At 35.1% G+C, this 72,089-nt stretch overlaps 3 protein-coding genes across 8 annotated transcripts in view; 2 read left to right on the forward strand and 1 right to left on the reverse strand.

The window, feature by feature from the left end:
* Window positions 1-2,320: 2,320 nt before the first annotated feature.
* On the forward strand, window positions 2,321-30,340 carry GNPDA2 (glucosamine-6-phosphate deaminase 2). Its single transcript, XM_029234902.1, has 7 exons — window positions 2,321-2,448; window positions 5,415-5,576; window positions 9,659-9,760; window positions 10,822-11,004; window positions 16,950-17,134; window positions 22,727-22,901; window positions 29,292-30,340. Exons 2-7 carry the CDS (start codon window positions 5,453-5,455, stop codon window positions 29,351-29,353), a joined length of 831 nt encoding a protein of 276 aa, XP_029090735.1. The 5' UTR covers window positions 2,321-2,448; window positions 5,415-5,452; the 3' UTR covers window positions 29,354-30,340.
* On the reverse strand, window positions 10,545-54,275 carry GUF1 (GUF1 homolog, GTPase). 6 transcript variants are annotated; one of them, XR_003795546.1, is made up of 18 exons: window positions 53,921-54,275; window positions 51,770-51,881; window positions 51,473-51,621; window positions 51,111-51,191; window positions 50,132-50,209; window positions 48,423-48,506; window positions 44,943-45,007; window positions 44,231-44,434; window positions 42,614-42,753; window positions 41,368-41,491; window positions 40,885-41,017; window positions 39,924-40,067; window positions 38,988-39,121; window positions 36,108-36,209; window positions 35,123-35,242; window positions 33,788-33,824; window positions 14,193-14,344; window positions 10,545-10,573 (listed from the first exon to the last, which is right to left on the reverse strand). XR_003795546.1 is itself a non-coding variant. In XM_029234901.1 (17 exons), the coding sequence occupies exons 1-17, from the start codon at window positions 54,083-54,085 to the stop codon at window positions 14,330-14,332; spliced, it is 1,887 nt and encodes a 628-aa protein (XP_029090734.1). In that variant the 5' UTR covers window positions 54,086-54,275; the 3' UTR covers window positions 13,566-14,329. The 6 variants fall into 6 exon arrangements, 2 of the variants coding, with proteins under 2 accessions (XP_029090734.1, XP_029090733.1); XR_003795545.1 differs by lacking the exon at window positions 10,545-10,573 and adding an exon at window positions 13,566-13,776; XM_029234901.1 differs by lacking the exon at window positions 10,545-10,573 and having other exon boundaries at window positions 13,566-14,344.
* Window positions 54,276-71,084: 16,809 nt separating this feature from the next.
* YIPF7 (Yip1 domain family member 7) overlaps window positions 71,085-72,089 on the forward strand; it is a 22,018-nt gene continuing 21,013 nt past the window's right edge. The window contains exon 1 of the mRNA XM_029235974.1: window positions 71,085-71,143. The gene's annotated coding sequence lies outside the window, so the exon portion shown is untranslated. The remainder of the gene's footprint in view (window positions 71,144-72,089) is intronic.

Below are 72,089 nucleotides of genomic sequence, written 5' to 3' on the forward strand. Positions count from 1 at the left end.
TTTTGTAGCATATAGAAATTGCATAGGCCATAAATTCCAATGTGCCATTTCTTATTTTTCCGTAATATCTCTATGTAATATACAGCTTTAATGTAACTTTTACTTAAATCTCTCCCTCAAGCCCCATTCTCATGAGAGCAGGAAACAAAAGTTATCTTTCAGGTTCATTTAATTGTTTTAGTGTTTCCTTAGTCATTTCAAATGTAAATTCTGTCATTTCTATCCCTCTTCCCCACCTTTGACTTAGGATGGCATCTAAGGTGGGGAGGCTACTGGCATCTACATCGGTGGAGGCATCTGTTCTGGGGCCATTTTCTCTTCTCTGACATCCACTTAATGGATAGGTATCTCTTCCTCTGCATTTTGGTCTTCAGTATGTATCCTCATTGGTGTCTGCTGAAACATCTTTTGTCCATCGGCCTCCATTTGCATGATACATGTTGACTGAAGCACAATTTCAGGCTCTGTATCAGCTAACTTCAGCTCCGTGCCAGCTATCAGGATGACAGGGTATGACTGCTGTTTGATGCTTCTCTTTGTGACCTGTAGTAGACCAGGGCTGTCATCAGGCATATTTTCCTGTCACCTATCTAGCTACCTCTACTGTACTGCTCTTATGCTGCTGTAAATCTGTCACCTTCCCTGGGTGATCGCCTGTTAAAATTTTCCTACCAAACTCTTCATCTAAAACCTTGGTTCATAGGATCTTTCTGTTAATCTTATCATTCCTTGGGGCTTTATCTGGAGGACAAGACACAGGTTCTTTCTATGCTCAGGTCATCCCCAAACATAAAGGAATGTCTCAATTAGAGTCTCATGACTGAGACTACTTTCCTTTGTTAGGATTTGCTGGGTAATGTCTGTATCCCCACAAGACTCTTAGTTCACTGAAAGCAAAGACTGTGTGTCTGTTTTCCTCATGTTGGTGTCTGACACATAATCACTAAATATTTATTGAATGGAAAAATGAGTGACTCAGCATACTTGTCCCTGTCCTTGTCAAAAACAACTTTTTTCTGTTTAGTATTAAATATTTTGCTTTTGATGGCAGTAATTTCTTGCTTTAATCTTATACAAAGCATGGCATATGGGCTGCAAGAGGTGAGAAACACCAACTTGGGAGAAAAGGAAGACAGGACATGAAACAGTGCAATCAAAGCAGAATTAACCATTGTCAGCACTTACAGCAGGGACAGAACTTATTTTTCTAGTGTCAGAAACACATGAAGAAGTAAAACCATTGAGAAAGAATACATTTCACAAATATCACTCTATGCTCCAATAATATTCCCTGCAAGGCTCTTTTTATTATTTGTAGGTCTTTTTGACTACAGTAGATGCACACTAGATTTTTGTTAGATGATAAATTATAGTACTGGGGTGGTATTTGAAACTGTCTTTGTAAACTAACTCAAAGCTATAGTGCCAAAAAACTCTGTCCCCTAGTACCAGTTTGTGAGAAATTTTGCTGTTTGAAGTTTTATCTGAGAATGGAACATTCTACTCTTGCCTTAAAAATGTGAGCCAGGGGGGTTCATTTGATCCAGAGAAGCAGGGTGGATTTACAACCCAGGTGCAGAACTTCAGATAAGGAATTTGGGATTGTAGCATTACACATTTATCTTAACTTTGCAGTGTCCAAGGAAACTTGAGTCTGCCTGTCACCCCAGAACTCTAAACAGTGTTTCTAATGGGACCTGGTGAGGCCACAAGACCCTTCGAGTGACTGCTGCTTTCTTAACAATAACTTCCCCAGCCCTGCTTCCTTCCATCCACCTCACGAACAAAGATCTATGATACTCAGTTCAAAGCAGATTCTGCTTCTTCTACCCCTTTCCTAGAATCTCAGCACAAATTCGTATCTCATCAGAATTTCCTTCTAGAGTTTACGCTTATTGAGCCACTCCAAGATTTGCCTTTCTGCAGCATGTTAAATTTAACTTTGATGAGCTTATTGATAAAAAGCGCTTAGTTGTCATTGTGCTTGCAAAGTAGACATTCAATAGCTTGGGGTAGAGAGACATGAATTTATATTGCTATTATAAGCAGCAACTAAAGTAATGCTTATGTATGAGCACTGTAGTCCTACATGCTAAATCTCATAAACCCAAAGAATCTACCGCCATTCAACCTATGAGAGATGAAAAACGAACAACGTCGAGGTGATGACCCAACAACTTGAGACTCACGTTAAGTAAAGACTTCCGGTCTCGCGCAACTCACAAAGACCTCTTTGCAGCTCACCCTGGGCGAGCCGGAGGCGCGCGCATGCGCAGCACCAGCGCGCATGCGCAGCACCCGCAGGCCGCTCCGCCTTCCCCTCGGCGCCTAGATTTACATCCGGCTCCTTAGGCTTTACGCTCCTCGCGCCGGCTGGTGTTTCTCCGGGCTGACTGGCTGCTGGTTGTTTTCGCTGTTCCAGCGTCAGAAGAGCCGGTAGGTCGGCAGGTGAGTACACGGGAAGGGCCTGGAAGGGGAGTCGGGCGGGGGCCCGGCTCTTTGTTGCACCCACCGGTGGGCTCTATGCGGAGACGGGGACGCGGGGCGGATGGGGGTCCCGGGAGCCTCCAACTTGACTGGTCGTCCTCTTCGGGACGGGGCTTTCCTGGCCCCTGCTCTTTGGCAGTCTTTTCCTGACACTTGTTACAAATTCGTAATAGTCATCCTCATTTGCATTCGTTAGGGTTTAAGGAGAGACGGGCCCAGCGGCCTGGCAGGTGAGGTGAGTTTGCAGCCCTCGCCTTCCGGGCAGGGACCACAGCCTTCTCTGCTGCTTCTCGCCTCTCGTCGGGACCCTGACCTGGACCCCTGCTCTGAGAGCCCCCTTCCTGGTCGGGCTTCAGGAATCTTTTGAGGTCAGGTGTAGTGTGTTTTAGGGAAAAAGCGTTGAGCAGGGATTCTGTAAGCCTAGATTCCAGATTCTAGTACAGATTCTAAAATAGCTGTGTAACCCAAGTCGTCTAGAAGTTCCCATCCAGCTTTAAAGTTCAGGTTTGTGTTTGGCAGCTCTTTGTCCAAGGGACGCACACCCAAAATGAATCAGCACCAGAGGAAGATGAGGGCAGGGGTGGTGCTGTGTCATTTTTTGAGTGCTATCGGGTCAAGATGTCAGAGAATGGTCGACCGCAGCAGCAGTTCAGATGTGTGAGGATTGGCAAAAACTGGAAAAGACACATTTAAAAATCTGAACACATGTGGCATTCTACTTTTCTCTGGGTGAGGTGATTCATTTGGGACTTTTAGAACTGAACTGTAGACTCGCGGAAGAGTTTAAGAAAGCAAAACGTGCCTGTGTTTGGTCTGAGAGGCTTACTTGAACCTCTGTGCAATGAAGTCATCTTGTATGATGTTATTTTCCAAACGTATCCTGATTGTAAGAATCACCTGTGATATTTGTGCAGATTCCGTGGACCCCATTTCATATCTTTTGAAACACCATGTCCAGGGAAAGGTCCGGGGAATCTTTTTAACAGGCATCCTAAGTGATTCTTCCTTATAAGGCACTTTTGGGAAGCATGTATCTTTCAGTCAGATAGGCCCTCCACCACTTAATATCTTTATAACTTCAGTAATAAACTTGTGAGTTGCACTTTTCTTTATCTGAAAAATGAGGATAAGTTCTTCCCCAGAGACTATTGAGTCTAAGCCCTTTGATAGTAGGATCCTTATCTTTGTCATTTTTGTGTCTACAGAGCTTAGTGCTTGGCATTTAATAGGCCCTCCCTCACAAGTGTGTTGAACTGAGAAAAGAAATAGCATGCCCCAAAACACAGAAGACACTTGGAAAGCTCTAATGCCATTCCTCCTCCTCACCTTACAGGGTTTTTTTTTTTTTTTCTCTTTTTATCAGTAGTCATTTTGCTGAATATTCTTATTAGAGATAAGTATATCTTGATGGTTAAAACAGCCAGGAAATGTTTCTGATTCTTTGGTGTAACTTTGAAATTGTTTCTGCCATTAGATTATTAATGAATTTAAATGGAGGCCAAGTCCATCTGTTGGACTGAATTCATGACTTAACTGTGTAAATTATTGTCTGTAAATGATATTTATCTCTTGTTATTGTGCCATAACTCTAGATCATGGTGATCGTAAGTTTTTGTTATGCCAGAATCTAAATCATCATGTTCTTAAGGACATATTTAGATTCAGTGTTTCCATTGTAATAAGACCTCCTACTCCCACTAATGTAAAGATTTTGACTTCTGTATGTATGGTTTGTGGGTACAGAATTCAGGACTGCTGAAGCCATTTGTGAAAGGATTGGTGTGGGTAACAAATCCATTTAAGTATAATAAAACTAAGAATTAAAATCTGGGAATTATAGTTGTAGAACACATTGTAAATGTTATAAATCTTGGCAGTATAAAATAATACATCTTACAGAAATCGGGGTGGGAGGAAGTGTAAGAATGCAATTTTCACATCTTTCATGGTAGTAGGTCAATCCATGTTGTCTAAAATGGAATCATGTAGTTTTTAAATGATGCTGATCTCTTAATATTTGTATAATATTTTTTCTTAACCTTAGAATACTTTTAGGAACTGAAATTGCTTTTTGTGAATAATTTTTTCCCCCAGAGATCAGCAGTTTCTTTAGTTCACTTTATTTTCTTTTGCTTCTGTTTAATGCAGAAAGAATTCAATTTGTTATGCTTTTTGTTAAAAATAGCATGTCTAGTATGATCCCATTGTTAGAAATTATTTCTATACATCCTATTTATATGTGTGCATTAGATAGATAGCTGGAATGATGTATACCAAATAGTAATGAGCATTATTTCGGAGTGGCAGGATTTGGGTCGATTTTTTTTTTTTAACTTCTTTTTATCTTTCTGTATTGATTGAAATTTTTTTAAGTGCAGGTATCACTTTTATACAGAAGGGAGGTTTGGTTATTACATCATTCATAGGGAGAGTTCTGGATTTTAGTAAGTAACCCAAAAGGTGCTGAGTAATCATTACTACCATTAATTTGCAATCAATAAATGAGTGCTGCTTTGTTTGCCTTTAGATTTGTTTTATGTTGCTTTATATAGTATACCTGTAGAGATAGTGCAGTGTGATGTCTTTATGGTAAATTTGTCTTGATATAAATTTTAGCTTTGTCACTTAGTAACTGTGTGAACTCAGTCAAATTGTGTCAGTCCCTCTACTCATCTAAAACTGGATGTTGTATGTACTTCAGAAGGTTGTTGTAAGAATTGATATTTGTACTTAAATGACCTAGCCCACTGCCCAGAACTCAAAGTTCGTCCAAAAGAGAACAGCCACTATTACTATTTTAAAAGTATAGATTGTATTTGTATAGAAGCATGTCTTTCTTAAGTACTGTCCTTTCTAAAGTCATCAATGTATTTTACTTCTGTTTGACTGTAAATTACTTAAAGTGCTCTACAATGGAATTTTCTCAGGTTTGAACTTCTTGTCCTGGAAGCTGTGCATCACCATAATGAGGCTTGTAATTCTTGATAACTATGACTTGGCTAGTGAATGGGCAGCCAAATACATCTGTAATCGCATCATTCAATTCAGACCTGGACAGGACAGATATTTTACACTGGGTTTGCCAACAGGTAATGCACCATTTTTTTCCATATTAGGTACTCAAGGTTGTGGGATTGAAGGCTTTTTCTTAGTAAAATATGTTTCCTGTTTATTTCTTGTCATATCACTGATTTAACATATTAGGATATCAAGTCAAATATATAGATACAGACATATCTGGTATCTAAGTTTCATTACTATTTGTTAAAATTCTGTCTCACCTACCACTCCAGAATTGAAAAGGAAATATAGCTCAGGTCATGGTCATGATATTTTTTGTACCTTTTTCTAGTAGGCTTTTGTTTGTATTTAGGGATGTTGCTTTCACTATTCATGCAATTTCTTGGGAGATTAGCCTTCTCATTGATCATTAAGAGGTACCTAAAATATGTACTACTGCCTCTTAATTTTACCTCATATGCCTCATATTAGCTTATTAGCCCTTTGCTATTTCTGTGATTATTTTCTATTTTAGAAGTATTACAGGTGAAAAATTGAAGACAGGTATGTCTTCATGACAGAATGAACATAAGCATAAATTATACACTTTATTGGATTTAGTTCTCGGTTAAGGTTTTTCTTAAAAAATAACCAAGTAGTGTCACTGATACATGGTACTTTATTTGATATTGTTGACTTACATAGGAAAGAGTATTGGACCTGGAATCAGAGCTGCTACTTTCTTGGTGACTGAAGGGCATTTATTCTACACCATAATCTTGTTTTCCTTACTTTTAAGGAAGATAAAGAAATTAATAGCTTACAATGCTGTTTTGAAGCTCAAGTAAGAGCAAGTCCCTTGTATACTGTAAACACTATGTAAATTTAAGGTTCTCTTAAGTGTGTTTTATTTAAACAGTATTTTTTCCTCTTGCTCCTCCCCCCATACATGTCAACTATAGAAAAGCTACAATCGTAATTGTTTTTCACTTGCATAATTTCCATGAAAGATACTGTTAGCTCACCAAGTTGATTTTTTGTTTGTTTGTTGTTTTGCTTTTTGTTTTTCGGTCCATGGCAGTAGGTGTTGGTAAGAATGGCAAAGAGGATATTTTTTTAATTGTGCACACCAGAAATGGGCCCCCTCAGCACCCACAGTTCTGATATGTGAGCCCCAGTGGTTGAACATGGCCTCTGTATCAGTTTGCCTTCTGTAAACCTGGGCCATGCTCAGACTAGCTGCCTTAATCACTTTGTCTTAATTATGAAGAAATAAACAGTAATTTGAGTATGGGAGCAGAAAGGCTTCAGAGCCATAAACGCCAGCAGCGCTAAACATGTTTTTGTGTATTTTGATATGCAATTCTTCTGCTTTATTTTGGATAGTATTACTGCCTAATAATACATCTGCCAAGGGTATGTCTCTGGAAAACCTTTGTTAACATTTTCTACTTTTCTCCTTCATTGACAATGACAGTGTTAATCATGCCCCATCCTTACCTCCCCCCACCCCATGCTTTTGAAATTTGAACATACATTTCTGTAAACAACATGCTATGTTGTAATTACGCCCCACCAAGCACAATTCTGGGGAATATCTGTTCAGTATATATCTTTTTTTAAAAAATTTTATTTATTTGTTTATTTTTGGCTGTGATGGGTCTTCGCTACTGCGTGTGGGCTTTCTCTAGTCATGGTGAGTGGGGGCTACTCTTGGTTGTGGTGTGCAGGCTTATCACTGCGGTGGCTTCTGTTGTTGCGGAGCATGGGTTCTAGGCGCGCAGGCTTCAGTAGTTGTGGCGCACAGGCTCAGTTGCTCCACGGCATGTGGGATATTCCCGGACCAGGGCTTGAACCTGTGTCCCCTGCATTGGCAGGCAGATTCTTAACCACTGCACCACCAGGGAAGCCCTGTTCAGTAATATATTTATTGAAGTGATGTTGACAAGCTTGACATTTAAGGGCCTGCATGCTGTGGGCCCAACCTGCCTCCCAGACTTATTCCCACTATTCCTCTACACTGAATCAGGGTAGGCAGGTTACACTGCTTGTAGTTCAAAGAACAGGCCTGAACTTGCTGGCTTTACTTTCACTCATGTTGCTAGCATACTGTATAATAAGAACTTTATGAGAATCTCTTGAATATCTGGCTTCACTGACGTGTGTGTGATATTTGGCACATTCCTTAATTTTTTTACCCCAATTCTTCCACCTTCAAAATGGGAAAGATAATGCCAATTTCCCAAACTTGTGAGATTTACATTAGCTAATGTATGAAACACCAGCATAGCATCTAGCACATGGTAGGCATACAAGTGTCATCTCTGAACCTCCTCCCCCATCTTTTTTCTATTTTCAATTACAACTTAACCCATTCTTTGATTATGGGAATTTCACTTCTTCTTCAAAGACTCAGTTGAAATGCTGTCTTTCATCCTTTCTCCCACAAGCAAGACTATAGTGTTTTCTTCTTTGATTCACTATATTGCCCCAGACTTCTTATAGGTTATTTATATTTTTCCTTGTGTTATAGTTACTTTGTACTTGTCTATCCGTATTCTGTGAGTTCTTTTAGGGTAGAAACAGTCATAATCTTTGTTTTATCTGAATCATAGTAAGCACTTGCTAAATTAGTTATGTTAGTAAATGAGTATTGCAAAGCAAATATATTAAAATGAAGTTTCTTTTACCAGTTCACTGTGTACCATATCTTCCATTGATTTTTTTCTATTCAGCCACTTTGATTAAAAAGTAGAAAATGAATGTGATTTTTATCACTATTGTGACTTCTTTTTATGTTCATATGTCCTTAAATTACGGAGGGAGTCCTATAACTATTCTCTTGACACTGAAAGATACACACAGAAAATTTGTTATGCTTCTAGAAAAGGAGAAAGAAGAGCATACTTATCCATCTTTTATCCAGGTTTCATGTTAGTGGGCTGTAGTTCTTTGAGAAGGAATTGTAAAGTTTGACCACATAAATTTTAAATTATTAATGACAATTTAAAACAGTATGTGTGCTTAACTTTAAGAAAACCTATTAGTCTTCTGTTCTGTGAACCTGTCTGTGTGATATTTAGCCACTTCTATTATTCTGTCATCTTAAATGAGTCAGTTTTTTTACTACTCTAGATTTTTTTTGTATTAGTTGTTTTTTTGTTTTTCTGGTGGTTTTTTTTTTTTTTGCCAGAGACTGCTTAGTTCTGCCATACTTCTCCCTGCCTCTTGAGTAGAAATTTTGTGTTTGGGTGTTTTGTTTTGTGATGGTGGGCGGACTAGAAACCAATACTCTGACCAGGATTGTGTGGGCCAGGTTGCTTGTTGTAAGAATGTAGTCAATCTAGTCTTCGAATTTGTAGTTAAAATGAAAAAATACAGCAAATTTAAAAAACAAAGGGAGGCCATCCTCAAGTGGCTAAATTCATTTATCTTTATTGTGTCGTTTCATGGAGCATATCAAGCAGATCTTAATTTTATAAAACATGAAAGAATCACACTTATAAAACAATAACATTAAGAACTCAGATGAAGTATCCAAAGCCAAGATCCCATTTCCTAGAAATCATTTTACTTTATACATTTTAGCTGATATATGCTGAAAATAACACAAAATGAGAAACAGGAGCTCCAGTTAAAAACTTAAAGGATAAGCCTCCTCACTCAATCCTTGCCACTTTCTATTTTGAAAGTAGAGGCAGTGTTTAAATTCAGCTCTGGTTTCACTTTTGATTTCATTGAATGGTCAATACTTGACCTATTTATGTATCATTTATGCTACAAATCCCTCTCTAAATAGTTTTTTCTCTAAAGGTGGGACATTTATTTTCTAATTCACATGTGCTCTCTAGAAGTTTCTAATCCTGGAATATACACCATTAATTCCAAATATCCAGCGACACAAGAATAATTTTCCAAGCTATAATTTCTGTTGACAGATTCCCAGCTTTATTCAGCAAATTCTAGTTTACTAAAATTTTAGGTTACCTGGTAGAGAGCCTAATTCAACATATATTTGTTAACTGAATGTGTATTTAAATTAATAATTGTTTGCCTAATAAATTAGAAATATAAAATACTATTAAGTAAGAAGAGAATAAGGTTAATATAAACTATTTTTTAAATTAGATTTTCAAGTTATGTTAGAAAATGGAATGTTTATCTGTTTTAGGGAGTACACCTTTAGGATGTTATAAAAAACTAATAGAATATCACAAGAATGGAGACCTTTCTTTTAAATATGTGAAGACCTTTAACATGGATGAATATGTAGGTAAGCTATATTATTTGAATATATTATTTGGACATGTTATATTTTTTTAAAAATTAATATATTGAGAATATTAACATTATTTAAATTTGTTTTGAATGTAATATGAATATATTTCTAGAGTATAATGTATTACCTTGTAGTGGGGTTGGGAGTTTATATAAAAAAAAAATATTTTTGTAATGACAGCATGACATAGTAGAAGGACCGTGAGACTAGAAATGAGAAGATTTGCATTCGTCTTCAGCTATGCCACTTACCAGTGCTGGCTCCATCGACTTTGAGCCAATTCATTCACATTTCTCATTCTCTCTTTTTCTCTTTTTCTTTTTTTCTTAAGGCAAAGTTAAAACCAGTATTGTTGTGGGGATAAATGAATTAATATGTATGTAAAAGTAATTAGTAAAATATTTTTTAAATATAAGGCTATTTGTAGCCTTGAAGCTTTTATAATTTATTGATTGTGACCTTGCTTAACTAGAAAGATCAGTGATACATATAAACTCTGTGTTAAAATTTAAATTTTATAGGTACACATTTTTAACAGTAGCCTGAGTCATTGTCAAAGAACTGTTGTAATTTAGTATACCTTGTATGTAAATAGGAATAACAGAGGAAGAACGTAGATCAAGATTTCAGTTGTGTGGCCATTTAATTTATGTTGAATTTAACACATAAATCAGTTTTATTGGTTAAAATTTTGTATTTGAGAAGGGGAATATAGTGATTACATGCACATGAACTAGACTTCTGTGCTCCAGCCCCTTTGTGAGCTCTGTGACCCTGGGAAAGTTACTTTTCTGTGTTTCTGTTCATCTATAAAGTGAGATTGATAATAGTTATTTCCATAGACATTGTACACATTAATTAATACATACATGTACAGTGATTAAAATAATGCCTGGCACATAATAAGCATATATTCCATATAAAAATGCTTTTAAATTGAATATGGTATAGAAATGTTACATATTTTAAATAGCATTTATGGCTTAATCAGAAAAGTAAACTTTAGATTTATTTCTGGAAATAGTTACATTTTTATTTATTAACTTTGTATTTAGGACTTCCCAGAAATCATCCTGAAAGCTACCATTCTTATATGTGGAATAACTTTTTTAAGCATATTGATATAGATCCTAATAATGCTCATATCCTTGATGGGAATGCTACAGATTTACAAGCAGAATGTGATGCATTTGAAAAGAAAATAAAAGAAGCTGGAGGAATTGATCTTTTTGTTGGAGGTACGTAAAACATTTTGTCATTAATCATTTATTAATATTTGGATTAGGTGCTTTAAAAAAAAACCAAAACTTACCTTTGTGTAATGTAAAGAACATCTGTGACTGTCTGTAATACCCATTTATTCAGCTGTTGATTTCTATTTTACTTTATTTTCATCAAAAAATAATCTTAATGTTGCAAGTGGGGATTCTTTAAATTATGGCTTGAGAAATAGGTCCTAATCCCTGCCTAATTACCTCTTTAGAACTGATAGTTTACCACATCTTAGAAAACGAGTGATGTTTCTTTTCCTCAGTGATACTCTTATTCTTTTACTGTTTCTTTAAAACCCCAACCCAGCTTTCTTATCAAATTACAGCGTTAAATCTCTGAAAGTCTGCATGTGGAACAGGTGGATTTTAACATTTCTCTACTGATCATTCAAATTGCTTCATTTCACTAAGAAATCAGTTAAGAATGTAAAATTTTTATCATCAGCCTTTAGTTAATATGAATTAAGCTGTATAATTGTCTTAATAAACTCTAAAGTAAATGTTTAATTAACTAAATTCCACTTGAAATTTATATATATACATGCACACACAAACATACATATGTGTATGTATATTGTGTGTTCATGATCTACCATTGAAGAGGTGAAAGAATCTCTTCCTTTGTAATGACAATACGGTTTTCTGCTATCAGTATGAAGCATATGAATAGTACATCATCTAAACTGAAACCAAAATTGTTTTTTGCCAGATTCTTTAGTATTCAACTAAACATACTAAAGCTCTAAATTAACATTAGATATATAGAGATAGGTATATCCATTAGATCCAGGTGTATCTTACAATTAATTTATTAGAAGACTGCTCAAAACTATATGCATTAGATCTTCAATAGACCTGTACTAAGGTTAATTTATGGTTGAGGTGGCCAGGTATTATAGAGGTGTTTGGTTGCCTTTGGAGAAAATTGGGTTTTATCGTCAGACAAAAATTAGCATCCTGTTTTGGCCACTTACTATCTGTAAGATCTTAGGAAATTTATTGATTTCAGTAAACTAGTTCAGTATACTAATTCAATATAATTAAGTTATTTGTAAAACAAGATTATATTAACCATTTCAGAATGATGAGAATTAACCACATTATAACATGTATAAAATGCCTTGTGCAGTGCTTGGTATGTAGTTGGTAATCCATTAAGTGTTACTCCACTCTGTCTCTGAGGTGTAGTTTCTGAAGTAATTTTTCCTTAGTTCATTGAATGTCCTGCTCTTTTACTGATTTAGGATCTCTAAGGGTATCCAGCAAGACTGAAGTTTTTCTCTTTGAGGAAATTGTTATCTCTACCTAGCAGAACTAATATCAATTACTTTCTTAAATAGACAGTCTAGGATGGTTTTTTTATCTGAGCAAGAATCCAAGTTAGACTAGTTTGCTTTTCAAAATAGAAAGTATCTATTTTTTAAATAAAACTTGCTAATATTACTTCACTATTCCTGGAAAACATTTGCATTCCAGTTTTGTCTGTATTGCTCAATTCTGAGATAATTACCGTTTGCGCCTACCAATATCAAGGCCAAGGCAGTAGATATGTGAAAGTGTTTAAGGAGTGCGCTACCCATGCATTCTTTAGATTTTCTAAACTCTACCAAAATCAAGTAGAATTACTGTAAAATAATATACCTAAACTGTTTATCTTAGTTATATCAAGAAATATTTTCACTCATTTACCATTATACAAAAAGATATGGCAATTATTAAAACTTTAGTATTAAAAATGGCTGAATGGATAACATAAATAGTATTTTTTTACTTCTTTATTTGAGGACTTATTTTTTCCTGTTAATTTATTGACCTTACATAAGGATTCTTGTGACAAATCCCTTGAGGTCTCAATGCCAGGAAGTAGAATTTACTTGGGGGAAAAAAACTGATAAGAGCTCTTTAACTCCATTTTGTCCTTTTGCCTACTTTCCAGAAAATATTTTAGCTTAATGTAATGTTTAAGGTTTAATCTCCCTTTTCAGAGATTTATAGTAAACTTTCTTCTTTCCCCATAGCTTTAAACCATTTCTTGTTTCTTTGTAGCTAAAGTTTTTCAGTGCATTTCCTCACAATAACTCACCTTAGTTCTACCTTTGAAACTAATGGAGCATAATCATAATTATTTATGTTTATCACTGACTCTTACTACTAAAAAGAACTTCGTTTTTTAACCAATTTTTGTCTTAAACTTCCTGTAGTTCTCCCCTTGCAAAAAAATTTAACAGGATTTCCTTTCCTCTTCCATTAACACCTTCATTGTAGTCGTGGGCTAATCCAGGGTCTGACAGTTTATATTTATTATCGAAGGGACATATAATTGTGTATAGGGAACGGAGGGTTGGCTTATTACATTTTCTTTGAACTTTTCCCTGTTTGGGATACCCTATTATTGGATCTGTCTCATGAAAGAATCTCATTTGATTCTTCACCTTTGTTGATCTAGGTTGTTATCATTGGATATTCAAGATGAGGCTTGGTGTCTGGGTCTTACCACTTACCCTTCTTTTGTTCCAGGGTTTGGTTAATAAAAACACTAAGAACTGAGCCAAATGGGATCAAAATATCAGCTTTATTAAAGGTAAAGTTGGATTAGAGATTGCAGGTTGGGCTTGAGGCCAGAATGGGGTTTCCTGCTCCTCCCCTCTGAATTTGGAAATAGTAAGACCAGAGAAGAGCTCCAGAGTATTAATCCACCATTGCTCACTCCTGGGAAATGGAGCAAGAGTTCCCTTCCCTCTATAGAAAGGAGAAAGGAGGAAATACATACTCAGAAGTTCTTCATCTGATGACAGAATTGTTGGGAGAAAGAATAAGGTATATCATGCAATTCCTGATCCATACCCAGCAATAAAGTACACAAACATGGAAACCTATAAATAGACTCTAAAAGCATTATTAACTTTAAAATTATCTTAAGATAATTTGTGTTTAAAAGGTAAAAATAAGACACTGGGGAAATTTTTAACCCTCTACTTTGGTTACACGATTAGATTCTTTGATTTGCAAGTAAATGTAGTCTACTAATGAGACTAAAAGTGAATTTATTGGAATAATTCTGGGGTAACTCACAGAATTGATATCAGAGTTGGAAAAAACAAGTCTTTAAAAGAACAAGAACCAGGAGCCTCAGATCAGCTGAAGCAGGGACTCACCTGATCCTCTCCTGCAGTGCTGTCATCAAATGCCTCAGCTCTAGATGCCTTCTTTCTTTCTGTGTTCCTGGTCAAGTCTCAGATTCATAGAGAGAAATTCTGATTGTTTCAGCTTGGCCTAAGTACTTGTCCTTAGATCACAACAGTTCTGCCTAAACGATATGAGATATAGGGTGTTATGATTGGTCTAGCCCCTGTTGTGAGAGGAGCAGAGCAGGGTAGAAGGGGGCAAAAACTGTACTGAACATTCTGAACAATACCAACCATCCATTCATTTATTCAACCGTTATTTATTGAGGGCCTCCTGTGTGTCATGTGTTCTAAATAGTAAGGATACAGTTATGAAGAAGAGAAAGTCTACTCTCATGAAGTTTACCTTCTAGCCCACAGAACTATAGACACAGGAAAGACACACAATCCAGACTCAGAGGTTTTAGGGATGTTTCATAAAGGTGTTGATTATCTCGGGCTTCCCTGGGGCGCAGTGGTTAAGAATCCGCCTGCCAATGCAGGGGACACGGGTTCGAGCCCTGGTCTGGGAAGATCTCACATGCCATGGAGCAATTAAGCCCGTGTGCCACAACTACTGAGCCTGTGCTCTGGAGCCTGCATGCCACAACTACTGAGCCCGCACACCACAACTACTGAAGCCCTCACACCTAGAGCCTGTGCTCAGCAATAAGAGAAGCCACCGCAGTGAGAAGCCTGCACACCGCAATGAAGAGAGCCCCCGCTCGCCGCAACTAGAGAAAGCCTGTGCACAGCAATGAAGACCCAACACAGCCAAAAATAAATTAAAAAAAAAAAAAAAAGGTGTTGATGTCTTAGTCTACACTTAAAGACTGAATAAGAATTAACCATGGTGTTTAGAGTTCATGATTATTTTTAAGAAAATTTTATAAGGCTTTGTAAAACATTCTGAACATTTTAAAAATATAATTTTGGGCTTCCCTGGTGGCGCAGTGATTAAGAGTCCGCCTGCCGATGCAGGGGACACGGGTTCGTGCCCCGGTCCAAGAAGATCCCACGTGCTTGCGTACCGCAAAAAAAAAAAAAAACTAATTTTATATCAGGAAAAGCTCAATTTTTGATAGTTACTGATAGTAAGGGAATGTATTGACGCTTCTCCATCATGAACCATTCCTGATAATTTCAGCTTTGCTGTACACTTGTGTGACCCAAATCAACGGTGAGACCACTAATACTGATCTTTGAGGACCTCCTATTTTTTTCTGGAACTCTTTTATTTTCCTGGTTCCATCCTTTCCTCCATAGAGAAATATATTTAAAAATATTTAGGTAGATGTATACTTAAGAGGAAAAGCAGAACAGTTTTACAAATCTAGAGAGATATGCATATCTGTGATTTAAAATAGACAAGCATATATATACTTAATAGTGGAAACAAACCATACATATTAACCACATATAGGTCTGGCTTTACGTACTAGATTAAAAATTAATCCTATATTGTTAAAAATTCCTAGATTATTGTGCTTTGGTAGTTCATATTTGCTTCCTAAGGTTTTCAGTTCTTCCTTCTTCATTCAAAACCAGGTTACTCTTTGTCATATTTTACTTTGTTGTAGCCTGGGAAAAAGTTGTTAGAATTGTGTGTTAAGAGCCAATAAGATACACCTATATATCATTAAATATGCAGAATATAAGTATTACTGGTATTTTGACCCAGAGAACTTGTGGGGTTTTTTTTTTTGATTGAAGTTGCCAGAAATCTGACTAGCAAGTAGGGTCCATGTATATAAAACTTGATTTACTTAAGCCATAGAAAGAGTCTTGATTTTATGAAAAGATTTACCTCCAATTTCCTTCAAATAAGAAATGTCATATTCTTATCTATATTTTAGAGGCAGTCCTAGAATATTTCAGCTGGCAGTAGATCTCCTTAAAGCAGAGTTTTCAAATTGTGGTTGTCACACATTATTAGGGCATGAAATCAATATGGTCAGTCACATCCACCATTTCCCTTTGTACGTTTTGTTAATGAAACAAAATGTAATCAAAAATAGCTTGAATGGCTCCTCGTAAGGGTATTATTTCATGCAATTCTTGTTTTAATTGTATTTATATGTGTACTAGATTGCAGTGTCAAATGTATTTCTTGCAGTAGGTTGCAGTCAAAGTTTGAAGAAAACTACTGCCTTAGATAATATCTTGTCCAATCTAAACATTTTTATAAGTGAGGAAACTATACTACAGGGAGGTCCAGTAGTTAACTGCCCCATCTAGACTAGAACCAAGCAAGTTAAAGTGTGAATATAAAGACCACTGGGTTAGGAATCAGAAGATTTAGATTTGAGTTTTGTCTTAGTATTTACTAAATTATTTACCTTGAACAAATCATATATTATCCTTTAGCATCAAAGTTTCCTTTTGAGCTTAAAAAAAGGGGGAGATGAGGTGAATAGATATGGTTAATCTATGTCACAAGATTGTTAAATATATGTGTTGTTGAGAGGATGCATGTGAAATTGCTTTATAAAGTATTATTATAAAGTGATACTTAATTTTGCTGTTAGAATCATGCTAGCTCAATGCTAAGCATATGGAAAACATTGAAATACTTGTTGAATCAAATACAGGAACAAATCTTTTACTGCAGCATTAGAAATTCAGCTATCAAATAAAACAAGGTAAGCGTGTTTATGACTATTTCTTTGGTCTTTAAATCATGTTGAACTTTGAGAAACCTTATTTACTTATGTATATATGTGTGTGTATATGTATTTCTTTTGAAAGGAATTGGTCCAGATGGTCATATTGCTTTCAATGAGCCAGGATCCAGTTTAGTATCAAGGACAAGAGTAAAGACTCTAGCAATGGACACCATTTTGGCAAATGCTAAATATTTTGATGGAGATTTATCAAAAGTGCCAACTATGGCTCTAACAGTTGGTGTGGGGACAGTGATGGATGCTAGAGAAGTAAGAATTAAATGTTCTTTGATGTTTTTCCTTTGATGTCTATAGACTTTGGAGAAATTGTGGTGTCAAATAAGTGCTATTTTGGGTTAATCCTATTTGCAGTATAAATTGTTGTCTAGCTTTCAGTAATTTCTTTCAGGCTCATTGCCCTGTTTAGAATTCAAGTAAATTAAGTCTTTGGAGCTGGAAACTAAAAATTAGGCACCATCTCTTTTAGGGTACTGCTTTACTTGCCTCTTCTTGTTTCACAGTTTGAGGTCCTAAAATCACACTGATCATATAGTCTTGTGAAAGGACTGTTGCAACAAAGATGCAGTCATAATTAACATTAGACTGCTTTTGGAGGCTTAGGATAATTTCGTGTAATGTGATTCTTGACTGTAGGAGGATAGCTCAGTTGGTTTCCAGTGGAAAAAGAACCCCTTTAGGGCTGGATCTGTTCTAAATTTGGTATGTTTAAGAAGGCAAGAGTTCTGAACAGTAGACTCAAATTTTTTAGTTTTTAATTGGGCTGTCATTTCCTGCCCTGAGAATAACAGACCAAATTATAGTCAGATCATGATTATAAGTGGTTAAATTATATGGAAACCCAAAACTCCATTCCCTTCTGGCAGCAGGATTGGACAGGTTCAGAGGAAAGGGTACAGACAAGGTATGGTGAATGAGTAACTGATCTTAATGTAAATATATCTAGACTTGAATGCACAAATAGAACTGTCATTCAAAATGGAGTTTTACATCTAACGATAATTGGTTTATGAAAAAAGACCTTTTAAAGACTGAAATTTCATAGTAAATAAATTGAAAAAAATTAGAGCAATCTTAGTTCTAAAATACGAAAGTTACGCAAAACGATTTCTTACATATAACAAAATTAAAGTTACGGTGCAACTCTTATGCTAATTCTTAGAATTAACAGAATTATTCAAACATTGATTTTTTTTCTTTTGTTTGACTTTTCCAACAAAATTATATGATGCTATTCACCTCACAGTATTCATTCCCAGCATGACTGTAAAGAAAATTATGGCAAAACTTTTATTATTTAGTATTTTTCCCAAGAACTTTAGTGCTTTATTATAGTTGATTTACAATACTGTGTTAGTTTCCAGTGTGCAGCAGAGTGATTCAGTTATATATATATTTTTTCAGATTATTTTTCATTATAGGTTATTACAAGATATTGAATAGTTCCCTGTGCTATATAGTAAATCCTTGTTACTTATCTGTTTTACATACAGTAATTTGTATCTTTTAGTCCCATACTCCTAACTTACCCCCTTTCCCGTTGGTAGCCATTAGTTTCTTTTCTATGTGAGTTTTTTTCTGTTTTATATAGATTAACTTGTATTGTGTTTTAGACTCCACATATAAGTGATAGCATATAGTATTGTTTTTTTCTGTATGACTTACTTCACTTCGTATGATATTCTTTAGGTCCGTCCATGTTGCTGCAAATGGCAGTATGTCAGTCTTTTTATGGCTGAGTAATATTCCATTGTGTGTGTGTGTGTGTGTGTGTGTGTGTGTACCACATCTTCTTAAACCAATCCTCTGTTGATGGACACTTGGGTTGTTTCCATTGTCTTGGCTATTGTCTTGCTAGATTTTTCATAGCATTCTTTTGAAACAAGTATCACATGATTATACTTAATGACTTTCTTTATCTTCAATTTTAATGGGCTTCATGTGTACACATTTTCATCTGCCAGTGGTTTTAACTGTGATGTGAGCTGTTCGTCAGTGTCATTTTCAATAACTGCAAATATATTTAAAATTTAAATCCATGTGTGGGACAGATGACACTGTTGAGTGGAAAGTAGGTTTGACTGGGAGACAAATCTTTAAGTGGTCAGTGCATCAATAAGTATCTTCACACTTTGGCAACTCAGATAATGAGGACCTTCTGTACAGACCCTGGAAGTGACAACCCAGAAGTTATTACAGGTTTCTTAAGACTTGGGAATTGTCCACTAGGTAATGAACCACACAAGTCACTGCCCTCAATTTTCACTCCTTCCTTGCTTTGAGGCCTTACATTGATGTTAATTAATTGTGAAATGTTCTACTTCTCTAGCCCTTGCTTAGCTAAAATGGCACCCGTTTTCAGCTTTCAGAGTTCCATTTTCTGACCATAATTCTTATAATCAAAATTATTTTCTTTTATTCTTTTACCACAGTTTTTGTTTATAGCACTTTTTGCAGTTTATAATTGTTTCTGTATGTTTCGTTGTTTAATACCCTTCCTCATTAGTTTATAATCTCCAAGTGTTTATGAGTCATGTATATCTAGCACAGTACACTGCCTGTCACATAATAGGTATTCGGTAACTGTTGAGAATAGTTTGAATGAATTACTTTTGCCCATAATTCATTTTGGACAAAGTTGGTTCTATCCACAGCTTGGCTGTCTACCTGAACCACCAGATCTGATTTTTATTGACTTCTGGCTGTTTGATGGAAGCCACATTTACCCTCAAAGGATTAAAATTTGTTTTTACTGAGATATATTTCAAGATAATGCTTTATATTTTAAAGGTAATTCCAAAAGAAAAGACACATTGTTTTTAATTACTGTAGCATCTTTAGAATTGCTTATTATATATAATTATAATAATTTGAATGTTTATTCTTGTGATGACATAAGGAAAAACCAGTAAAACTTAAAAATCTTTTGATTTTGTTGACTTACTGAATGTCACAGAAGTCACCAGTGACAAGTTCTTAATTGTTAAGACCATCATCTTTTCTACAGGTCTTATCCTACTGGGCTTCTTTTCATCATTTATTCCTATGGACTATTTCTTCCGTCATAAACCTCTACTATTACTCTTCTTTCTTTCTGACCATTCTTTCTCAGTATGCTTCCCTGGCTCTTTCTTCCTCCATCTGCCTTTTGAATGTTGTTGTTACCTAGGGGGTCATCTCCTAGCACTGCGTATTCACTATGCATACTTCTGGGCAGTCACACTTTGGAACCCTGTTCTTGGTAGATTTAGTACTATTCTAAAAAGGTCAACTACGCTCAATACAGTGATAACTACCAGTACATATCTTTAGCCAGTTCTTTTTCTGAAGCTGCAGATTTCATATTTCCAATTGACTCCTTATTTAAACTGTTCAAAATTTAAATTCATCTTTCTACCAAAATTGTCTCCCTCCCTTGGTGAATAGCAACACCCTCCATGAAAATTATCTGAACTTGAAACGTGTGTCATTCTCAGCTTCTTCACATCTAATCAGTCACCACATTCCACCATTTAACTTAGAGATAAATAAGGATCCAGCCCTCCATCGAACAGAGATAAATCCATCGGAGCTGCCTTACTTCTGGTCTATATCAGTTTTTTAAGAATTATTGCAAACGCATCCTAAATCATGGCTATCTCCATTCTTTCCCTTTCCTGTTCTCTATTACAGCCTGAATTTTTTTTTTTCCCCAAAACATAGTTACTACTCATGCATGTAATGAAGAGTCTCTATTCCTTGCTGCTTCACCACAAGATGATACCTAGCCTCTTTGGCATAAAATGCTCTGTATTATCAAAATTCAGTTTTCAGCCATCTCATTTACCTATGCTCAGCCTTACCAAATTTCTAGCTTTTTATTGACCACCCCATAACTGTCTGAAGTGCCCCCTTTTCTTTCCTGCTTATCCTTAAGATTTGGTTTCAGATAGGGCTACTCTTAAGCTTTTTCACAATACAAGAAATACTCTCCTTGAGAATAGTGGAGCAGATAGAGTAGAAATAATCACGTATTATCAACGTCAAATTATATTCCAAGAGGGATTTTCTTCAATTTCTGATTTTCCACATATTTCTTCTTAATTCTCAATTAAAGGTTATATATGTCTTATTGTAGTTGTTAAGGATATGGATGCTGGAATCAGACCTCTTGTTTATATAGTAGCCTTACCAAGACCTTGGGCAAGTTACAGAATATCTGTGCCTCATTCCCTATCTGTGAAATATGAGTAAGAATAGTATTTATCTCACGCTGTTGATGTGGGTAGTTAAATGAAATAATAATTCACGAAAAGTGCTTAAGTTCGGTGTTTAACTTTGAAACCACCAAATCACATTTTAAAACTCCTGAAATAAATTAAACTTCAGAAAATATCCATCATGCAGCAATCACTACATATTCTCATTTAATGTAGTGTGTGTTAAAATAGTTTTAAAAAGCCTTTTCAAGTGCTAGGATAAGGACTTCTGCCAGAATGCATACTAATCACTTAAGGGACCCTGATTCTTGGGTCCTAATCCCAAAGTTTCTGAATTAGAAGACAGGATGGAGCAAAGAACTTGAATATTTTTTTTTTTCAAACTCCTCTGTAACACATATCAGTCTTAAGAAAAAAATATTAATTTCCAGTAAGGAAAACTAATAGACCCATTAATCAGTGCTGTGCTTACCTTATTATATCAAGCATTGCTAATTTTTTAAAAATGCTTTTAATTATAGGTGATGGCATATTAATTCTTCACTGAGCCTAGATCTCTATACTTAAGAACAAGTAGTATCAATAAAAACAGTAAGAATTCATACGTATCTTATTTCATTCATGGGCTTTGATATTAATCAAATATAGCTTCAAAATGAAAAGTAATGAATCTTGATAAAAGAAATACAGTAATATCTGGTTCATTAATCTTTAATTTCCTCCCTGTTTTAGAAGGTCTGGTTCTAAAATGTGAAATACAGAATTTTTACATTGTTACAGATATTTTAGAATTACAACCACTTTAACATGCATTTTTTAAAAAATAATGAGAAAAAAACATGTTTAAAGATTTATTACATTACATAAACTGTTTAGCTTGTAAAAACAGGATTGATTTACTGCTAAAAATGTTAAAGAAAAGATTCATTCAGACACCTGTATACATTCACTCACATTTGCATACATTCTTTGACTTATAGGCTATCAGGGATCTGGGACAAAGACCTTGGATTTTCTGTACCTAAGGATGGTCTCAGTTATGTGTGTTTAAAGGACAGTTCCTGCATTTAAGTAGATTCTGAACCCTTCTTTAAATCTAGTTTTGTTCCAAAACAGCTTTAGATAGCACCCGTTCAGTGAAACAATCTTTAGCTCATTTCTCTAGATTACTTTTAAAATATCTTATTTCAGAGTCTTTTCCTTTTCCAAAGTAATATCTATTGCTTATCTGGGCTAGAGCAATTTGATATATCATTTCTGGTTATATAAATTCTTTGTTGATATGTAACTCTGCTTTTGCAAAACAGCCCTTTTGTTTCTTTTTCTTCATTCTCCCAGGTCTCTTCTTGCACATCAGTATTTAATGTGTTAATTATCATAGGCATTATGGTATATTCAATAATACTCCATTACAAGACACTGTTTTACTTTGTTCAGCCAGAAGTAGAGATACACTTTGTGCTTGCCTGTTACCTTAAAGAGCAGAAATAAATACCTTGAACTATGAAGAAATATGGAGCTGTTTATTTTTATTTTAACCCTCAGAAAAATACTGGTGCTAAATTCTTTGTTTAAAAAAAATAGAGCTTCTTAGTTATTTGGAACATGTTTTAAGAATTGACAGGTAATGTCCACGATTTTTCAGGTAATGATCCTCATAACAGGTGCACACAAGGCATTTGCTCTCTACAAAGCAATAGAAGAAGGAGTCAATCACATGTGGACTGTTTCAGCCTTCCAGCAACATCCCCGAACTATTTTTGTATGTGATGAAGATGCTACTTTAGAATTAAGAGTTAAAACTGTGAAATACTTTAAAGGTGAGCACTGAAATTTCAAAAGCAGACTGGGAGAATATTCCATTGTAGATGACAATTAAAACTTAGTATGACTGGGGAGTTACATTCTGCATTGTGGGCTATTGAAAACGGGCCCTGTGCTGAGGATTAGAAATGTCTCACTTCAGATAATACTAGCTTTCAAAGTAATTTCCTAATATTTTTTCTTGAAGAAAACCTCTTCAATCTATATTTCCAGTAAACAAGATGTTTCTTGAAATCCAAAATTAAATATTTTACTTTCATATTGAATATACAAGATTAAATAGCCCCAAAGGAAATGTATATATGTCCTTTCTAATTTTTTCATTGTTTACCTGTCCCACCCTAACCTCTCAGCTATGTTTAGAATGAAATCAGGGGATAAGATGGGTTGCCCACTATCTCATTTAATCTTCACAATAAATTTTGCTAAATGTCAAACAGTATGGAATAAACTCCGCAAGTAAGCAGAGTTTGCCCAGACTTCTGCATATTTAGCTTCCTTTTGCTTCTTCCTACAGTCTAGTTCAGTAATTTTTAAACTTTACCATACCGTGTATATGTGTGTATATATATATATATATATATATATATATATATACACACACACACACGTGTATATATCTATCTATATATATAAAACCATATACACTTGCTGTGATAGGTGTTTAAGAGATTTTCAAGGACAATTTTGAATACACTCAGTTTAGAAGCCATTCCCTGCTTGAGTCAACTCCACATATAAATACACACACATAAACAAGCTGTATAAATAGGTACTTTTTACAAAGCACCTGTATTTATATAGCTGATATGAAAATATTATGTAATGAGCCATATATATAGTTCAGTAATTCACAAAGTAGGTAATAAGTGTACTACTGATACTATATGAATGAAAATACGTTTTAAATCTCTTTAATAAAAGGTGTTAAAGGTTTCCTTAGTGTTAAGCACTTAGATTACTTCCAGTCATTTATATTTTTATCAGTTAAATTACCAGTTTTTTACCAAGTCACAAATATACCAAATTAAACTGAAAATTGTTAGCTTGTTAGTAATTTGACAGATAAAAGCAGAGAATAGCTCAGTTATGGGTTGTGAATAAGAGCTCTTAGATGGCGTTTTACCCATCTATTTCCATGTAGTCCAGGTTTCATCACAAATATTAGATTCCTTGAAAAAGTTAATAGAAGGAATCTTCATTATCCACATATTTTTTTGTGTGTGTGTGGTATGCAAGCCTCTCACTGTTGTGGCCTCTCCCTTTGCGGAGCACAGGCTCCAGACACGCAGGCCCAGTGGCCGTGGCTCACGGGCCTAGCCGCTCCGCGGCATGTGGGATCTTCCCAGACCGGGGCACGAACCCGTGTCCCCTGCATCGGCAGGCGGACTCTCAACCACTGTGCCACCAGGGAAACCCTATCCACATATTTTAATAACAGTTTTGAGGAGATTCATTTAACATTGCCATTTTCTAGCACCAGTAATCCCCAGATTAACCCCTATACTTGTCTGATTTTTGTCAGTTTAGTTTTTATCAGAAAATTTTTACATTTTAGTGAAGTAAACATTTAATAATAGCCAAATAGTTATATGACCAGGTGCTATTCTAAGCATATTATACTTACTGATTTACTTAAATCTCACAATTCTATGACATGGGTACTCTTATAATCCCATTTATAGGTGAATTAACAGGCTTAGTAGGGATGTTAAAGTCACTTAGAAATTATTTTCCATTGGAGCTGTATATATTTCTGAAGAGATTCAGGACATCAGCCTCTGTCAGGATGCCTCCTTCAATATGGAGAAAAATGGATTTGCAATATTGTTCTGGGCTATATATATAGACCTCATCTTACAGTAAGATATTTTGATATTAGGTAGAATGACTTCATAAACTTATACATGTTATAAATGTAGTTTTATGTATTTGTCATATCCTTATTATTATATCACTGCAAGATATACTGGAGGAAATGAATCCCTTAGTTATAATCTGTAATTCTTCGAATACCATTCACATCACTATTTCTTCTGCCATCCCTTTAAAAGTGTCAAGAGGAATCTTAAAGGGTTCTAATTATTTAGCTCTTGAAGTCTAGGTTAACTACATCTAAAACAATAAAAATCATTAGCATATGGAAGTTTATTTCGGTATATATCTTTTGAAAGATATAAGTAAATCACAGGAAAACATTTTAATAATTTGTTTTATTCTAGTTTTTTGTTTTTAAAAAAATAAAACCTATGTTTTATGTCCTGAGATAATATATTTTCAAGACATCATCATCATGGTGAACATTCTTTTTGTTTTATCCTTTTTAGGCCCTACTCCAATAGCTCCAATAGCTTGATAGAGGCTGAATGAATTCAGACTGAACCAAACTATAAAATCTATTATATTTAACTTTTCTTCTTCAAGCAACATCAGAAAGTCTATGCATTTTTATCAGTACTCATTAGAATTTACTTCTGTTTATGATTTAAGTAAGCAGTTATTTATTTTTATCACATTCTTGTGTAGAACGTTGTCAGTTTTTACCTTTAGTCATAGTAAACACTTTATTATTCAGAAAGCAAGTACTAAAATTTCCAAAATTATTTTTAGTTTGGAACTAGCTTTATGTTATGTACAAGTTATAGCCAGTGTTTAGTTTTTAAAAAACTTTACAGGAGTTGGATTTTTAATGTTTATCCTGATGTTTTAAGTTGTGTGTTTTTAAGCTCTAATGTATTCTTTCCATGATCAAAGCTTTAAGTGAATGATAGATGAATTATATCAAGTAGAATGATCCTCAAAGAGCTGATACTCTGGAAGAGGTATATCTTCTAAACCACATGGCTGAGATTACCATTGTCTTTGTTGTCCCCTCTCTTGGGTCTCTCCAATCTCCATTTTGCTGCTTTTTACATACTGGTTGTTAAACTTTTCAGTTAAATATTGTTTTAAATAAGATTGGTTCTATTTAGAGCTAATTATCTGGTAAATATTTTTCATTAGCAGATATATACTTTTACAGTATAAAAAAATTACCCTTTAATGTTTATTTTTGGTAAATGTAAACTATATTTTCCAGTTAATGTCCTCAGCCAAGAAACATGGGTTACAGTGCCTTCAAGTACATTGTCTCATGTGTTGTTATACCCGAAAGAAGTACAAGTATCCCTGCCTGAAAGTAGTTGGCATTCTTCATAAAACTGGCTTACTAAGTGATTCGAGAAAATAAAATGTAGCTCCATGACGGTAGGGACTTCAGTTTTGGTTCATTGCAATAGTTGAGCATCTCAAAGGGTACCTACCTAGTACACTGGAGACACTTGGTAAATTCTAGGTAGTTTGGGCAGGTAGATGGATGACACATGACATTGATACCATTTCAGTTTAAGTGCTAAATTATGTAAATCACTGTGAAGTCCAAGGGATGTTAAGGGAGAGATTTTTATAGTTAAATAGTAGTTGATGAAAACTTGAATGGAGCTGATGGGACTGAGAGCTGTAGAAGATGGTAACACTTAGATTTGAAGAGAATGCCATAATAGCACAGGTGTAAGGATGAGCTAACACAGTCGCAGAAAAAGTTCCTCTTAATAGAGAACAAAGTATACCGATAAAATGGAGCTAGCTTATACTTTAAAAACAAAATTAAGAGTGAAAAGGCAAATGAGGGCTTGCATATCAGTGGCCTTTCAAAAGGGTATTGGGGGGGGAGGGCTTATTAGCCCTGAGAAAAATATTCGTATGTATTAACATTTTTTGAGCAAAGAACAAATGCCAATAAACCAGTGTGCTTCAAATCCAGCCTCGGAGATAGTTTGCATAAAACAGTCTAATGAATGAAGTATTTGTTGGTTTGTCCACATACTTATGGATTTTTATCACAGGCTTTTTGTCTGCACTGGTAAGCATGGAAGGGAGGGTTATATAACTTTATGGAACTGTCACTATAGAAACATTCAAGTATCAGAGATTACATTATCTCAGACATATATACCAAACATCATTATAAGACTTTTATGCACTATATTGAGTACATTGCTTTCTTTTTTAAATTTTTGAGCTGAGGTTACTCCATTTTATAAGTAAGGCCAGATGGATAAATGGCTGCCATATACCTGAGGTGGAGGCAGAACCGATCAAGTGCCTTTATGCTTAGTTTGGTACTTTTTATACATAATTCTTTCATTTCCTGGGTTAGCTGTGCTCCTTGTTTTGCTTTCTTCAAACTCTTCCCATTACTTATTTTAACCTTTTGACCCTTCTGTCCCTCCAGCTGCATGGAAGGCTTAACTTCAGTCCCTCCACAGTCCTACCTCCAAGATTTTAAATTTATCCTAATCGTTAAGCATCCTTTCCTTTCATGTCTAGCCGTTCTGCCAGTGCCCTTGATACTTTTCTGTCTTCAGGACCTTGAACTACAGAATCTTGGTCTCTGCTCCCTCCTTTTCTCCTGCCTCCTTTTTAACAATATATGTTCTAGATTCATTTTAAATTTAAAAAAAGCTTCCAGAGACCATCTCACTGAATCTTCACAGATTTTTTAAAGTAAATGTTTCTTGAGCTCCCAACATGTATCATGACCTTTATAGACCCAGGACTTAGAGCAGTAAATTTAAGGTCCTGGACCTCAGATTCTAGTTGGAGACATGGTAGGAAAAACATTTTCTAAGAGTGAAAATTGCTCTAAAGAAAGTGAAACAGTAATTCATTATAAGGTGACATTTGGGCTGAGACCCAAAAAGCCAAAAGGAGATAATCATGCTTTGTTCAGGGAGAAGAGCATTCCAGGCTGAATGAGACAGCAAATATAAGGACCCTGTACTATAACCAAGCTTAGCCTTTCCGAGGTAATAGCAACAAAGCCAGGGTTGAGTGTAACACAAAAGGGGGAGAGTGGGGAGGACACGAGATCAGAAGGATAAATGAAGACAACAGAATAAAATCTAAATTATATTCTAAGTGACAAGAGCAATTGGAGAATTTTAAGTTGGGAAATGGTATAATCTAGCTTCTGTTTTTAGAAAAATTGGACAATGGGAAGTGATGAAAGTAGGGTGTGAGTTGGTAATCAGATTAGAGATGAAAGTGGCTTCGACTAAGGGCAGTGCTGTGGAGATGAAGAAATGTAGCTAATTTGGGGTATATCAATATTTTGAAAGTAATGCCCACCAGTCTTGCTGCTGAATTTAAAAAGGAAAGAGAAAAAAATCAACAGTGAATTTCAGTTGTCTGGCTTTAGCAGCTCATCAGAGGGTAACACCATATACAGTATTTTTAAAGAAATGGTTTAGAAGGGGAAAATGGGTCTGGATGTTGTTAACAAGTTTGAGGTGCTGATTAGACACTGAAGTGAGCTGTTGAGTTAATTAGCATTCTCTCTTTCAATTTCACGAGTGAATATTTCTCTCTCCTTTTAAGACTGTTCACTCCTGGTTTTTCTCCTACTACACGTATACTTAAGTGTTCTCTGCATGTCCCTTTGCTTATCTCTTAAAAGTGGGTCTTCACAGTTTGGATTTTAGAGTGCTTTTGCAGCCTTTCTGACAAAGTACACCTTCTTACTAACAAGTACCCTGTCTCCTCGATCCAGTAATCCCATTTCCTAAGAAAACCACATTATGAGTCCCTTTCCCCAGCCTCCATGTTCTTAACAACCTGGTAAATTTAACTGATTTCTTTAACCTGCACAATATAGAATCTTTAGTTCATTAATTGGGACAGTTTATTTCCCCAAATACGATACATGTGCATTAAGACATGAATAACTGCAATATATTTCCTAAGAAGCTTTAATAAAATTCAGGACAGTTTACAAGCATACCAATTATAAGATGAAATTTAAATTTACTTGGAAATTGATATTTAGGTTATCTTACTGTTTTAGTAAACCTGTGTGGCTTGTAATCAACCCCTATTGTAAATACACATGTCAAAATAGTAGAAAATAATTTGCCAGATGAATGGATAGGGTAATATATTAGAGAACTAATGTAACAACAGTTCTGAGCCCCTTGTTGGAATCTGTTAGATTAACTGGCAGAGGGTCAAACTCAACAGACTTTTAGATGTAATTAGTATTCAAATTTGTTATTTTGTCATACTGAAGGAAGTTCTAAAGACAAGAACTGCCCCTACTTCTGGTTACTCACAAAGAACCTGTACCCATTCCAGATCCATGGTTTCATAAATAACTAAATTGATATATGCTAGGTAGTTAAAACTAAACATTCTGAAACATTTCTATTTGCATTTTTCCAATAAATTTAACTATTTTGTACTAGATGGGGGCCAGTATATTTGTATTTTAATATTAAATCTTTTGTTTTCTAAATGAGATATAGTTCAAAATCAGAAATACAACTAGAACTGTGCTTTTTTTCTTTAAGGTTTAATGCATGTGCACAATAAACTTGTGGATCCACTATACAGTATGAAAGAAGCAAATTGAAGGAGACTGGATCAAAATTCTGCTTGAATGAACAGAACACTTTTATACATAGATGAATTTTCAGCTATGCAATATGATAAAACTTGGGGAATCTTTGAATATTGTCATTTTTGAAGTCTAATATCTATATGTTAAACATTCCATATTTACAATGTGTCCATTTTATACTAGGGTTTAGACGTACATAATTGGCTCTCACAATTGATCAGCTAGTTGTTACAGAAGCCACAGTCACTCTATAACATAGCACAGAAATGAAATGTCTGCCTGTTTACAAATTTTAAGTCATTTTAAAGGTGACAGTTCTGTACATAAAGTACCATGTATATGACTCCAGTGGCATTATTAGATTTTAATTTTTTAATCACAGGAAGACACTCCAAGCCTTTCAGGTATCAAACCACTATCATTGCAAGCCTTTACTTCCGGAATGCTATCTTTATAATATTCTCTCTGCACAAGCTTTCTGCACGTGGTTGCCTTAGTCATCTTCCTGTAGTAGCATCTGGACATCAAAAGTCCTGCTATATATTGTTGGTACAGAAAATTTGAAGAGACTGCAGTGCCTAAAAGTACAGTTTACGTCCTTTTGGAAAGTATGTATAAGTGCATGTTTTTTGTGCACCACCTTCTGTAGCACTTTTTTAAACAGATGTGCTCTTATTTTTAGTTAACGACTTGGGTTCATGCACCTAATTTAAGTATTTTAGCAATTAGGAGCTTTATACCTAGCAACACACTTAAGGAAATTATTTTTTTTGAAGAAAATTTTCTGATTATCGTTAAACTTCATAAATGGTTAGCTTTATTCCTTACATATATATAATGTCTAAAAGGATCATATGATGAAGTATAATATAAAGTTACTGTAAACTATTTTAGATTGCCATAACAACTTGCATTATTAAATTGCAAATAAAAGTATATTGTTTTTTATCTTTAACTCAAATAAAGCTTATAATAAACAAATGTAAGTTATCTAAATTTTATTTCCAACAGTGAAATTGAACACATACATCTGAAAGAATAACAATTAACAGTAGCTATGAGCTTGCGTTTACTTTTTATTTGTTGTCATTATGCAATTAGATTTAAATTAAAAGACAATGTCTCTGCCTATAATTCTTAGTTCTGCTCCTCGGGGAGTAAAATATGCTTCCTTTTCTCTGCATATTTTGCTTTTTGTAAGTCCACCTAGTAGAAGCATCACTTACACACCTGCTAATTGCCTATGTGATTGAAATGTATTTACAGTTAAGTTCCTTAAAACATTTAAATAGCAAATTTAAAAATAAATAGGACTGTTAAGATAAAATATGCTGCCTTAATTCTAGATAATGAACTTCTAATAGCCTTAAGTATTATAAATGGTTTTTGAACAGTAAGTGCAATCAGCATTATCTCCCAGTCCCACACCTGGTTATACAGTATTGGTTAGTGCAAACTACCTTAGAAGGTCATATAGTTTAGTGAAAAAGCTAAAGATTGGTGCACGGTTCAGCTGTTATTTCTGTGCTTTAAATGTGCTAGCTGAAACAGTCTAAACTCTCCTTTCCATCACTGCCCTGTAAGTTCGAAGTCCATATACTCAAGGTCCACAGCAAACTGCGTTCCTGCTACTTAAAGTCCCTAACTCAGGAGCTAAGCTGCAGTTAAGCAAAAAACTAAGTCTATTGAAGATATTCCCACAAGAGGCAATAAAGCATGGTAGCTAAGAATTGGGGTTTGGAGAAAGAAACCACTGTTTGAATCCCAGATGTCAAGAGCTGTGATGTTGTTGGACAATACTGATACATAAGTCTGAGCTTCTTCCCCTGTGAAATGGGATGGTAATGGTGCCTGTACCTCCATTGCCATGTAGTTTGAATGAGGGAATTGTCTATAGAGCTCAGCACAGTGGCTGTCACATATTAAACTCAATAAATGGTGGCTATTCTAATACTAATAGTTTGTTATTTTAACGTACACAAAAATCTTAGTAATATAAGGCCCTCTGGGAGATACACAACTCTCAATCACGTTTAGGAGAGTGGCCAGGGGAGAGAACTTAAGAGTATGCTAAAAAACCTGGAAAATACTTTTCGTACTACTACAAATAAACTTTCCTAAAAAGTCAGAGGTTAAAGGGGGAAAAAAAGTATCCAAACTGTAAGCATACTAATAAGACACAAATACTAAATAGTAGACACACCATACATACTATGTGCCAGGTACCAACTTGTAACTTTCCCCTGGCAATAATGGTAGACGTCTTGTCTTAGAAATTACATTAAAATGCTTTTCTAGTTTCAAAAATACTGCCATTTTCTAAAATATTGATACTTTGGTCATGAGATCTCGTAATTCATCTGTTCTACCAGAGCTAGAAGAAATAGGGAAGACAGTTGATTAATTTATGTAACTAGGACTAAGCCACGGGTTATTTAACCTCCATACACAATTTTAGGTAAATCCCCACTATCTGAATTTATAATTATCTCATAACAACCTTGTATAAAATTTATCACTGATAGTCTTATCCCTAGAAGACATTAACCTCATTCAATTCATTCGAAGTAAAGGACAAAAATCAATGGCTAAATTATTTTATCTTACTGTAATACAGTCTGCCCTCTGGTTTGTTTATTGACTTGGGTAGACATGCTTTGAAAGTAAGACAACCGTTTACTGGCTATGTGACCTTAAGTAAGTTATTTACTCAGTCTCCTCAATTATGAAATCTAGGCAATCATTATTAAACTGTCATTAATAACAGCTGCTGCTAATATCAAACATCACTTTGCACAAATGCATTTTAATTCTCAGAATAAGACAGCCCCATCATTTTAATTTATATGCATATGTAAACTGTCTAGTTTCAAAGTAACATTTGTAAAAATTTTATGAAAAACTACAGCACATGTCTAGATGCTGTTATTTGAATACTTAATAACAGATTCATATATATCTAAATATATCCATCTAACAAGTTGATATTTAAGGTGATTATGAAAATATTGTATCTTGGGCTTGAAACTAGATAGAATCTTAAGTACAGGGCCTTTTAGTGTGAGTAAGGAATATGCCTGAAAAATTAAGATTCACTGAGTACTGACTAGGTGTCATGCAGTCTTCTGAATATTTTAAACATATTTAATCTTCACAGCCTATGGAGGTAAGTAATAGTATAATCCTGATTTTACTAAAGAGTAAACAGACAAAGAGGGTAATTTGGCCAACGTCACTATGCCTAGTGAGTGGTGGAACAGAAATTTGAAACCAGGCAATATGGCTTCAGAATCTATGCTCTTATCTACCCATGACTCTCTTTCAAAGAAAAGCCAAGAGGTTATTTAAAACTGAAAACCTGGAAAGTAACAAGCAAATTTTATAATTTTCATTCTGTTGTGTTCAACATATTATAAATTACAAAGAAAAAATACACAATTTTTAATTTATGAAAATTCCTTATATTTTCCCACCAATTATTTATCAGATTGTGTTTTCAGAACTTTTATAAAAGCATCTTTTGGAACTTCAACATTGCCAACTTTCCTTAATTTTTTCTTTCCTTCTGCTTGTCTCTTCAAAAGTTTCATTTTTCGGGTAATATCACCACCATACTGAAAAACATTTTTAAAAACTACAAGTCCAAATCACTCCACAGAAAAATAATCCTACAATTACCTAGAGACATCAATACAATTACAAAAACTTTACAATTATTATCCATGAAGTAGACACCTGCAAAGTGTCTTCCTAAGGGTAACTTCCAAAGTTACCCCCAAGCAGATCCTAATTTTACTGTCTTCTCAAAAGAATAAAGGCTTTATTTATTTATTTGTTTTTGGAAGAAGATGAAGATCCTCAAGGAAACCCAGTACAACATTATGCATGTCAAGGAAAAGTTATCCATCTCCTTACTGATTCAAGGGCTTGAAATTTTAGATTTAGCTGTAGTCTAATACAGAGACTCACATAGGCTTAAATGTGTCAGTCCCTATGCTAAGGATTTAGAAAAAGCATTTATCATTTAATTCTCATAATAACTTAATCTTTTTTTTTAATAGACGAAACAGCAAACTTGGCAAATAATGCAGGAGAGATGGATTTCAATTTCAGTTTCAACTCCCATTGTAAGACATAGTTATTGTCTTCAAAATCTGTCCTTATAAATTAAAACAATAAAACATTATCCTGATCATAACTATTATAAAAATGTTCTTAGATAGTTGCACATAAGGAAAATTTTTAAAATAAGATGGGAAAATGTGATCAAAATGAGTATGCTATTATTAAAGTCAAGCTGAAATTTACCTATTTAAAAAGAAAATGTGGAGATGAGATAAAGGGTATTATAAAAACCAGCAATGGAAACCAATGTATTTATACCCCCTCTGATTCTAAACTTATAAAATAGATATATTACAAAATAGAACACATGTAGATACGTACGCATTTTGCCAAAACATTTTTCCTATAGGCTTTCACACTGTAAACGAGAAAGTTCTGTATAAGTACATAGCTTATACTATTTAGAAGTACTTATTTTCAAAATCAATCTCCCCTTTAGTAAACATACTAAGATCAGGTCACGCCTATATAACATTGCCATAAGCAAATAATTAGATAGCTTAAATGCTCTTGTATTTATTTTCATGTATTTGGAATAAAATAGAAAATTAATTCAACACAAATATCAACACAAACTTTGTTAAGAATAAAAAAAGGTCAAGGCTTGTGGGCAGTCTTGAAGAGGTCAAATTTAAGCATGGTGTGAGCTTGATTACAACAATTATAAAAGGTCATTTCCAGCTCAACCTAAAAATACTACTACTACTACCACTACCAAAAAAACTAAAATGGTTATTATCTCATTACTAACTCTACTGAATGTGGGTCAAGAGTGACTAGGAATATAAAGAAAGATATATTTTATAAAACCCATTTCAGGGAAAATGAAATAATTTTAATATAGTCATTTAAGCAGCAATAAACTATTTCTATAATGTGAGAAATTTGGAGGATCAAAATTTGAAAATAGCTCCACTTTTTTGTATTCCATAAGAAGACATAAAAGTCTTCTTTAAGGTATTCTCTACCTCAGCACATTTATGTTTGAATGATTATTTGCTAACTGTTTTAAATTGCATTTTCCTGGATGTTCCCTTATTATAAATAAACTTCACTCTGCCTAATCTCTGGGCATTTATGAAACACAAAATAACTAAAGCAAAATGGTGTTAGGAAATGAAATTCACTGCAAATACAGGCTTACAATTTATCCCAAGACTACTACAAACCCCTGAAGCCTAACATGATACCAGCATTCCTCTCTCACCTTTACAATTTACAACCTGACTAGCTCTGAGGAAGTGATATTAAATGCTTCAAGTAAAAATCATAATTTAGTTTTGTCTTTTGGAAGAATTACCTCCAACACCTTTTTAATTCCAGTTCCTATTAGTTTATAATCTACTTAAAGGGATAAAACCATAAAAACTTTATAGAAATTCATTAACCATAAAATTCAGTGGGGTCACTGAATAAAATAAATGGAAATAAAACTCCTCACAGCATATACATTAATAACTAAATAATTATCACCCAAAAGTGTCATATAAGTAATTCAAAGTAACAGTCATCACTTTAGTAGAATTAGGAGATTAATGTATCTATAAATAGGAATAAAGTTTAGGACAATGTTAAGTTTTTTAATATTCTTTCATTTTCTATGTATATCACGGCTAAAACCAACCAGGGTTGGTTGAAAAATGAATTTCAACTCACGTTTCTCTTGCAATGATTTTGCTTCCAAGAGCAGCTTGAATTGCTATCTCAAACAGCTGCCTAGGAAGAGAATCCTTCAGACGTTCACATATGGCTTTGCCAGCAGAGTATGCTTTGTCTCTGAGATAGAAAAAATGCAGTTATTCACATATCCTAAACAAGAATATTTAAAGTAGCTTTCTAGTTAATATGCATAGTCAGTGTAAAGGCTATTAAGGAGATACAAATGGAACTTGTTTAACATAAGCATCACTTAATCTCTGAATCATATATGACCTTTCTGATTGCAAAACTAACAATCTATTACAGAAAATCTAGCAAAACATACATTAGAGAATAAAAACCATCCTTGATGGGCTTCCCTCACCCATAGAATACCACTGTAAAACATTCTAGAATGTCTGTTAAACATATATCCATCCTTGTAGTTATTTTTCTGCATACATATTTATATTTAATTGTTTTTTAGTTTGGATCATAGTGTTTATGATATATTCTACCCTTTTTTACTTAATAGACATTTTTTACATCACTAAGTATTACTCTACAATATAATTTTAATGGCTTAATAGATTATATGGGTGCCCCATAATTTATTTTAACCAATCCACTATTTCTTGAACATACAAGGGATTTCATTTTTCATTATTATAAAAGTTTTAATGAAAATAAAAAACTTTTTGTTCTCAATTCTAAATTTATCATAGTTTAAAAAACATTTACTTTGTCTCATGTGGTAAGGGAAACATTTCTTTCTATGACACTACTATTTTTGGCTATTGTAATTCTGGTCTCCTTTTAACAGTTTGGAAAGAGAAGCATGGAAAAACAATGGAAGGAAAAACTAGTTCATGGAAATTTAATTACCTTTAATTAAGTTTTCAAAATGTAGCTGTCAAATAAAAATGAGCAACCAATAATTAAATGAAAACATGTCAAAAAGTGGGTACTTTCACATTCTGTGATTAGTTTCTATTCAACTTACTTGTGTACAACAGTTACTAGCTCTTCTACAATATTTCCATTCAGTAGAATATCCATTTTTACAAGTTCCGCAGTCTGGTAGCCTGCATCTTCGTAGTCAAAACTAACAAGGAAAAATGTCCAAGTGATAGATAAACATTATATTTCCCAAGAGATTACATTTTTTTCTTTTCAAAATATCTTTTTTCTATCTCTTGCCATATCCTTACCAAAAGATCTAACTTTCAAACAAAATGTTACATATAAATTTCAGATGAATGGATCTACATGACCACGGTAAGGAACAAACATCCTCATCTTTTTACATTTATGAAATTAGGTGCAAAAATCAAGGGGAACATGCTCTACTAAAGGAAGGGGAAAAAACTGTGAAGCCAGGCTAGGAAAATGGATCACTGAAAGAAAATGTCACCTACCCAATGTTGCCTCCTAGCAGCTGGCTGGCTGTAGACAACAGTATGTTCTAGTGAGTCATTCTCAGACTCATGAGTTGGGTTTCTTTTTAGTTTTCTATTACCAGTTAAATAAATGCTATGACAGTGCTAAGCAGCCATTAATAAATGAGACTTCTGGACTTCATATATGGCTCTTCAGTGTGAACCTTCACAAGGCTTTTTTGAGAATGAAATGAGTTAATACATGTAAAGCACGTGAACAGCCTAGTACATAAAAAGTGTTAAGAACAGAGCCTAGCTGAGCACAATATGCATTTAGTGTCAACTATTTCTATTAACGATATGGTCAAAGCTTAAAGTGCTAATCAAAACAGGTTTAACTTACAAAACTGATGTCTTATGAGAAAGAAAATTTCAATTATGCTTTCATGTCTTTCCAATTATGGACGAGAACATGTGTATTCCTCCTGCTTTAATTTTATTTTATTTTATTTATTTATTTATTTATTTTTGCGGTACACGGGCCTCTCACTGTTGTGGCCTCTCCCGGTGCGGAGCACAGGCTCCAGACACGCAGGCTCAGTGGCCATGGCTCATGGGCCTAGCTTCTCCGCGGCATGTGGGATCTTCCCCGACCGGGGCACGAACCCGTGTCCCCTGCATCGGCAGGCGGACTCTCAACCACTGCGCCACCAGGGAAGCCCCTGCCTTAATTTTAAAACAAACCGGTGCCTAGAGTTGCAAATGTTTGGCTTCAAAAGGTTTTCAGCAGGAAGGTCACTAAGTGACACTAATACTCTCTAAAACCTGATTACTGTCTAAACTGTTGCCAAAATCCTTTTTTTTTTCAACAAACATCATTAATCATATACTATATAAAGGTACCATGTTAAGTACTATGCAGAATAAGAGGAGATAAGACATAAACTTAGTCCCTAGACTTTCCACCTTGTTTACAGCTTTATAATTTTCTATGCTCCAAAATCTTAGAATTTCAATTTTTTAGAATGCGAAAAATTATCCACATGCATTTTTGAACATAAGAATTACCTTAATTTTGGAAGCTGGAATTATTTTTACATAGTTCAAAATAAACCATGTTCTCTCACTTAATGTGAAATATATTTAATTTTCCAAGCTAAAAGATTTTTAAGGCCACTTAACTCAGAAAGTGGTACCCAAATGCAAACTAGAATTCACACTTTTGTTAAAAGTGTTATAAACACTTAGTAATCATTCTTTTAATTATAGTAGTTGTTTAACAACTTGCTGCCTCAATTCAGTTTATTTTAAATTACATTGCTACTTACTTGCTCAAGCTCTTGTCTGAAAGAAGACATAGGAAAAAAATTCGGTGACGTATTAGAAAAAATAAATTCTCAATACAAATAAAGAAGATTCCTTTGTATCAAGAGTTATGCTGACTCTCTTCACTGAAAAGCTCATTTCACAAAGTAAACTTCCAGGTCACTGTAGCATGTTCTTCAGAACGCTAGGATCTTTCTTTGAATGTTAATTTTAAGTATGAATGTACATTCATGCATGTTTTACAGATGTGAACATTCACTTTTCCATCAACTTCCCCATTATATTTTACATTTCCTTTATATCCTAGTATATGCTATCCAGTAATGTAGGATTTTAAGACACTAAAGGCACCTAGAGTCATTTGCCTTAACAAAAAATACTCCCACAATGCTATACTCTTTCTTCAGTTTTACCAGGCTGTTCCTCCATGTACTTTTATGGGATAAGATAATGGTTTTCATGATGCAGACCACTTATTCCTGAGAAGACCAAGTTACTGAAGTGTTCACAAATACAGGGGCACACCTAGCATTTTTTACAGACTAAATATGTACTTCTATTTTCCAAATGTACACAGATGCTCCTAGGATTACATAACATACAAATACATTTTAAAAGTGTCACTGAGGTCATAGTAGCTTTTTCAAATTATTATAATTTTTAATCGAAATACAGGAGTACAACTCCTCTCACGAACAGGGCACTAAAATTTTTGCCATTAAGAGAGGAATAATAGGGGCTTCCCTGGTGGCGCAGTGGTTGAGAGTCTGCCTGCCGATGCAGGGGACACGGGTTCCTGCCCCGGTCTGGGAAGATCCCACACGCCACGGAGCGGCTGGGCCCGTGAGCCATGGCCACTGAACCTGCGCGTCTGGAGCCTGTGCTCCACAACGGGAGAGGCCACAACAGTGAGAGGCCCGCGTACCGCAAAAAAAAAAAAAAAAAAAAAAAAGGAGTAATAGTTTGATGAATCAAAGAAATTAATTCTTCCATTAAGCAAATTACAAGTACTCTGTAACACCTATAAGGTTGCTCCAAGCTTTTCTAACCTTACAGTGTGATTCTCAACCATCTTCAAGATCACTGAGATTAAATAAGTGGAGTATTAGTACACACTTGCTTGGTCAATATTTCATAAAAAGTTGTCTAAGTATCAGAGTTTCCCATTAAATTTTTACCTAGCATATCCAGAAGACAGAGATTTCAAAGAATCATAAAAATCCACCACAATTTCATTCAAAGGGAAGAGATATTTAAGCATTATTCTATTTTGATCAATATACATCATATTCTTCTGAACTGCTCTTCGAGCCTGAAAAGGGAATAAAAAATGTATTGAATGATAACCTATTCAAATAATGGTTTATTTAATGAATATAGAAAGATGTCAATTATCAACTTTAAAGAATGGGCAAAACGAAGGTATATTTTTTTAATGATCTAGTAAAAACATCAGACCAATATTTATAATACAGGAAGAACCATTTTGTATCTCAATTACAATATATTTGCTACCAAAGCTTTTAATCCTTTGTCTTTATCAAACTACTTTGTCTTTTCTAATTATACAGTATTTCATTTAACAACAAGTCATTTGAGAGTTCTTTTCAATATATGTCAGAATATTTCAAATACGTACTTTTTAAGGACTATGATTATATCAAATTTGTGGATTAAATCATTTATTACAATGTGGCAAGAACTAAAGCAAACTGAGGAATACCTTCCAAACAAAGGTCTCTAAAGTATTATAACTATCTTTCAAATGATACTCAATTTCAAATACTCAAAAAGGCGAAAGGAAATTATACTTTTATCTACTCAAGTTAAAAGGGCATCAAATTCCTTTTCTTTAGGCTAAAATATCAATTCAATAAACTAACACAGATGATCAAAAATTCTAGCTCTATTTTCTTATTTAAAAATCAAAATACTGTAATTATTATGTATATCTTCATGTATAAATAGGTAAAATATATAAAGATATAGATCTTTATGAAAATTTCTTTTGTTAAATTCAATGTGCACTGCCGAGAGAAACAATTCAAAACCTAAGCTGGGTACCACTGTTTGAGAAAAGTTTACTTTTGTATCAAACAGTATTACATTTATACCTGGCAAAGCATCATTATTTTTCCAGTATATTCATCTGGTGTGATAATGGTACCCAAAACAATCGGCTCCAAATATTCTGTTACTTTTGACTTATCAGGGAATTGTGCAGGATTGATGATTGTAATTTCCTTTTCTCTGTATTCCTAAAAATAAGAAAAATCACCAATAGTTAAAAAGAAATCTTAATAATTACAATGTCTTAAAATTTGTTATTTATAATATATATTAGAATTTACTGTTACTGAATGTGTTGGAATAAACACAAAAGAATTCTTAAAGGTTAGAATATTATCTTAACACACTTTAGATTAAAAACTCTCCAACTGTAATCTTTAACATTAATAACCATCATTAATATATTCTGGTTATTGACATTTACTAAAACACATTGTGTACACCACTTACAAAAATATGATGGAAGAATACATTTTAATCTGCCCCTTATAAGGCACTGTAAGTAGTTTCCCAAGTTAATTTTGTTGGAAAATATTTACAGATGCCAGTTAATATTTGTTTAAAATGAATAGATTGCCACTTAGACTGAATACAATATTGTCTCTACTGTTAACTTGAAATCTAAAATTTCCTACAACCACGTAGGACAGAATGCTTTACTTTTCATAAGATGAATTACTTATGACCGAAATTATACTCTTAATCTTTGTGCTGAATTTTGAACAGTATTTTCAGAACTAACTCTACTTTTTACCCTTAGTAACAGACTAGTATTGATAATGTGGACGTTTTATCAGGTTAAGAAAAATACTGCATAAATTAGTTCTCAAGTAACTTCTCCATCATAAGGTAATTCAACTTTTATTACTATTAATCAAGAAATATTTAGTTTTAATAGCTATTCAGCTACTGGTGTACTAAAATATTTCTCTTGTATTCTGCACACACATACACACACACATACATTTATTGAGTTTTCCTTTGTATGCTGACTCACAACAGTACCTTTATCAATTTTGCTGATGAAAGAACAGCTTTATATGGAACAGTAGGTGTTGTCAAAATAACAGAAGCATTATATTCTTGCTCAAGTCGCTGGTTGAAAACTTCCATATGCAAAAGTCCAAGAAATCCTAACCTGGGAGAGAAAAAGCCAAACTCCAAAATGTTTATGTCCCATGGGCTGTATTTTCTTTGATGAATATACTGCTACTTTGTGGGGGAGGAGTGGAATCAAAAGAGTCATTCAATCTATCACATCATAATTAAATGCTAACATAAATTCATTAAATAAGATAAAATCTTCCATTGGTAAAATAGCTTTAAAACTTACCCACAGAATATGAATCCACAGTGAGAAATAGGCAGACATTGTTCAGTTCATTTTACACTAATATGAACTTATCTTCAGAAATGTTAAAGAGCAATACACCATTTAAACTTTACTTTTCGATAAAAATGGAACACTACAACATAACTGAATCTTACCTCCAGCCAGCACCTAGGGCAAGGCTACTATCCCGATGAACTGTCACACTGGAATCATTTAGAGTCAGTTTTTCTATAGCACTCTTCAGGTTATTATATTCAGATTGGTCTATAGGGTACATTCCTGGGGACACAATGATTTCTAATTATCACATGTGAAACGCTGCCTAGAAAAGCTAATATGCACTGCTGCCAAGTTCAAAATTAATCGCTTAGCTTTTAAATTACTTTCTGTATTTCACTGACCAAAATACTGGTTTGCTAAGAAAACTATAAATACTAAGTTAAATCGGCTTCAAAGTATTTTACGAGTTTCATAAACTTTGAATTTACCACTAGATTCACACTCAAAGTGATGTTTTTGCTTTTGCAAAAAATACAGAGAAAACAAAAAAGAACCATGGGAATTAAGCCTATCAGGAAAATACATTGTGTTTATTTTAAGAAACAAAAGTGCAAGACATCCACAACCACAAACGAAATTCCATTAGCAGATAAAAAGCAGAGGTAGAAATGAAAACAAGAACTACTGATTCATCAGATTCTCTTTCACCTCAAACCCAAGTCCTCACCTCTTAAGTTCTTCAAAATCCAAATGACTGACTTTGTCTTAACAGGGGCAGGGAGAGTTAAACAACATTTATAATTCCCAATGAGAAATACAAAAGGGAGAAAACAAGGAATGGATACCCAGTACAGAGTAACCAGATGACCTTCAATCAGGTCTTCCTTTTTCAAATGTATGTAATATAATGCAGAAATAAGAGGTTCTGAAGTTATGCATACATGAGGTGACACTCTTCTCTGCCATGCCCACACTAGTATAATACAGTATTAAAGAAAGGCCAGCTAAGGGGAAGGCAGTCAGTAAATGTCCACTGATAATTAGTAATAAAAACATCCTAATTAGGAAAGTATTTCAAACACAATGACCTACTCTCTAGTGAAACTAGAAGGAAGTTCATATTACTGTGCTCTTCCAATATATCAGAGGGCTTGTTTAAAAGGTTAATTTTTAAGAAGTCCTAAAAAAAATTAGGAAATTATCTCCCACATAAAGTTTCACCATACATATGCAATTAACTGCTATGTAAATAGCACACCCACAAAAAAAAAAAATTAAGAAAACTAGAGTAACTGTTATTTTAACAGGAATTAGCTGCTCTTTAAAATGAGTATTTCTAATAATTTTTATTTCAATTTAGAGTAAACTGGCCCTTATCCTTTGAATATGTGCGCTCCTCACCTGCAAATACCATTGGCTTCGCTGATTTAAACCCAGGCAAGGGTTCCACTGGTTGTTTATGTAAATATAATGTATCTCCTATTTGTGCTTCAGTGACATCTTTCATCCCAGCAATCAGATAGCCCACCTGTCCTGCATATCTAAATAAAATTATTATATGGAAATATTTACTGTTTTCATGTTTCATGTGCACACTCACAATTAGCTCTACTCTTCTAGGAAATGATCACACTTTCCAGACAAAACCTCATCAAACTGAAACTAAGTGCTACATATCAATTCTCAACTCTAAGAATCGTCAGCAAAAGAACATCCCATGCCTTACAATCCATTACCAAGGACCTCTGCAATACAATAAGCCTAGGGACCTTCTTAATGACTCTGCCCACCTCTGCATATTAAACAACAGTGAAACTGATAAATGCAGAAACATAAAAGGCTCCTTGTAATATTTGTTTTATTAGTGAATTATATTACAAATGTCCTTTAAAAAAGAAAAGAACAATTTTAACCAAGCAAAAAAATATGAACTCTCAACAAATCTGATTATCTGTTTGATGTGCCTCTTGCAGGAAGAGCAAATCCAAGATTTCAGAGTTGTAGCTTTTTTTTTTTTTTTTTAAGCAAACTTCCTAAATGATAATTTCCATTTAGGATGAGGTACAAAAATCTTTACTAAAGATGCAGTAATTGTCAATATATATGCGACACAATATAGACAGACTTTGCATAGCACAGGGAATTATAGCCATTATCTTGCAATAACTCTTAATGTATAATCTATAAAAATACTGAACCATAATGCTGTACGCCTGAAACTAATATAATACTGTAAATCAACTATACTTAAATAAGAATATAGACAGATTTTAGAAATATTTGAGAAAATTACAATAGACTTTATGACTTTCAATTACCTAAAAAAATGACAAAATAGTGCAGTTTTAGACATACAACATTAAACTATCAATTGTGACCTATATAGTCACCTGGTTCATATCCTGAATTTGACAAATGATGAAACAAAGACCTTAGAAAACTATGTGCCCAAGGTAATCTATCTTAGTATCTGGGGTACTGATGGAATAGGCACTCAATAAATATTTGTTTTATAAGTGAACTCAGAACTCAGTTTTATAATGTACACTACCTTGCTAACCTCAAACGCCATAAATTCTTGTTAATCAAAGTTTTACCATGAATTCCACACTAAAGAAAACAATTATCGAATTTTCCTTCACTATTTTATGTTGAAAAATCTAATTACAAAAAAATTAAATGTCAAAAATTGATACCCAGTATGGATATGGATATGGATGAGAGAATTATCTCTTTCACTATCTCATCAAGTACATCAATGTTGGACCCAGTCTGCAACCAGAATATAAAATTAGTTGTGGCTAGTCAAAAGGAATAAAAAAATACATCAAATCCCTACTGTTCCTCACACATGAGATTCTTTTTCAAAGAGGATTCACTATGTAGTTGCATTCAATAATCAGGTTTTGTTTTTTTTCTAAGTTATCAAATTGGGATCATTCTAAGCGCACCAAGTTAAGAAAGGCTGTGACAGAAACACATACAAGTGTCTTTTAATTACTAATGCAGATTACTTACAGTTTGTGAGTTGGCTGCTCATTAGGATTCAGAACTCCTACTTCGTTAACTTCATATGTCTTTTGAGTATGCGCAGATACAATTTTATCTCCTTTGGAAACCACTCCATCAAATAATGCTACATTGGCAATCACACCCCTATACTGGTCAAAGGTGGAGTCAAATACCAAAGCTCTCAAGGGATTTTTGCGATGCACTTTAGGACTATTAAAAATAAGAACAAACACTAATAAATTAAATTTAAATAATAAATAAATTAAAATCTTAATATAATGCCTTTTTAACTCAAATATTATGCTTAATTTATTCTAGTACAGTTGATTAACTGACAGCTAAAATAAAAGGACCTTTCTATAAGGTATAATGCCTATATTAGTTTTAATTTGACCTCAAGTTTTAAATACATTTTAAATGACTGTTTTTAAATTACTTATGAAACTGATTAAATATATTTGTTCAGGATTAAGAAAAAACAATAATTACCAATGTATTCAAGTCTATTGCAATAATTGTTAAGAGATCTCTATCATCCTTTTTTCTTTTATTTTTCTATACTGTATTTGCCTTCTATATGTTACTAAAAATAAATTAAAAATTTATTCTCACTGACTGCAAAGAGTACATTTGCCATAGCTACTAAGCTAAAATAGCAGATCAAACTGATGGACCTTGTACTGTTAAACAAATAGTATAAAAAGAGCAAAATACATACGGGGGTATTCTTTTGATGACTGCCTGAAGAACACTTTCAACATTCGTTCCAAGTTTAGCAGAAATCTAAAAATATGTATGTGAAACAAACACTGAAAAAGTTAAGACTTCACTTTTCTATCCTTGTGACTGAGCTTTATAATTAGAAGGGAAAAAGAACTCTAAAAGTTATCAATTTGCTTGAAGAACTTGGTAAAAGGAAGCACAAAGCATATAACATATCAACAACTGCCCTTCCATTACAGTTAGGTGATTCTCTGGTATTAAATTACAAAAGCATTCTGATTATGGTATTGAAAGAACAGTGGACTAAGAGTTCAAAAAAATCTGGGTTATAATTATCACTCCACATGTAATAAATGACTTCAAACAATACACATTTCTTTAAGCTTCAAATTCTTCATCTGATAAATGAACTGATTTTTCATATTTTACCTAAACCTCAAGGTTGCTGTGTGAATAAGCAATATTTGTGGATATCATACAGGTAACTGTAGGGCATATTATTCCTATTGTTCTCACACTGAAAATACAGGTCAAAAGACTCAAAACACATGTGCATTTGACTCATCTTTGTCATTATCAGTTATTGAACTTATCTCTGAAATCTTTATTTCAAACCCAATTCCATGAATACTTCCTCTTGCCCTTTAAAGTCCCTCTAGATCAGAGTTTCTCAACTCGACACTAAGGACATTTTGGGCTGGATAATTCTTTGTTTGGGGGGCTGTTCTATGAACTGTAAGATGCTTAACAGTATCCATGGATTCTCATCTACCCACAAGATGCCAGTAGCATCCATCCCCCAGTGTGACAACAAAAAAGGACTTCAGACATTGCCAAATGTTTCCTAGGGGCAAAACTACCCCCTAATGAGAACCACTGCTTTAGACTCTAGTACATTCTTTGCAACAATCCTTTAAGATCACAACCTCTAATCCACTGAATAGGCTACTTTTTTTTTTCATTATCCATTCACCCCCTGCCTCTTTTCCCAGCTGAGACTCCAAGGGTCAACTGTTTGTAATCACTCTGTTTAACTACTTTTTATTCTCTATCCTAAGCAGTTGGTAAAACCTCAACTGTGACTGCATCCAACTATGTGCCTTTTCTATGCCTATAATCAGAGCAGCTTAACATTGCTGGAGAAAAGTCAAGTAACTGGTCTGGCTGGTTTCTGTAAGTTCATGACCACAGATCTCAATGTGCAGTTAACATTTCCTGGTAGTCCCAGGACACAGCCCTTACTAAATTCACATTGTCGCTCATTAAGATAATTCACACCACCTTCCTTTTCAATCTACACATTTTCCCTATGGCCAATTCACTCTCAGATACGGTTGCCTCTTACTTCATTTAAGGAAACAGAAAACATCAAAAACTCCTTTACCCAAACATACAAATCCATCTGTACCTGTATACACAACCTCTTTGCCTTCTCTCTTGTTACAATCTATATTCTCACCTCTCTGAAAACTCAATCCTTGCATCCTCCTCTTCTGAATCCTACTCTCTAATCCTTCTCAAATTCTTACTCAAAACCCCCTACAAATTGATAATAATGTAGTGTAGTCTGGCTTCTAGGACCTCTTTTTCTACCTACACTTCCTCCCTAGGAAACGGCATCCATTTCTGTGGCCTCAGTACTACATACATGCTAGAGACTCTTAAATATCTTTGACTCAGCCCTCTCCACAAATGCCAGAATTGTAGATTTATGCAATATCTCTACTTGGATGTCTAATAGACATTTCAAATCCACTATGTCCAAAACAGAGCTTTTCATTTTCCCACTATGTCTGTTCCTCCCCGAGTCCTCTCCATATTAACAAATACCAGTATTCAACCAGTTGCTCAAATCCAAACCCTCCATGATTCTTTATTTCACTTCCTTACACATAACACACCAGCAAAATCTACTGTATCCACAAAATACACATCAAATTTGCCCACTTCTTCAACATCAGCAGCACATACTTAACCACCACCATTTTGCACCTGGGCTACTACTACAAGCTGGTTTCCCCATATCTCCTCTTACCCTTTTTCAATCCATTCTCTATAAGGCAACCTGAATGATCAGCTTATTTTCCTCTCTTGCTTTAAAATTCTTTCATTATCTTAAAAATTTTAAACCCTTTAGCACAGCAAGAGTCCCAGAATGACTTGATTCCCACCTAACCTACAAAGCTGTTTCATCTAACTTGCCTTCTTTCTGTTCCTTAAACACGCCAAACCTTGACAAACATGCCAAGCCTTTACACTTGCTCCTTCCTCTTCCAGAAATGCATTTCTCCCAACTCTTCATTTCTTCAAGTCTCAGTTCATCAGAGAAGAATTCCCTAAGTTACTCTGCATCACAGCTCCTCTCTGAGAAAAAGACCTTTTTCATTAAGTATGGTAATTCCACCTGGAACAATACACTCCATTAATGTATTTCCTTGATAACATATGTCTCATTCAATAATTACTATACTTACTTCTCTTTTTACTTATTCAATGAGTGCCTCCCCAAGCAGAATATAAACACGAGACAGAGGTCTTGCCTGTACTGTTCACTGCTATTGTCCCTAGCTGGCACACACCAAATTAAGTATATGAATGAATTTTGTAAATATTTATTAAAATCTGAACAGTTAATTATACTTCAATATAACATAATCCAAGTCATGATACCATAATTTCAGAACTGCCTTACAATGAGGTCCCTCTTCATAATAAAACCCACTAAATTCTACGTACATATCCAAGAAAAAAATTATTGCTTTTTCTAGTTATTACCAAGTTTATATAATCATCCAATGTGTTAAAATTTAAAAAACCAAAAAAACCCACTTCATCAGCTGAAACTTGCTTTTTCAAAACTCAGACAAGATTGAAAGTGGAAGCTAAACATTATATTACTGCACTGACAAGACTTACTACACAAGCATGTAGCACAGCTCAGTTCAGTGATGGCTATTTAACACCAAAAGCGCCATTTAAAAGGTAAATTTAAAAATTCAAATTTAAAATAGTATCAACTTTGATATAAATAAAATCTATTTCCAAGAATGATATGTACATATGCCTTGAAATTAGTCTGACCCTGCTCTTCAAAGAGAATATTTCCATAGAGGCAAAATGGCATACAAGAAATAATACTATAAAGAGTTGCAGGAGGCCTACATTTTAGTCCTGGCACATTAGCTAACTAGGTCTATAACCTTAAGAAAGTGATAAAATCTTTGACTCTTAGTCTTTTCAACTGTATCATAAGAGTAATTTCTATCTGTAAAATCTCTGACTCTTAGTCTTTTCAACTGTATCATAAGAGTAATTTCTATCTGTCCTAACCATATAATAGGGATTTTTGGCAAAGATCAAATGAAATATCAGTAAAAAGAACTTTGTAGAACTGTAAGATAATAATATACTTAGGCCAATTACCTGAGATTTTTGAAAGTAAAACCAAGTCTTCTAAAAAAAAAGAGTATTTTACCTTAATACATTCATCACTTGGAATATCAAACACCTTTTCAATTTGTTTTTCAACCCTTTCAGGATCAGCATTCTTCAGATCTATCTTAAAAAGAAAAATTAATTATGTCTTAATATAATTAAATTAAAATGTATTATTTATTAGTGGTATTTGGAGATAGATAAAAGCATACCTGCTTTTAAACTAACTGACCCCTTTGATTTTATTTTCAAAAGTATTAAAATAAGAATAATCTAGAAAAAGGCAATATAATTTTAACAAGCATGGCCACTGAAAATAGGCAGACATCAGAGCAAGCATGAAACTGAGGCAGTTAGCTATTCAAGGCAGAAGAGTTCAATAACACCATATAAACCGATTTTATAAGTTAGATATAACAACAAACTGTCTTACCTATAAGCAACCTTGCTTCTTTTAAACCTAACTTCAATATCAAAAAATAAAACTGAATGCCATGCAGATTTTTAATTAAGACTCTTAATTTATTAATTTTAAAATATAAAAGTAAGCTTTATCAACACTGCTCAATTTAGCACTTAACTGTTAAGTGTCCTGTGTTACACTGTTTCATCCTAGTTCATAAGGTCCTTTTCTTTTCCTTTATATGGTTTAGTCCAACACTATTGTGCCTGCCCTGCCCTTTACTACAGAAACAGCCCCCCATCACTCCATGTAAGTCAGGGAGACCATCTTCTCAACTACATGCCAGGGTATAGGAGTTTGAGTTGCAATTTTATCATATGCAATTCAAAGAAATAAATCCCACCAATATACAACTGACCCTTGAATAACAAGAGTTTCAACCACACAGGTCCACTTGTGTGCAGATTTTTTTTCAATAAATATGTAAAAATACACTTGTAGAACATCATGTGCAAAACTTGTATTGAGTGGATAGCCTATCCCTAGCAAAGGCATAAGATGAGTGATATTTAACATAAAATTAATAATGTGTTGGTTTTCTTACTGTTTTATAACTTTGCTTTCAAAGAATTACATTACCATACAGTATGCCTCTCATAACTGGAGAAACTGCATATCAGCCTATAATTATATATAAGCATATTTTTTTAAAATGTAGTAATGTTTCCAATACTGTTATGAATGTGACTGTAATACTGTATGCCATAAAAACTTTATAAGGATTCATTCATTAGTGTATTTGCTAGGTTTCCATGAAGCAATCACATACAGTATCATACCATAAAGCAATCATATTTCTGCTTCATTATCAATGTGTGAATCATTATACCTGCAAATGAATATGAAGTTCTTTTTCACATTATGTTTTAATTTTTTGATGTCTGGTGTCAGTAATACATATAACATCTACGGTGTTTTGTATCACCTAAGACAATATTGATGTAAGTACTGAGAGATGATTCACCTTATAAACAGATGACATAAACTTAGGGTATTGATAAATAGAGTACTGTAAATATATTTTCTCCTCCTTATGATTTTCTTAGCATTTTATTTTCTTTAGCTTACTTTATTGTAAGAATATAGTATACAATACATATAACTATATATAACATACAAAGTATGCATTAAGAGACTGTTAAAGCTACTGGTAAGGCTTCGGTCAACAGTAGGTCATTAGTAGTTAAGTTTGTGGGGAGTCAAAAGTTACACGCAGATTTTTGACTTTTCCTTTATATAGTTTACAAAGTAAAATAATAAATAGCACTGTTGTCCTAACAAATTACCTTGTTTATGACTGGAATTACCGATAGCTGTGCTTCAAAAGCAAGAAAGAAGTTTGCTACAGTTTGGGCTTGAATACCCTGGAAATAAGACACAAGACACTAAGATGATCATTCCACCATTTATGGCAAAAGTTGTAATTCAAGACCATTCCACACATCCTCATCAAAAGCAAAGGTACAAGGCAAACTATGGTATCTATACTTCCATGCATCTGGATCATTCCCTGTGAAAATTTCTTTCAGTTCAGGAAATGTTTTTTAGAGGGCACTGTATTAGGCTTTGGAGACAAAGCAGTAAAACACAGATCCTTAAAGACCTCTAAGCCTCCCAAAGGACTCTTGTGACACATTTTGTAAAGCCCAGTATATGTATGTAAGGTAGAGACTGACTCTCCCTGACAGGCTCAGGGAAGATTTAACACAAAAACAAAAAAATCTTTGGGTTTTGAATGAAGAGTCTGTGAGAAACTGAAACATATCAAAAGCTTAATTTAAATAGTATATCATAGCTCTTATATTCTCATCTCAATATGTTATTATGGTTATATTTATACCAGAGCACTTGGTAATGTTATTGACATGTTTCTTTAAACCTAACACTTCCCAAATTATTACCTTAAAAACACCCCAAATGACCTCAAAAATAAAGATTTATTTTCAAGTTCTGCTAAAAAATTGAAACCTCAGATTAAGAACTGCTTAAAATTGAGGGTTTTTGGTAGGATGTATATATAACATGACATACTTCAAAAATCTCTTGAACAATTCCTCTTAACATTTTTAAAAGAATGAACTACTCAACTTCACAGACAACTTCAGTGTAATAAAACTTCAAATTAACAGGACCAAAACATAACTTTAAGTAATAAAATAAATCTTATTTTCTTCAAACACAAAAATTCTATTTCCCAAAGCATTTTAAGGAAAACCCTGGAACAACCAAGTAGCATATCACATCATATAAAATTAAAGTACCTACCTCATTTGCATCCACCACAAGTAAAACACCCTGGCAAGCTGAGAGTGACCTGGATACTTCATAACTAAAATCAACATGGCCCTGAGAAACAAAAAATATTAATCCCTCTAAGTGTTGGAGTTTAAATGTTTCTTAGGGAGGAGCACTATGGTAAATCTATTGACTCCACTGGATAAAAAGTTAATAGTTTTCTTTTTTAGCCTGTGCTTGTGAAACAACTGACACGAACATAAGAACACTGAGAAAACAAAAAGCAAAGTGAGGTGTTTAATGTTCAGTTCAAAACCTGAAAAAAGGATTTGTTTGCAGTATTAATACAAGGCTGACTTTAACAATAGAGAAAAAATTGATATTAAATTTACCGGTGTATCGATGAGATTTAAAAGGTACTGCTTTCCTTCATAATCATAGAAGAGAGAGGCTGTCTGTGCTTTAACAGTGATTCCTCTTTCTCGTTCCACTTGCAATTTATCAAGAACTTGTTTATTATTTTTTGTTTTATCAATTGCCCCTATAAATACAAATGTTTATTGATATTTCTGAGCTTTTAAAAAGAGACAATACTGCATATACAATTAAAACCAAACTTTTAAAAAGCATGGTAAAATTATCAATTATTCATTGCCATTAATTAGGTATAGAATATAAAATGAAAATACCTGTTAGTTCCAGGAGCCTGTCTGCTAAAGTACTTTTGCCATGATCCACATGTGCAATGATACTGAAATTTCTAGTGTTTTCAACAGGGAATCTAGACATATCAATTTTTTCCTAGAAAGGGGAGAGACATATTACATTTATGAGTATAAATTGTGCACAATATGAAACAAGTATACTAAATTAAAGAATGTTCTTTTAGTCTTCTTAGAACAATTTCATTTATAGCATTTATATTGTTTATATTATTCCTCTGACAGTAAAGAGACATATGGCTAAAGTCGTATTACAAGCAATGGATTACAACAGGACCATCAAAAACATTGGTTTCACTGTCAAAGGTGACCATATAGCTAAATAAAAGTCTCATAATATTTCCATCACTCGAGGGCCAATGAGGAACTGAATGTACTTTCATGAATGGAGAACACAAGATACGTAGAACTCCTCTACAGCCTTAGAGCAGCGGTCCCCAACCTTTTTCGCACCAGGGACCGGTTTCATGGAAGACAATTGTTCCATGGATGGGGGGCAGGGGGAGGTTCAGGCAGCCATGCGAGTGATGGGGAGCGATGAGGGGAGGCAGATGAAGCTTCCCCCCTGCTGGACCTCACCTCCTGCTGTGCGGCCCGGTTCCTAACAGGCCTCAGACCAATGCTACCACTGCCTTGGAGCACCTGGTCTAACAAAATCTCTTGAAACAAAAAAGCTACAGAGAAGCTGAAAGAATAAAAGGAAAAGTTTTCGTCCCCATCACATATTTAATCAACAGTCTACTTAAAAATCTGTGCTCCTAGTAGAGCCTTCAGAAGTTTAATTTAGATGATTTTGTTATTTGACAACTTCTTTGGAGAGAGAGAAGGAAAAAATATGACCACATCAGGAAAAAAAGCCTCTTTTTTTATCACTTTAATTCTTAAAATATTTTGAAAAGTTAACTTCTGATTTTTAGTTGCATACACCTTTACTGTTACTGAGACTCACTGCAAATTGCTAAAAACTGGTATTTAAGCAGATATGTCAGTTTTTTGTACTCAAAACATTTCATTTTTCCAATCAAATTTTTATCTCCTAAACAGCAAAAAAAAAATGAAATTACAATGAAATACACAACTCTCATGAGCTTAAGTTTCCTTTTTTTTGTAAGTGCTCCAATACAAGGCGCACAATAAGAGTGCAACTACATCTGAAAGGAATTCTGCAAAAAAACTAAACCTGATTTGTTTGCCCCGTGGATTTCCCCCCCACCATTCAATTCAAAAGATATACAGTCCTGCACCATTTTTAATATCTGGGAATTGCAACATAAATCCATTTTACATTCCACAGGCATTTTAGAAAAGGGTAAAACCGAATAATTATAGTCTTTTTTATCCGCAGTTACTCATAACTTGCATTCAGTTACTTTACTGCCTAAACTGTTATCTCTTCACAGTTATCAGACAGTATAGTTTTTAAGAGTCGCTGGAGCCCCACCTCCTCCAACCACAGGAATAGTTAGAACTGCACAAGCCTGCTCCGGCTGAGGCTAAACGAAATAATAAAACAGAAGCTAAGGCATACCCAGCACTCCTTACAGTCTACGTACTGGGCTAAAAGGTCTGTGCCTTACACCGCGCAAGCCTCACAAACAGCCATTCGGAGTTTTATGAGCATCTCATTCAACAACCGAAGAAGCAGTCACAGAAAGGTCAGGTAACTTGCCCAAGTCCCATGGCTAAAAAGTTGCACGAAAATGGAACGAGCAGCTTCCCCAATAGGCTTTTAAAATTAAATACATGCTGAGACCAGCACCTCGCATAAACAATAAAAGAGTTCTGATATCACCAATGAGGAAAGTTAGAGCGTGACTTGCCCAAGGTCACACTGGTGAGCAATGGAGTCAGAAACCCGCGCGGTGCCCGCACCCTTCTCAGAAGCGCAGCCTGCGTTCACAGGCAGTCCTAGGAAGGCCGACACATTCCCAAATTACTTATAAGTAATTTAATATGGATGTTGGTGTATAATTTTTATCTTCATAAAATGGGCGAAGGCATTAGGATTAGAAGTGTTTAAACTGAAAAAGTATCCAAACACAGCAAGTACAACAGTAGCAAAATAAGCCCCCTCCCAAGTTTTAAAACTTGGCTGACGAGAAACTCGGAGGCGGTCACCTTGCGGTCCGCGGAGCTGTAGCTCCTGTCTGGAGTCTTGGACTCGGCTGCAGCTCCCCGGGTCGGCGCGGGGCGAGGCCCGGGCAGCCCCCGACGCGCCGCTCGGGTGGCCCAAGCCGCCAGCGCGCTTCTGCGCCAGCAGCCCTGACCTGCAAGCATCCACATCCCCCCGCGCAACAGAATCGTCAGGAGAGGGTCCCGAGACGCGACGGCGTCATCACTCCCGGCTCCGTTTCCTCCAAGACGCCCCCGCTACGAGCTGAAAGACAGGATTCAAACACGCTTTCGGAAGCAGAGAGGAAGACTTAAGCTGTGAACCACGGCCAAACTAGCTGCCCCGGCACAACGCCCAAGACGCTCGGCGACTCGCTGACGTCCGGACGTGGCATGACGTCTTGACGTCGCATGACGTCTTGACGTCAGCGTGCCTCCGCGCGGAGCTCTAAGGAAGTCACGTGAGGGAAGCTCTCGCGGGCTGTGTTAGCAGTGCTCTTAGCGAAACCTTGGGGGTTAACCTACCAAGTGGTAAAGTACGAGAGTAAGTTTTAAAATCTGGAAGCTGAGGTGTATTCTCCATGTTATCTGCGGTATCGCTAGTATTGAAGTGCATCCGAATGGAAACGGGCAGTAAAATTTATTGCAATAATGTATCCTAGGAAAGTTTGGGCCAGAAGTGAAGGAGGAAAAAAATTACATCCTGAAAGCCCTCAATCTCTATCACCTTCGGGTTACCACTTCAACAGTGTTTACCTTGTGGGGCAGGCAGAGCTCTAAGGTGGAGGATAATGATAAGAGATAATGAGACCTGTATACCACATCTAGTGTCTGTCTCCCACTATCTACCGTGGGCTTTTATGCAATATCCAGGGTCTGGTACAGAAGAAAAGCAGCAGCTGTGTTGAGTTCACCATTGTACTGTTTCTAGTTTTTTCTTGGGACTACTGTAAAATAATACTTGATACATCACTAATTGCTACTGTCATCTTACAGAATGAACTTAATAGCCACCTTGAAATGTATTGAACACAATCGTTTCTAATAATTCATATAAGTTAGTGTTGCCCAGATTTCAGTAATTTGCATATTTTCCTCGATTTTCACCATGTCCTCATACCACTATTAATACGTGATATTTTTCTTTAAATCAACTTACCTTTTATACTTGAATGAGTTTATTTTAAAAGAAAAATTTGTATCATTTTCTATAAATGGAAAAAGCACTGTGACCTGTCCTAAATTTCAAAGTAAAAATAAGTGTAATTAATAATAAATGTGATTCAATTCTAAATAAATGTTACCTGATAAACGCTCAGAATCTCTCTTGATTAAAAATGGGGATGAATAAACATTAAAGAATTTTAAAACATAGGACCAAACTGAGATAATTCTTCTTGACCTAATCAGCAGTATTGAAGTAAAACTGAAAGAAGAATTTTCTCTGTATGATTCAGTGTCCTTAATGCCATGTCTATGTTCAGCCTAAAATTATCTTGGTACCTCCATTAGTCTCACACTTTGGCAATACTGTAATATCTTATGTGGTTGACATTATCCTCCCAGACCCAAGATGAAATATGTATTTATTAGAAAAATACTGAGCATGCCTGTCATGTAATGTACTAGATGTGCAAACTCAGACAAATTAAGCAAATTGTCTGAAATTGTATAATAGGTAAATGGGAAAAAATCTATATTTGAATTCAGATTAAAAACCAAAGCTCAAACCTCTACAATACCTTTGACAACACGAGATCATTTAGTATTCAACCTGGGAAGAAAGGGGAAGTGGAGTCACTCTAAGTTCCAAAGTTGAGGTATCATTTTTTTTCTGGACCTTGAAGGATAAAAAGTTTTTTCTGAAAGAGATAACTGGAGCCTAATCAAGCAGAGGGATCATTGCTAGCATAATTGTACTTACTATGTTCCCAATACTATTCTACACACTTTGTATGTATCAACTCAATTCTTACAGGGCCCTCTAATGCAAGTACTCTTATGATTGTTTCTACTGTACACATATCTGAGAAAAATGTGGCCCAGGCTTTTTAAGTAACTGCCTAAAGTCACACAGTTAGTGATGAAGTGGGCTGTGAGCCCAGGTGGACTGGCTCTACACCCTTAACCACTCCATTAAACTCTGCTGAGCGAGGGTGAATGAGTAAGCAGGTATGACATTGAGTTAATGCTCAGAAGAGGAAAATGGCCAAGATTAGAACCTCGGCGTTTTACTTGAGGCAAGGGTTTCTGAAGAGCACACATAATTAAAAACATATAAATGGAGGCTCATTTCCCCATAGAAGGGAATGTATAATAGGGAAGTTACATTCTTGCATAGTACAGTAATCTGCAACTATTGTATTTATGCTTTTAAACATATTTGAAGGGTCTATTGATTTGCTAGGGCTGCAAGAACAAAGTACAGTAGAGGGGGTGGCATAAAACAGAAATTTTTTTTCTCACCGTTCTGGAGTCTAGAAGTCTGAGATCAAGGTGTCAGCTGTGTTGGTTTTTTCTGAGGCCTTCCTCCTTGGCTTATAGATGACCATCTTCTCCCTGTGTCTCCATATGGTCTTCTCTCAATACCTGTCTGTGTCCTAATCTCCTCTTCTGATAAGGACACCAGTCATATTGGATTTGGGCCCACTCTAATGACCTGTTTTTAACTTAATTACCTCTTTAAAGACTTTATCTTTAAATATGGTCACATTCTGAGGTGTACTAGGGGTTAAGACTTCAACATGTGAACTTTAAATATCAATTCAGCCCATAAGAAAGGGAATAATAAATTTAAAAATTATATATATAAACAACAATTTTTATCACCTCTAAATTCTGTTTCAAAGTTACTGATATGTTGGAGCATTTTTAACAGTAATACCATTAATAAATATTTAATATCAGTTCAATAGTTATCACAGGTACACACACAAACTTAGAGCAACTTAACATGATGTTAACAAAGGATCTGGATCTCCAGAGTTGCTATTAACCAGCTAAAATGGTGCCCCAACATGTCTACAGTGGAAAATACAGCTTGGAATTCACGTTTCAGTTAGTTTCTTAAGTCTTCTGTGACTTTTTTTTTTTGATTTTCATATTGTTTTTCAAATTGTGCACATAAATTAAGGCTTTATAAATATTTTATATCAGAAAATAGCAAGTATCTGGGGAAAGGAGGAGAAAAATTGGCTGGTGTTATATATGGAAAGAACAATTTCAGCCAAGTTTCTGAAGGACCTTGGATAGGGTCTTTGCTACTTACCGTTTCACTATCATTCCGTGCAGAAGTGATTGTAAGGAAATAACACAGGTTTTCCTTAAGAAGCCTACTATGACAATGGTGTGTAAATGAATTGAAGAGGAAAGTGGATGAAGTAATGAGAGAGAAACAGAGGCAGAGAGAGGAGAGTCTTCTATGTTATAATCTAGGTGAGACACAGTAAGGGCCTGAAGGAGTCACTGGAGCGAATAGGGATGAAGGAGTGATTGGTAGACATTTTGAGATAGAATTAACTGAGTTCATTTGATGTAGAGAGAGAGGGAGGCATCCAAATTTTCTAACTCTGCTAGATTGGAGAATGTAATTGCTGTTTACCAAAATGTGAAGCATAGATATTAAATATCTCACAGGTAGTTGTAAATGGAGCTTGGGAAAAAGTTCAGGGCTAGAGTTTTGGAACCATATATAATAAGGTAATAAAACAAAAACAGCGGTATTGAGTGAGTTTTTGAGGTCAGAGAGTAGAAAATAAAATAGTTGAGAAAAGTACTTGCCATATCTTAGGGTATCCTTTTGTGAAATGAGAAAAAAAAGCTTTACAGTCATGGAATAGCTTGTATGGTGTGTGTTGACATTGTTCAGGAACTTCCTTAAGTATCCAAGAGTACAGTATTAAGCCATGAGGATGCAAACATGAAATAGATATGATTTATTTATATACATTTATAAAGAGCTAACTATCTGTCACATACTCTTCTAAGCATGTTATAAATATTACCTCAATTAATCCTCAAAACAGTCCTATGATTAGTATAATTGTCCGTGTTTCACACTTGAAATGTATCAACTGGTCTCTGATTTCCACTCATCACAGGTATTATCTACTGGTTTCAAAAATTCACTAGGACTACAAGGGAAAAAGCAGCATTTCATTCCATTTTGCACTGTTGAAACTTTTGTAGTGGTCTTGTCAGATGAAAACCAACCGGATTACTTTCTAACTTCATGGGATATAGGTCTTTACGGTTTAAAAAGGTCCTTAAAAGCAAAGTTTATTGTCCACAAATTTCTCAATGAAAAATTGATTCAGGGATTTAGAAATAACTAAAATGACTTGTCTTTGGCATTCTTACTCTTACTGTTTGGGGTGTATAGAAACCTATTTGATGCCCCAGTTTAAAGTCTTTGACCTGCTGAGACGATGGGGTGCTCCTGCATCAAATTAAGTCACACACGAATGGCCCAGAGCTTTGGTTCTCAGTTGGCTAACTTCCATAACCCCAAGGGAAAGCCCAATATTCTTTGGACTGTCGTATGTTTGGGCGCACACAGCTTCACTAGGAAGAAGGTGAAAGTTATGTCCTCTTCCAAGACTATGTCGGTGAGCAACTGTGCTTCATTTAAGAGGACTTCATTAAGAGTTTTGATGGATTTTTGCTATAAAAAATTAAATTACTTATAAGTAATTTAATATGGATGTTGGTGTATAATTTTTATCTTCATAAAATGGGGGAAGGCATTAGGATTAGAAGTGTTTAAACTGAAAAAGTATCCAAACCCAACAAGTACAACAGTAGCAAAATAAGAGACAGCAATAAAAGACACATTAGCTCTTACAATGTTTCTACCAGAAGGTGTACTGTCATTCTAGTCAGAGTCACATGGCTTTCACACAAAGTCAGCAGGGTCTTCTTCAAAGGAAAAACTAGGTGCTGATAGGAGAGAAAAATGAAGATGGATACTAGGGAACAATAAATGTTCATTACAGGGATGAAAGGATTCGTAAACAACCCAGCAAAGTGCATTTCTAAGTGTACAAATGCCAAGGAAAATAGGTATTTATTCCTGAAGGGAATTAATTTTTCTGTGACTTCATCTTAGATAATCACATTAGCATCTAGTTCTTACCTGCTTTATTTTTTGCTTCCCTGACATCTTTTATTCTTTCATTGTGAATCATTACTTGCTGATTAATTTGCCTCTTCTAATTGCTTTGATTCTTAATGTTAGTTTTATTAAACTCTTCACATAAATATTCATTTATTTGAAAGGGAGTTAGTTACCTTAAGGACAGTATCATTTCCAAAATTTTGCGCTTATTTCTCTTTGGCAGTTGTAGAACTTATTTCTTTCTTGCTCCCAAGGAAAGAAATTGTCACATCTAGAGTAAAGAATAAGAAGAATAAAACCCTTTTAAAGTTGCACTAAGAAGATGAAAAAAGTAAACAACTGTCAGAAAAAAAAAAAAAAAAGCCTAGGGGCTCTACTGAAAAGCATCTCTGCAGATTGCAGTAGATTTAAGTTTGCAATAAAATATGTGAGCAGAAATTATTGGCACATTCAGGCTGTATATCAAACAGCTTTGCATCACAGGTAATAGTGTGCCATCAGAAGCTTCTGCTGTGGCTACATTAAGAGTGTAGCCTTTTATTTATTTATTTTTTAAGGTACACTTACCTGCAATATCTCAGTAGTTATAGGAGATGTTTTTATACATCATATAGTCCAAAAACTTCATTCTATTGATGAGAAAACTGAGATCCAAAGAAGCTAATTAAATTGGCTGAGGTCAAACAGTGGGGAGAAGGCAGCTTGTGTTACTGGATGCAAGCCTACAGGTTTGCAGAAATGATTGCTAGGGAAATCTCGGAAATGAAACTCAGTGGCTGTCTCAGTGGAGAAACTTGATTCTGTTCTTCCAGAAAACGATGAGCTGTAGGTCCTCTGGTATCATTTCGTTGGATGAATGTAATGTCTCCTATTTCCCTTCTTTGTTAAAATAAATGATTTATGGGCTTCCCTGGTGGCGCAGAGGTTGAGAGTCCACCTGCCGATGCAGGGGACACGGGTTCGTGCCCCGGTCCGGGAAGATCCCACATGCCGCGGAGCGGCTGGGCCCGTGAGCCATGGCCGCTGAGCCTGCGCGTCCGGATCCTGTGCTCCACAACGGGAGGGGCCAAAACAGTGAGAGGCCCGCGTACTGCAAAAAAAAAAAATAGTTTTAGGGTCACAACAAAATGGAGAGTAAGGTACAGAGATTTCCCATATCCTCTGTGTGCTGCGTATTAATTAATTCTTCCTCCTCCCAACCCCTGGCAATCACTGACTGTTTTTTTACTGTCTCCTTAGTTTTGCCTTTTCCAAAATATCGTATAGTTGGAAACATACAGGATATAGCATTTTCAGTCTGGCTTCTTTCACTTAGTAATAAGCATGTAATATTTCTATATGTCTTTGCATAGTTTGATCACTTATTTCTTTTTAGCACTGAATAATATTCCATTGTGTGGATACACCACAGTTATTTATCCTCTCACAGACTGAAGAACATCTTGGTTGCTTCCAAGTTTTGGCAGTTACAGATAAAGCTGCTGTAAACATCAATGTGCAGGTTTTGGTGTAGACATAAGTTTTCAACTCCTTTGGGTAAATACCAAGGAATGTGATGCATCTATTTTTTAATAGAAATGTTTGTCTTTAATATTTGCTGTTATCAATTAATTTATCAGTTTTGCTAATTACTATGAGTTATTACTGTTTCTAACTCCATGATCTATATATCACATGATATACATATATATAATATATATATATATACTAAAACAAGCTCATGTAAGTTATAAAGGCCATTCCATGATGTGAGAAATATATTTTAAATGGTCAATCCTGAAAATCAATTCTGTCAAATGAATTTGGGAGTGTATGCATTATTAGTCTTCTTTGTTAAATGCTGTGAACAAGAATAGTGGATATTCAATTTATCATTGAATCAATTTACCAGTTAATTGGGAGCACAGAGAAGTAAACATATGTGAAACAATTTTAATAAACTGCAAATTGGAAATAACTGAGAAAAGAGAAGTTAAAATTGATGAGGATTTCACTATGTTATGTGATATTTTAGAGTATGTTACTCTGATAAAATGTTAAGAAATCCTGTTACACAATTTTTATTCATAATGCATATATATTAATCTTGACAAAATTCTAAAAAATGATACAAAAATGTTCAGTTACCTTATTTAGTTTTCATTAATTCAACAATTTTCATTGAGCATTGACTATATCCAGGTACTGTACTATATACTATGATGAAATACAAATGTAAATAAGCTCTAAACTCTCGTCCCAGGATGGAATATAAGCCCTGGATATAATTATGGCAAGTGGTAAATTATGGCTGTAATGAGATACGTAAAAGAAAGATTTTCAACTTATAGCAGTAATTGCCTGTGATATATTTAGCCTAAATTCTGTGTTTCACCACAAATGCTTCTAACCAACTGAAGCTATTAGGCCATCAGGTACATTGAACTTTCACCAGCTATAGCGCAAGTGATATACTTTTGGGCCTGTGGTTTTCTCTTTAACACTGGGCACAACGGAAAGACCCTTTCCTGAGCAATGTACCATGGGGCTTATTTTTAACTAACCTTGTAGAGACTTACGTACCCCTGTGCTTTATCCAGAAAATAAACACCAATCCTCATCTAAGATAACCACCATGAACTCCCACCACTTCCCTAGCTCATAATGCTTCCTGCAGTTTCCCCTCAGATAACTATTCATTGAATTTTTCACAGGTGTGTGTTCTCTTGCTTTGCCAGTCAGTAAATTCTGTGCTCACTTTGATGATCACAATAGTGGTTCTGTTGTTTCCGTCCGAGTTTTGGAAATCAGAGCCAAAACATTCCTCTCTTAAAGCCTAAAATCTAGCTGTAAGAGATGAGATCATGAATATCCAAAACCACTTCAAGAAAAAGGAATGGTGTACAGGTCAGAATAGTTGGTATAACTTAATAAATGGTTTCAGTATAGCTGAAGAAAAACATGCGTCCATCAGAATGAAGATAAACAAGAAACAAAAAAAGAAGAAAGGGTTCAAGAAGCAAAGGTTGACAGTGCCTTTACAGGGTCCACAGCTTGAGTTCCTTGAACCAAGAACTTCATCTGCTGGCCAGACGTGGAAGCATAGAGAGCTGAAATAAAGTCCCCAGGCTCTGATTCCACCTCACTAACTAATCTTCCAATTATCTTCTGCCTTGCATATAGATTTCTCTGCAACATTCTTGGTCAAATGTACCTTTTCAGGTTTGAAGTTTAAGATTTGAAGCCCAGTAATTCTCACCTCTCGTGAATGATGTCTCCTCCCTGGTGTGAAAGATTTAGGATTAAGGGGACGACACGAAGACACATATGCACTTTTTATAAGCGACTACAAATATACATATTGCAACAAAAAGAACATGTACTAGTTGCAAAGTTTGTGTAAGAATTCTTACTGTCCAAAAATTGTACCAACTTCCACTGAGAGAACAGTGAAGTATCTGCTCAGTGAATATGCTGCCTCCCTTTTTGAGTTTTTTACGGATCGATTTATAACCAACCTCACAATCAATAGTTCTTCCCACTACAGTCCCTTTTATCACTTGGGCCACTCATGTGGCTGCTGTGGAACATTAACATTCCTAAAATCGCTACAGTTTAATTGAGAGGGTCTATAACTGTAGTGTAAGCCCTGACATTTGGGTCTTTTCTTTTTGTAATGCTCTCTCTCTCTCCTACCTCTCTGTGTGGCCCCAGTTGTGCTATGTAATTTCCAGAACTTGTAAGTAATAAACCTTGTTTCTTTCAAAGTTTTCTGTGATTATCGCTGAGGGCATCTGGCAACATAAGAATGCCAAGGGCCAGTCCAGCCACAGCACTGGTGTAAAATCTAGATCTCCAAGGGTCTCAGGAATCTTCCTAAGTCATTTCTATGGGTGGGCTGTCCTTGTGCACTTGTTCCTCGATGGTTAAAATCATTTTTCTTGGGAATTCCCTGGTGATCCAGTGGTCAGGACTCTGTGCCCCGCTGCAGGTGGCCAGGGTTCGATCCCTGGTCTGGGAACTAAGATCCCACATGCCGCACAGCGTGGGCAAAAAAACCAAAAAAACATTTTTCTCACTACAGAGTCCTCAGCTTTATCATAGAAATTTTGCCCAGACTCCGGCAACAGGTGATTCCAAATATTTTCAGATAGTGGAATACTGATCTTTTTTCTAAACCACCATAGGTATCATGCTGGGAATTGTGAAGTAATTTTGTAGCCTAGTGCCATTTTAAACAAGAGACTCCAGATTTTTTTTTAAGAAAATAAAGTTGTATTCAAAATATTATTTTGTTACTCTGTATGCTACTTTCCCCAGCTCATATTAGTGAATGAAAATATAAATACTGCAAAGAAGAGAGTTTTCCATGATAGGGCTCCTCTGTATCAAGGCAATGTTTAAGTTAACGTCCTATTAAGTTAAAACTCTAAGCTGTAAGTAGCTCGTGAGGTCCTCATGCCAAACGAAGGTCGCGATATTGTTTTATGAAATAGAATTTGTACATTGACAGTTACATTTAGATATAGGCCATGTCTGATAATTTTTTTAAATTCTGTAACTACCTTCACCCAGTGAATATAATAAAATATTCAGTTTAAACTTGGAATATCTTGGAAAAAATCTCAGTAATGGTACAGTTGCAAAGGTATAATTATGGCAGAGCATTGGGAAAGAGTTTTCCCTTCACTGATGAAAGCAATATAGCCAGTATATGCTTCTTTCTTTACTGATTGGTGCCTAAGGGAGTTTAGTCAAAATAATAAGGAGTATCTTGGCAATAAAGTTCATTCTTAACCTTTCTGTTATTAGAAATCTTATTTCTTTATTAAAAAATGAGATGCATGCTGAAGAAATGTTTTATGTCTATAGTAATCACAACCTGTCTACATGACAATGTAAGTACTCTTCCCACCTACCACCATCTTCTGGGTAAAATGGATTTTTCATACAAATTTGTATACTATCAAAGTAGAGTTTGCTAAAAATATTTATGTGTTGAGTGACTGAATAATGAACACAAGAGTAAATACAGGCACCTTCTATTGATCCAACTTCTTTTCCATCTAGAAGTTATGGGCCATGAACAAAAAACAGTGGAGTCATTTATGTCAAAATGGAGCTGGGAGACTACTAGGGAAGAGGAACTGACACATGTCCACATCTGGATGCAACATAAGCTTTTGATTAGGCCAACCTGAGACCACCTGGGACTTGTTTTCTTTACTCTCTAGAGACGGCAGCTTAGCAACCAACCTGCTGCCAACAAGTGACTGAATGCCTGCGACACCAATCATAGTTCTGTAAAAATAACCTTCTGTGGAAAGTCTTGTAAGTTGCCTTTATAAACTCCCGCCATTTTCCATTTACCTCGGAGCACCTTTGAGTTGCTACTCCAATCTATGCCTCCTGAATTGCAATACTTAAAACCTCAAGTAAACTTTCTCTTATTTGCAGCTTTTTGTGTGTTTCTGTTGTTGTTGTTGATAAGTGTAATCGTCATAATCATAACAGATAACATTTATTGAGCATTTGCAACTTGCGCCTGCCTGTGTTAATGGTTCCTGTTCAAAATTCTGTTTAATCCTCATATTTTATACACAAATTTATTTATACATGTACATGTATACACACATATAAATTATATATATGTATCTATTGATTAATAATTTAGATATATTATGAAACACAGGGAAAAATAAAATTAAGTTCATGAGATAAAGATAAAATACATAGTAGCTACGAGGTAGGAAAAAATTTTATTCCTGCTTTATGAATGAGGGAGCTGTGGATCCGTGTGGTTAGATAACCTGTGGAGGAACTTATGTAATTCCTAGGAAAATTTTCCTATAAAATTAGTTATATCAGTATGCTAAGTTTATATTGTATGTAAATTTAATTCATTATATTTAAAAATGATTATTATAATAATACGGTTACTAAGAATATACAAATTAACTACTACTCATATCAATTTTCATAATTTCAGGTGTAAATTATATTTTGCTAACAGTTAGTTGCTATCAAACTAAAAACTTGTACGTGTTCAGTAATATTTCTGCCAGATTCCAATTTTTATTTCTAAGACAAAAGTGGAAGCTAACAAGAAATAGCCAAATTAAAAGTCAGGGATAACTATGTTAGCATTAATGAAAGAAAACCCTGTAATTTTCTTTTCTTTTCTTTTCTTGTCATAGGACACATTGAACTCTTTAAAATTCATGCAACGAAACAGAATTTTATGTCCACTTTCATATGACTGTGTAATATTCAGGGCTGCAGTTTCAGGCTTATAAAATAGAAGCAGCACGGTCTTTAAAGGGCACATGATCAGGAACAAATCTTATGTGGTATTAACAAAAGCAGCATGTAGAGAACACTGAGCAAAATGTATTTTAAAAAGTAATGGAACACAACATGTATTATTTTTTCTGCCTTAATAAGAGTAGTAATTTATAGTATAATGCACATTAAATTGCAATACAGACTGCCAAAATAATTACTTGATAAACACTGATAGCAAACAACCCACTTGTCTTTCGGCAGAGGTAGAAAATGATGACATGTTTTTCTCCTGGTTCACTGGCAGCTCTGTTCAGCTGAAAATAATTTGTTGGAGATTGTGAATAAATATCGTTTAGTATTTTCAAACCAGTACCTCCCAAAACTAGTGTTTCAGACAGCCATTGATAGTGTTTTTGGGGAAACAGTCTGAGTTATGAAAGGAAATGGGGCTGAGTGAGAGAACTGATTTTCCAGATTAGGCTCTGTCACATATTAGGTGTATGACTGTGCAGAAGTCAGCCTCTTGGAGCCTCTATTTCTATATCGAAAGGTTACAGTAATGGATGTCATAATCATATGTGATTCTCAGAGAGAATTACACAATTGAAATACTGGTTTCTGAGTAGGCAAGATTAATAGTAGTGATTATTCACCCAACCATCTAACCCCTAATCCTTTAATTTAACATAAATATGTATGTGTAATTGTCAGGTACAGGGCAAATTATTTCAGATACAGCTGTTGATCAACTTACAATCTTTTGACACTTGACAGATCACCAGAGGGAGATTAAGAAATTACAGATGGGGATTCTTCTCCTTATTCCCACTGCAAATTGCAGTCAGCAACCACAAAAGAAACTTTTTCCTGATTTGGCAAGTCACTGTCCATTAATGGTATGATTTTTACAGTCTTTATTACATACACTTGTATGACCACCTACTGGATCTGCTACTTTAAAAAGAGTATTTCACTTTATTGAATAGTTACAAACAAAAGTCTAAGTGGGAGAACGCAGGAGCACACACCAGGGTGACAGCAGTTGAGATGGAGAGAGTTAGTGGGAGATATATTTTACAGATAGAATCAATACAATTCACTGAAGGATTAGATGATTTTTGATTTGAATGAGTGGTTTGTAATGCCATCTCCTGAAATGGAGAAGAGAGAGTTGGGTTGGGGAAGGTAGAAATTAAAAAAAAAATCAGTTTGGATTATGTCAAGTTTGAATTGTCTATAATATAAACAGTTTGGAGCTGAGAAAAAATGTGAGGGCTACATATGTGACTTCAGGAACTCTCTCTATATAGATGGTCTATAAAGCCAGGGGAATGGATGAGATGACCCCAGAAGAGAGTTTAGAGAGAGGACAGAGAAAAGCGGGGAAAGGATGGCGGGAAGGAGAAAGGGAAAGGAAAGGAAAGTGGCTGTGAGTAGAACATGATGGTCTTTACATCGGGTGAGAATCCTTATTCATATTATCCAGTCTTTTTGATCATTCAGAACCCAGAAATAATTAGTTAAGTAGATGAGCTAAATTAATCAATTGATCAGGCTGACTATAATATCAATTTCAACTCTGTCCTTCAACATACATTATAACAATTGGGTAATTCATTAATGGAAATAAATATTTACATGTATGTTTTATACATATACAGTGTTACACGTATAAGAGTAGCTTCAAAGTATTCTGGCATGTATTAATGGTCCATTGAAGCACTTGTCAGGAGAATGAAGTCATTTGGTCTTCAATGTTTCATGCCTTACAGTTCACTTGAGGCTTAGATTAATTGCATTTTTATATGCCATTTTTGCTTCTCATTTTTCTGCAATTCATTTAATCAAGCTGGTTTTTCATGAAGAAAAACTAAGTTGAAAAGTACAAAACCACAAAGTAAGTTTAAAATTTAACTAAATGGACTAAGATTGAAAATACTATCTTTGGCAAACTTTTCAATGACTTTGTACATCAGAAAAAAGAATGCACTCTGAGTCCTTGCTGTTACAGGGAGAGACTTACGTTCTCACATAAAAAACTCTGAAAGGAGGAATAGAAAGCATGATGATCTAAATTTGGCTACCGTATAGCAACTTGGCCTTTTTCCATAATGTTGATACACTAGGATGGGGAAGTTGTCAGGATTCTAGAAATCATCTTCAGTAATTATCCCTCTCTTCTCCCTCTTATGCAATAGAAATTAAACCCTATAAAATCTTCTTTCCACATATCTTTTGTACCTGTTTAGTCCTCTCCACCTGCACTGGACCCTCCCCAGTTCAGACAACTTCACATCATTTCCCTGGAATGAACTCTCTTCCTTACTTCGGCACCTGCTCTAGTCCTGACCCCTTCAATTCATCCCTCTGTAACTGAAAGTGGAGTCCTGCTTCTCGCTGCTCAAAAGCCAATAAAGAGACCTGGTTGATGGAAAGGAAAGTTTGCTTTATTTTGGATGCCGGCAACCGGCATGGTGGTGGGGAGGGGGGACTCCCGTCCAAAGGCCGATTCCCCCCCACCCCCCGACAATCAGAGGGAGGGGCTACCTGCAGAAACAGCGCACTCAGCTCTGACAGCCATCTTGAAATTGGTCATGCAGTGGTCAAACCAGCGTCATCTTGATTGCTTTAGGTACAGTTAGTCTTCAGTTTGAGGGTCTGTTTGTTCTCATTTCTTTGAGGCCAATTCTTGGAATTGTGGCAGCTTATGTCATGGCTACCATCTGGTCATCATGCAGTTAACTTCTTCCACCGGGTGTGGGCTTCAGTATCTGTAAGACAGCTCACAGGATATGGCTCAGAATATTATCTACAGCCCCTGAGGAGGAACTAGAGGTCCTTGACTATGTTTAATGACTAAACTACTATTATTTGGTCTCTTTTGACTGTTTTCCTTTGCTTCTGCATTTTCTCACTTCTCTGATTAAATTTATTCTTTGGCTAAAGTTTTTCCACAGACAAAAAGCAGGCAGGACACAGAGGGTGGGGGGAGGACCATAGGGTCCTGCTCCATTTCACTTCCCTCAGCTGCCAAGACTTTTCTACCAGTTCTCCCACTTCCACTGCTACCCTAGTCCAAGCCACCTGTATATCATGCATGTGTTACTGCCACAACATCCTCCTGGCAGGTCTCCTTCTGCAATTTCTGCACAAGGTTGATCATATCATCCTATGCTTAAAAACCTGCAGTGGCATCTTATTTCAATCACAATCAAATCTAGACTCCTTACCATGGCCTTTATGATCTGGCCTCTGCCTACGTCTGTTACCTCATCTCCTTCAACTTTTCTTTGATTCAAAATCACAACCACGTGGCTTTTTCCCTAAGCTACAAACTGTCAATTCCTTGCCATCTCAGAGCATTTGCTTTGTATCCTCTTCACATAGTCTTTCAAGTGGCTTCTTCTCATCAACCAGGTCTCAATTCGAATGACCTTCTTAAGAGGACTTCACTGAACACTCCAATTTTCTCCCTTTTGCACTCTCCATCTTAACAGTATATGATCACTTCTTGATAGATTTTGGTTAATTCATGAAATTGTCTTGGATAAATTGTGAACTCTGGACTCAGCATACCAGGTTGCGAACACTGGCTTTTCCACCAACTAGCTTCCACCTGGGCAAGTTATTTAATCTCTACTTCTTTTTCTGTAAAATGGGATAATAATACTTCATAAGGTTGTTGCGAAAGTTAAATGACTTAAACCTTAAGTTCATGGAACAGTACCTGGCTAGTCATTGTTATTTATTGTAGATATAGTAGAATTGATGCTAAAATATAGCTCTTGAAATGCAGGTCTATTTAGTTCATCCACTTCTGTAATTACGACATCTAGAATACAGTCTGGTATTCAATAGATCCTCAAAAAATGCATGACTCATTATTACCTGACTGGTTACCTGGCAAAAGATACCTCTGATTAAAGAAATTCAAATTCCAAATCTTTTAAAATAATGTGGAAAAATTTACTTTACCATTCTGCCGTTGGCTCTGGTTGAAAGTTCCAAAATGTCACATAATCTACCCTTGAACAGTAGATTTCAGTTACTGAGATCTGGATACATGGGGAGTCTTACATTCTATAAAGGAAAGTCAGCAAGAAGCAGATGGCAGGGGAACTTGACCTCCAGCCATGATGTTGATATTAAGGACAAAACCACCAGATCCAGATAGGTATTGGGAGTATTAGCCAGGGTACCTGTGTCAGAACTAGGGAGAAACCTCCTGGAAGTAAACTTCAGATGTAAAGGGAACCAATTCAGGCAGTTTCCTGGGATGGAAATTAATATGATGCTAAATTATTTGTGGTACCAATTCCAACATGTTGCAGGGGGGTGGTTCCCATGCAGCACCAAGCAATTCTTGGGACACCAGGTGGGTGTCCTATAATTCAACTCAATCTGACAGTATCTACCTAGAGATAGTGTCAGATTCCATAGGTTAAGAGCTCAGTTCCAACAGAATGTCTCTCCCACCCCCATCAGATACCAGTAGCTAGACCAGGTTGTTACCTGTACTTCTGACCCATGAGCTATAAATCAGAGGTTACCACGATCTCCTCCTGGGATTCAATTTATTTGCAAGAGTGGCTCCCAGAGCTCAGAGAAATCAATTTACTTACTAGACTATTAGTTTACTTTGAAAGGATATAACTCAGGAACAGCCAGATGGAAGAGATTCATAGGGCAAGGTATGGTGAAAGGGTGCAGAGTTTCCATGCCCTCTCCACAAGGGTGCCACTCTCCCAGCACCTCCACATGTTTACCAATCCAGAAGCTCTCCAAACACCATCCTTTTGGGGTTTTATGAAAGCTCCATTATATAGTCATGATTGATTAAATCATTGGCCATTGGCAACTGATTCAACATCTAGACCCTCTTCCCTTCTCAGAAGTTAGGATAGGAATGACAGCTCCAACCCTCTAATCACATTATTGGCTCCATTGGCAGCCAGCCCCCATCCTTAGGTGATGTCCCAAAATTACCTCATTAACATATCGAAACACCTTTGTCACTCTCAACACTTAGAAAACTCCAAGGGTTTTGGGAGCTATGAGTGAGGAACCATGAGCAAAGACCAAATATATATATGAGAAATGTATTTTGGTCAACTGAATGACCATATATATTTTTTTCTTATAAATCACAATATCATACGTGCCTTTCAGTGGTCAACATTGGGTCAAAAATGAGAGAGAACATGCCCTATAAATGAGGAGTGCTCCTAGATCACATTAGCATATCCATTTGGGGCTGTGATGGAGAAGTAAGAAGTAGGGAAAAATATCAGAGGTAGATCATGGGTAGTCTTCCTAAACGTTGTTTATATAAACTGAATGGTTCATATTTGGATAGAATTGATAACATTCATTTTCAGATTGTTGCTAAGATCATCATGCTAAGATCATGTACCATATATTGATTTTTACTGCATATTATTAGGAAATCTTGTCTAGGGTGAATTACTCTCATAGGCTAAAAAGCAGAAGGAGTGTTTAGGCTTCTTTATTGTTTGCCTCAAATAAATGACTTTAAATCATTGTTTAAGGGCATATTAGTCACAGAAGGAAACTGAATCCACCATTTACTTTATCAAATTTTCTCTACACCATTCACTGTGTTTATACACTTTAACAAGTATTACAAGATACTGTGTTTGGCTTTTGGCAGGTTTTTGTTTGTTTGGTTTTTTTTTTTTTTTGGCTGTAGCATCTGTTCAGAGTGTCAGAGTACAAATTTAGAAGCTTATATATATAGCCAGCAGGTCATCTTTTCATGAGCTGTTGTTAAAAATTTCTCAGATAAAGCTACATTTGTTGGAGGATCTTTCGACTAAAATAACATAAAGGTATGTGTCTGATCCTTCTAAAAAATTTGGCATTTAAACAAAATATAAAGCTGGGTTATGTAAGGACTTTAATACCTATAGTCATATTACATAAAGCTTTGCATGTTCTGAAAACTTACTGTATTTTCCAGTAAAATTACTCTCTATGCTTTATAATAACATATTTTCATGGACTGAGAAAGTTCTGCTCTTAAACTTTAAATTCTTTAAATTATAAGTTGTTAAAAGATTTAACACTCTCCTAGTCCTGATTTTAGTTTATATAATCATAGTTACTTTTATACACATTACTAATGAAAAATCTTGACTTCTTATATCAGATGTATGAATCTAATTTTAGAAAAGCTTTCTGTATTTTTACTGAGCTGAAAAAAATTTGATATATTTGACAACTGTTACTTGCATATTTCTGATTAATGAGGCCCTTAGAGCTAAGGCTGTTTATGCAGTTTCATTTGAAATTTATTGTAAGTAGTATGCCATAGATTTATTATAATTATATGGATTACTGTTAGTGATTTTTAAATTCATTCTTTTGAAATAGAAAGCTTTTCAAAGAAAAAATAAAGGTTAAAATGTTGAGTTGAAAACCATATCTGTCAGGTTGAAAAGATTCTTTACTCCATTCTCTAATTTTCATCCAAAGAGGCACTATTACCCACTTTGCTATTGTTTTCTTTCCCCACCTTTTCCTCCTGTCAAGTCTTTCTTTTTCCCTCTGCTATTCTAAACTGTTAGGTCTATATCAAGATCATGCACTCCTCTTCATTCCCAGAAGTGAATAAAAACTATGTAGATGGTGTATGGAAAGATAGACTCTGTTCCTGTAGCAGAATTGAGCCTTTCTCCCTCCGACTTAGCATAAGCCTAAGTGCAGCAGGCAGAGCAAGAGAAAAGGAAAATGTTTCAAACACCTTTTAGGAATTATAAAGTAGAACTAGGAGAT

The sequence above is a fragment of the Monodon monoceros genome, unplaced genomic scaffold, assembly GCF_005190385.1.
Source record: "Monodon monoceros isolate NGI ecotype Baffin Bay Population unplaced genomic scaffold, NGI_Narwhal_1 Super_Scaffold_20, whole genome shotgun sequence".
NCBI classification, from domain to species: Eukaryota; Metazoa; Chordata; class Mammalia; order Artiodactyla; family Monodontidae; genus Monodon; species Monodon monoceros.

What these genes read in the sequence shown, in the direction of transcription:
- GUF1 (XM_029234900.1), bottom strand. Translation starts at nt 54,085, where the DNA reads ATGTGGATGCTTGCAGGTCAGGGCTGCTGGCGCAGAAGCGCGCTGGCG. An exon ending in ACAGCTCCGCGGACCGCAAG is followed by an intron (nt 51,882 to 53,920) that starts GTGACCGCCTCC and finishes TCCCCTTTCTAG; the next exon opens with GAAAAAATTGATATGTCTAG. An exon ending in AAAATCATTGCAAGAGAAAC is followed by an intron (nt 33,825 to 35,122) that starts GTGAGTTGAAAT and finishes TCTCGTTTACAG; the next exon opens with TGTGAAAGCCTATAGGAAAA.
- GNPDA2 (XM_029234902.1), top strand. Translation starts at nt 5,453, where the DNA reads ATGAGGCTTGTAATTCTTGATAACTATGACTTGGCTAGTGAATGGGCA. An exon ending in TACACTGGGTTTGCCAACAG is followed by an intron (nt 5,577 to 9,658) that starts GTAATGCACCAT and finishes TATCTGTTTTAG; the next exon opens with GGAGTACACCTTTAGGATGT. An exon ending in CAGTGATGGATGCTAGAGAA is followed by an intron (nt 17,135 to 22,726) that starts GTAAGAATTAAA and finishes ACGATTTTTCAG; the next exon opens with GTAATGATCCTCATAACAGG.